Below are 72,089 nucleotides of genomic sequence, written 5' to 3' on the forward strand. Positions count from 1 at the left end.
GAGTCGGTTCCCTGATTTGAAAGCTAGAGTCTCTTAGGATATATCTTCATGCTTCGAAATGACTTTTCGTATATCTATGTATATACATATATGTATTGTATTTCAACGCGTTGGAGTGGGTTACCAGTATCTCTCGCTGAACAGATATATTTGGCTTTCAGGCACAGAAGAATAAGTCACTGGAGCGCGCTAGATCTTGGAGCGTAGAAGTAGATAGTTTCCTTTTCGGCCTGCGTGCCATGTTATGCATTTACTTTATTAAGGATATTAGTTAGTTGGCCTGTGCACCTGAGTTCTCTAGCTCAGGTGTGGCATAGCACCCCGTACTCTTTATGTTACGTTTTTGGGAATTAATGAGATTTCACCTTTATTTTATAAGTTTTAAATGTCCTGAAAATCTGGGGTGTTACAGTTGGACTTGGCTACAGGGGTTTTCTGGAGGTAATGGTTGGCTTTGAAGGTACAAGGTTGGGGTAGCCATAAGGTTGGAACAGGGCATAAGGAAGGCATATCAACTCGTGATGGGTGATGTCACGAGGGCTTGTGTAGCCGTTGTGGTGAGTTCTCTTCTCTCGTGACGTGTGTAGTCACGGAGGCTTGTGTTGTTTGGCATGTGTTGCCGTTGGGTGAGTCTTTATCCTTTTGTGTGGTTAACCTTTGTGGTTTAGGATGTGTTCCCGGTGTTATCCTTGTGAGTGGTGAGTCTTGTGTTGTCTTTTGATCTTGACTTTTGACTTATATATATGTATTCCGTTTCGAAAATGGTTTTTATATCTTATATCTACCTATTTATGATACTTAACGGTATTGGTGGGTTACCAACATCTTTCGCTGACCGGCGTCGCCCCGATGTTTATCTTTCTATCTTTCAGGTGAAGCGTAGTCGAGCGCGATGTCTAGAGCCGGTAGCTTAGCACTTGTATCTTTAGACAGTGTTGTTGAGGCCTGTGTGCCAATGTCTTTAGATTGTTCTAGTTTGTGTTTTTGGGATAGTGATACACTTGCAGATTGTCGCCGTAGCGTATGCCAAGTGTGGTATACGTGGCATAACACCCCTGTTTTGGATTCCTTTTATCCAGTTATCTTTCTATCTTCCGCTGTGCTAGTGTTTTGCTGTAATCTGCATGTGTTAAGACTTGTTTTTAGGTCTTGTTTTTGGGGGTGTTACACTTTCTATCAAATTTTTGGAGGGTGTGGTTTCATGCCTTTTAGTGATAAACTTCCTATCAAATTTTAGTGTACATTTCAAAATTTTCATAAATACTCATATACTTTTGACTTTTATCTCTTTATTTTCATACATATGTATAACAAAATCGAAACAGAAAATTATTACTAACAACAATTAAAATTTATTAATGTTTGTTTACAAAATTTTTTTTATTGAATTTTTTTTATTGCGAATATCAACAAATTCTTGCTGCTGTTTGTAGAAAAAAAGTTGCACGGAATAACAACTTACTGTTCGCAGCAACTAAGGCCTGGTTGGTAGAAGCCTCTGTTTGGTAATGTTCTCAAAATAAGCTCGTAGCTTAAAATAAGAGCTTATTTTGGTATTCCATCATAGAAACTGACAACTAATACTACTCCCTAGCAATATTTAATCGACTCACTAGTCACTACTTACCAACCACGTACACAAGACAACTAGTAAAAATTAAAATATAGAAATATTTTTATTGGTTATATCATGAAAATTGATTATCTTTTTTTTTTTATGTATGATACATTCTATTTTTGTGACATCTAATATTTATTATTATTATTATTATTATTATTATTATTATTATTATTATTATTATTATTATTATTATTATCATTAATTTATGAGTAAATACCAGCCAAAGGTCCCTCGAATTTGGTGGTTTCACCACCTATAGTCCCTAACTTCCTTAATTACCATCCGTGGTCCTCCGAGTTACGAAATCTGACCAGCTACCATCCTTCCGTTAGTTTCTTTCCGTCTAAACCGTCAACAGTGACGATAAATATGTCATTTGCCATATAACACATTCCCAATCACCTCCATAAACCCATAAACACATTCTTTGTCAAATTTTTGTTCTCAATGCACGAAACAACAAATATCCCAAACACATAAATGTATATGGGATTGGGAATTTCTCATATCAAGAAAGCTGTGATATCTCACACAGATATGGTGAAAACTAACAAGAAATTAAGCCAAGTGAAATAGAAACTAAAGAAATTAGCAACCTGGAGGAGGTTTGTTTCCACCCACAAGTAAAAATGGCGAGAAGGGTTCCTAAAGAAATTTCCAACCTGGAGGGTCTGAGCGGTGGCACTATGGCAGCAAGATTCTGTGATACCTTGCTTGGAAGCTGGCCGTAGTGGTCTCCTCCGAGCGTAACCTCATCTTCTCGCAGTGGTCGATCTCTTCGCAATAGAACCACCTCCGAGCTCCTCGCGACGTCGCGCGGTGAACTCCACTGTCCACCGCCTCCGAGTTCGTCGCCGGCTGCCTGCTCCGCCGCCTCACTCGCTCACCGGACGAACGGTACCTCTTCTCCTTCTATTACGACCTTATTTTTCTGTCTTCAGATCTGAAAGTATAAATTTTGATTTTTGATTTTTGATTTCTGATTGCTTAAGCCTTGAGTGTCGAAGAAGACCAAAAAATTAAATTTTTTTATTGCCTTGAGCCCTTGGACTTGATTTCTGATTTTATGGGTTGATTTGATGATTTCTTGTTTCTACACTTGGCCGGATAATTTGGGCATTTATTCGATTTCCTCTTCGCACGCAGTACGCTTCTATTTCTTCCTCTGTTGTGGGCGGTGACACTCTTGGATTCTCACCCGGGAGTTCTTGAGAGCGTGAGAACGGCGGTGAAGAACTTCTGGTCGCCAGAATCGGAGCAGCCATCGCCGTCGAGCACCTCATCGAAGACTCTGCAAAAACCTGACATCGAAGACTACAAATCTACCCAGAATGTCGATCACTTCTTTTAATTTTTTTTTTATAAATTTTTGAATATTTTGTTTTATGGCAAATGACAAATTTCTGTTGTGGGCGATAACACTCTTGGAGTCTCACCTGGGAATTCTGGAGAGGGTGAGAACGGAGGTGAAGAATTTCTGGTCTCTGGAATCCAGAGCAGCCTATCACCGCCGAGCACCTCATCGAAGAGACGAAGACTCTGCAAACCCGACCGTAAGAAGACTACAGATCTACCCAGAATGTCGATCACTGCATTGATATTGTTTTTTTTAATTTCTGAATGTTTCTGTTTTATGACAAAAGACATATTTACCCTCGTTTTTGCAAGCTTAGACGGGAAGAACTAAACAGAAGGATGATAGCTGGTTAGATTTCGCACTCAGAGGAGAATGGTAATTACGAAAGTTAGGGACAATAGATGGTGAAATCACCAAACTCGAGGGACCTTGGCTGGTATTTTACTCATTAATTTATTTATGATTTATAAAAATATATTATGTATTATAACATTATGTATGAAAATTATAAATAATAATAATGTATTAATAGATCGAAGTTATGAAATATTTGTAATGCTATTTTTAATTTAGAGTTTAATTTTTGTAGACTTTTTAATATTAATTTCTTTTTTAAAGTACTAATTTTTATAGATTCATACAAAGTGATAAAAGTTTTAAAAAATTCTATAAAAATCTTGAATGATTTTATTAAAATCTTCAAAGATTTCACAAAAAATCATTTAAAATCCATCACGTTTATAAAAGTCTTGAATACAACCCCTTACAGGGTGTTTGGTTGGAGGGATTTTAAATTCCCTTCCCACTTAATTCCCACCTAATTCCAAAGGCCATTAAATTCCGTAGTTTGGTTGGAGGGAATTGCAATTCCCCCATTTTCATGGAATTAAAATCCCATGTCCCCCCCCCCTCCCCCCCCCCCCCCCCCCCGGGATTTTAATTCCTGGAAAAAAAAAAGTAATGAGTCAAAATTACCCCTTCCTTTTTTTAGCCTAAATTCATGTCTAACAACGATAATGGACATTTTTGACTTTATACTACTTATTCCCTTTCAATTTTAGCTTTTGATTTCGACTGTTCTTTCAATTTAATGGCTCGACGGCGACGACTCAAAACCCTACCGGATGCAAGTTGGGATTTTATAAGTGAGCTGCCTTTAGAGGTAAAGGACAGAATTTTGGAGTGTTTGCCCACCCGAGACGCCGCCAGAATGGCTCTGCTCTCAACCTACTGTAATGATGCTTGGTTGCAGCATGGGCGGCTTGCGTTCGATTCGGACTTCTTGCATAGTGTTGAACACCGCAAATTAAAGATGATGACAGTAGAACCCTCGTGAACATAATCAATAATATCCTCTTTTTCCGTGCTGGGCCTATTAGGAAGTTTACTCTAGAGATAAACACTGCATATGATGCATCGCCGCAGCAATCCGATTTTGATAAGTGGTGTCTTTTTCTTTCAAGAAATGGTGTGGAGGAACTTAACATATCTTTATATAGTTATCTAGAGCCAGATTATCAGCTGCCATTTTGTTTACTCTCTTGCAGGACAATTAAGAAACTGATAGTCGAAGGTCCCTTTATTGATTTGCCTGTAAATGGTTGTGGTATATTTTCCAATGTCACTTCATTAGCTTTCTTCAATGTTTCATTTAAGCGTAGCGTTAATGGAATTGCCTCTAGTATTAGTACTCCTAAGCTTGAGAAGCTGGCTTTCAAGGATTATGGAGGGATCAATAAGTTTGAGATCAACCCTCCAAAGCTTGAAATCTTGTCTGTTATTGGTTCTATATATGATATATATGATTTTGGTGATTCGAGATGGTTGGCACTACATTTGAAAGCCATTAAGACTCTTTGGTTGTGTGGCTCTTCGTTGGAGGTGAGAATATAACTCATTTTACTTGGCAAATGGATGGGTAGATACAATTCTTTATCTTCTGGCTTGTTAAAGTTCTTGTGGTGGCTAATTTTGTTTCTTAATTCCTATTTTTCAAGTGTATGCGTGTATCTATGTTTCCAACTTCAATAAATCTGCGAGTGCTGAAGCTATATGGATTACATTTTGGTTATTGGGATCAGCCACTCGTTTTTATGCAATTGCTTCAAAAATGCCCCAACCTATGTGAACTGCAGATTATGGCGGATGAGGTAGAGTATATATTTGGCAATCATGTATGATTCTTCTTGCTTTGCTTTTTCAAATGTCCTCACAGTTGTGTTTGCTTTTCATTTCTTCTTGGAGTATGACAACGAACTGAACGATGCTGCTTCAAGGTGTTTGAAGGGTCGAAACGGTTGCTTATTTATTCAAGAGCTGCAGATGCTTAACAAAGTTAAGATTGAAGCATTCAGTGATCAATCCGCACTGGAAATGCTTTTTATGAAAACACTGCTCTTAAAATCCCCTGCGTTAGAGAGAGTTGTTATTGTGAAGTCTTGTAGTATAAATGCCTCCGAGGTGAGAAAAATCCAAAGGAAGTTGCAATGCTTCCCTCGTGCATCTCCAAAGGCACAAATTGTATGCGCTGGCAACTACTATGCGGGTATGAATGAGGACTGGATGGATACCCATGGTGTTAGGCTTTTAGAAACTTAGTATGGTGAATCTCCATGGGTTCTATTTGGGTGCAGCTTAGGAATGTAAGCAAATGTTGTGTTGGAAGTTAAAATGTTTTCTAAGTTGTTCACCATGGTCGAGATATTTGTAATCAGCAAGCATTGTGGGCAATTAAGAATAATGTTCCTATATATATTTGCTTTTGTTAATAAATGCTTGTTTTGAAGGCCGGGCTTGAATTTCAGCCTACATTGCATGTTTCCAACACTAAAATTTGAGTGCCTCATTATATGTCTTAGGTTCAGAATTAGAGGAGATGGCAGCGATGAATACTCTGTGGCGGTAAAGAGTGTGAAGAAGACCTACCATGTATCACAGAATCACAATAATAATCTTGTAATCTAACAGGAATATACCTTTGTCCTGTAGATCTTCTAGGCTGAGTATTATGAAATTCATTTTGAGTTTCATCTGGCAAACCACTCTCTATTGCTGAATTTTGAGTTGCAGGCAACGAGATGTCTTGACCAAGTGAAGGTGCTGATAATGGAACACCTAAAGTGGAATGACCATCAGTAGCTATATCACGTTAGCATCATTTGTCTTGAAGGTAACCACTTGTTCATAAAAATGTGCAGATAATGGGTGTTTGATACATTAAGTTGCATGTAAAACACAATGACCCCAAATCTGCAAGGGGGAGAGCTGCTTGGAATCCCAAAGCTCTAGCTACATTTAACACATGTTGATGCTTTAATTTCTTTATGCAATTGCATTCTGCTGGGGTGTTTGACACATGATTTTTTACGTAAAATATATGACTTTTTCTGCATAAAACTCAGTCATATTAATCTCAATACCATTATCACTTCTTATTAATGATTTTAATTGAATGACAAGAGAAACTTGCCACCATTATCCTACATATTTTAAGATATTGCTACTATTATTGTCTCTCACAAGAGTGTGAAAATGTTGAAGTAGCCACATTGAGGTTCCCAATAGCAATAAATCAACAAGTAATCAAGATTGGTATAATGTTGTGGCTACTTTGTGTTACTTGCAAGCAAAATTAATGAACTTATTCTGAGTTAGTTATGCTTCAACGACGTGATAGCTTATTTATAATTCAAAGGAAAATTTGTCAAAATAATAGTGGAGTGAATAGTACATGCAATTGTGGTTTAAACTTTTTTTTAAGGCTCCATTGAGGCATTCTAAATTGACGAAAAATGTAATTAGTGAGTAGTACAAAAATTCATTTTACTATTAATATAATAGAGGAACGTTTGTTTCAAATATCATAATCAAAATTTAATTTTATTCATAACTTTAATTTATTCCTATTTGCCCAATGAATGCTCCTCCTATTTTCCCCCATGTCACTATAATAAATGCTCCTTCTATTTCTACTCCCGAATAAAGATTTTTAAAAATTAATTAGAATTGAATTTCTTTCCTGGCTCAACTCACTCACCTATTATTTTTACGTTCAATCAAATCTATATACACAGTCATCCATTCTGATCAGTTAAATTATATATATCCAATTACTACAATGTAATAGAGCCAGTAACATTCAAAAAAATATATATATCCAATTACTTGAAACTAGAGTAGAGTATAAAAATATACGACTTATAATGATCTATATATTACTATATTTGTTATTGTACGTTATCTCAAGAGGAATAGCATTCTGTTTCCCTTCGGCTTCCCTAACCCGCAAAGGCCCAAACATCAGAGGTGAGGGTTTCTAATCTGTCACTTTTCCCCCAATCTTTGTTTTCTTCCTAATTTCCTTTTATTTACGAAATCTTGCAGTTGAAAGAATAGAATAGAACGATTTTAGCTTTTGATTTCGACTGAAGCAGCCTCATTATTCTTTCAATTTAATGGCTCGACGTCGGCGACTCAAAACACTACTGGATGCAAGTAGGGATTTAATAAGTGAGCTGCCGATAGAGGTAAAGGATAGAGTTTTGGAGTGTTTGCCCACCCGAGACGCCGCCAGAACTGCTCTGCTCTCAAGGCACTGGAATGATGTTTGGTTGCAGCATGGGCAACTTGCGTTGGATCGGAAATTCTTCAAAAGTGTCCGAAAGCGCCAAGATGATGAAGGTAGAACCCGCGTGAACATAATCAACAATATCATCTTTCTCCGTACTGGGCCGATTAAGAAATTTACTCTACACATTCCTTGTGCTAATCCTATGCCGCAACAGTCTGATTTTGATAGGTGGTGTCGTTTTCTGTCAAGAAATGGTGTAGAGGAACTTGACTTATTGTTATATAATGATCTAGAGCCAGAATATCAGCTGCCATTTTGTTTACTCTCTTGCAGGACAATTAAGCAACTCAAAGTCCAAGGTCCCTCTATTGATTTGCCAGTAAATGCTTGTGATATATTTTCCAATGTCACTTCATTAGAGTTTTTTTATGTTGAATTTAAGCGCGGCGTTAATGGAATTGCCTCTAGTATTAGTATTCCTAAGCTTGAGAAGCTGTCTTTCAAGCATTGTGTAGGGATCAATAAGTTTGAGATCAGTCCTCCAAAGCTTGAAATCTTGTGTGTTATTAGTTCTATGCATGGTGTTGTCATTGAGTCGAGATGGTTGGCACCGCATTTGAAACTCATTAAGACTCTTTGGTTGTCTGGCCCTTCGTTGATGGTGAGAACCTAACTCATTTTACTTATGCAAATGGATGGAGGATGGATATAATTCTTTATCTTTTGGCTTTTTAGAGTTTTTATGGTGGTTAATTTTGTTTCTTTATTGCTATTTTCCAAGTGTATGGATGCATCTATGTTTCCAAGTGCAATAAATCTGCAAGTGATGAAGCTATATGGATTAAATTTTGGTTGTCCAAAGCAGCTTGCCGTTGTTATGCAATTGCTTACAAAATGTCCTAACCTATGTGAACTGCATATTTTGGAGAGCGAGGTTGAGTATATATATGGCAATCATGTGTGATTATTCTTGTTTTGCTTTTTCAAATGTCCTCACTGTTGTGCTTGTCTTTCATTTCTCTTGAGTTATAGTTCGGTCTGAAGGATGACAAAGAAGTTGCTTCAAGGCTTTTGGAGGATCCAAATAGTTGCTTTGTTAGTCATGAGCTGAAGATTCTTAACACAATCAAGATTGAATCGAACTGTGCATCCGCACTCCAAATGCTTTTTATAATAATGTTGCTCTCAAAATCTCCTGCGCTAGAGAGATTTATTCTGAAGTTTTGGGGTATGAATGCCCCCGAGGTGAGAAAAATCCAAAGGAAGTTGGAATGCTTTCCGCGTGCATCTTCAAACGCACATATTGTCTTTCACGGACAATGAGAATGATTCTATGGGTATGGAGTACTGGTAACATTGGTTGTCACAAATTTGGTGAATCTATATGGATTCAATCTTTAGAAATGTAAGCAAAGGTTGTGTTGGAAGTTGAAATGTTTTCTAAGTTGTTCAACACGATCGAGGTATTTGTAATCAGCAAGCATTGTGGGTAAGAATGTTCCTCTATTTGCTTTTGTTAATCAACAAGCATTGTGGAAATTTTTGACTGGACCTTAAACATATTTCTCAAATGCATTTTTGCTTTTGGATTTTTATCCAAAAGCATATTAGCCTTTGGGGTATTTTGTTGAAATACCCACTCATTTATAAAATGAGTTTGTATTATTTTGCCAAATTGAAATGCGTTTGAAATATAAAAAATAAAAAAAAAATTAAAAAATTAAAAAAATAAAAAAACATATTTGTGTTCCTAACCTTCTGTGCTTGCAGAGGAACCGAAGGAGAATGTGTTTCTAGAGAGTTTCGTCGACTCGGGCTCGGAGAGTTGCAAATAAGTTCATAGCATTGAGTTCAAAGTATTGTGTAGTCCATAGATTGTTTGCCATAATTAACATGCAAAACAGAGGCCAATTATTACTAACTAAATCATTTTCGTGTAAAGCTAAGTACAATAATATCCACTAATTGAAAATGCCTTTCTTTTTATACCCATAGTGTTAGGTTTCAGCTTTTATAATGGTATGGTTCTATTTGGTTGCAGCTTAGAAATGTAAGCAAAGGTTGTGTTGGAAGTTGAAATGTTTTTTATTTGTAATAAGCAAGCATTGTGGGCATTTAAGAATGTTCCTCTATATATATATATATATATATATATATATATATATATATATATATATATATATATATATATGCTTTTGTTAACAAATGCTTGTCCTGAAGGGCTTGAATTTCAGCCTACATTGCCTCTTTCCAACATTAAAATTTGACTGCCAAATTATGTCTTAGGTTCAGAATTAGAGGAGATGGCTGTGATGTGGCCGTAAAGAGTGTGAAGAAGACCACTCTCTGTTGCTGAATTTTGAGGTGTAAATGAAGGTGCAGATAATGGAACACCTAAAGTGGAATGACCATCAATAGATTATAATCATCTGAAAATGATATCACTCGTAGAGAGGGATTAAACAAAATAAATCATGCATGTGCCTTACTTGCTCATGATTCTTAGCATCATTTGTCTTCAAGGGAATCACTTGTTCATAAAAATGTACATCTCGATCTAGATATGAAAACTGAACCATTTTGTACATCATATAAAATATTTCCTTTTACATTATTAGCAGGATATCCAATGAAAATGCACTTCCTTCCTCTGGATGTCATTTTATGTCTTAACTGTGGCTGTGTGGATGCATAACATAAACAACCAAACACCTTCAAATGAGCATAATCAGTAGGCTTATCATATAACCTCTCAAAAGGAGTTTGCCAGTCGATACCTTGAGAAGTTATTCTATTTATCAAATAAGTTACATGTAAAAGACCCCAAAACTGCAAGGGGAGAGCTGCTTGGAATCACAAAGCTCTAGCTACATTTAACACATGTTGATGCTTTAATTTCTTTATGCAATTGCATTCTGCTTTGGGGTGTTGAAAAATGATTTTAATTCTATTTTTCTTGGTCTTACAGTATTACTTTACCGTCTTACTTAATATAGAGTGTTAGTAATTATTCATAAGTTATTCAACCCTATCATTCTCTTCATATAAAATTAATAATGAAATTAGGAGGCGCAAATGGTATTAAATCTTTTGAAATTAAAGGAATATAATATTTTTTTGAATGACAAGAGAAATTTGCATCTATTATCCTGCACAGTTTAGGTCATTGTTACTACAGAGTATTATATAACACAAGAGTGTGAAAATGTTGTAGTCGTATTGAAGTTTCCAACTGCAATAAATCTACAAGTAATCAAGGTTGGTATAATGTTCACGCTACTTTGCCTACTTGTAAGCAAAGCTTATGAACTTATTTTGAATTAGTTGACCAGTTGAGTTGTGCTCTTGGTCGGGACATGATAGCTTATTTATAATTCAAAGGAAAATTGTCAAAATAAGCTTGGAGTACTGGAGTGAATATTAATGCTTTTAATTAATTTGTTTTCTTTCTAAAGGCTCCATTAAGGCTTTCTAAATTGACGAAAAATGCAATTGAATCGTAATATTAAACAACCTATTAAGTGTTACTATTGATGGGGTTAACAAATGACCTCTGACTCTGTGTGAACAACCTCTCAAAGTGAGGGGCCTTTTTGTGCACAGTAAGTAAATGTCTAACCTCTATATTCAGCTGAATTACCATGATTTATTGTAACACCCCCGATTTTCATGACATTTTTAAAACTTAAATACGTAAGGCAAAGCAACTAACAGTTATCATAAAACGTAAGCAACAGCGGAAGTCTTAGATTAAAACGGGGAAAACCAGGAATTGCTATGCCACATCCACCTCAACGTGGATGCACAGGCAAGTCTAAAACCAACGATCTATCTTGTTTAACATAACCATGGCACACAGGCCCAAAACACTATCTACATAGACAGGGGAGCTAAACTACAACCAACAGCTAACGCGCTCGCCAAATCTACTCAGGACCTGTAAAGCACATAAAGAAAGGGGACGACGCCCGGTCAGCGAATATTGCTGATAACTCATCAATACGCGTTAAGTAGCATATATAGATGGTATAATTCAAAATCATTTTCGAAACGGAATACAGTATATATCAGTTCAAAGTCATAAAGAGAAGTCAACTGCAAAGACTCTATTTCACTCTCAAAAGAACAAGGGAAATCAACATCCCAAGACAACATCAAAGCAAGACAATAACAGTACAACTCAACACAGCTCAAGATGTAATCTACTGATCACAAAGTAGAAAACATCAAGGCAAAGACAACAACAATAAACAAGTACAACTCGAGGTGTATTCTACTGATCACAAAGTAGAATACCACTCGACATGCTCATCAGAAAAGGATAGACATTCACACATTGGCACTACATGCCACCGTGACACTACATGTCACATGTTCCAACCTTATGGCTACCCCCGGCCTTATTACAGTTCCAACCATTACCTTCGAGAACCCCTGTACTTCTGAGCCCAACCTTATGCCTCCGGGAACCGTCGTTCCCCCACCAACATTTCCACCAACACATAGTACACGAGGGTACCGTTCATTTCAATCACACAACCGTCAACAAGTGAGCCTAAAGCCTAGATTACACCACCAATTTCATTTCATGGCCACCACGAGGACCACATCTGTACCTTGGTGATTAATGTCCCATACCATTAACCGTGCAATCAAGGTACAGCCAATACACACATTTTCATTCACAGGAATCAATCAATGGATCACAACAAAGATATGAAACCATACTCAAAAAGGAAGGATTACAATCCGACTCCAACGATGGTCAACACAAGTTTCCATTCCCAAAAGGAAAGAACAAACCGCACACACTAGCATTTCAACATCGAACTAGCATGCTTATCAAACGGGTAAACCAAACATAGTTCCTTAGAACATACAAGACTCATCAAGGTCCAACGAATCACAAAGTTGAACACTTAGCACAATTCAAGACACCAAATCCTACATGGATTCCTAACATACCGTTCTAGACATACGAAACATCAAGAAGATGCTCAAATAGCCTAACAAAACAACATCGGGGGTCAAAACATCAATTACCGAGTCAAAAGAATCACGGGGAACAAATCCCCAACAATCAACAACATTGTACCCCGCGGGTGGGGCCACGGGTGGACCTCCACCGGTGGTTCCGCCCGCGGGTACACCAACCCACAAGCTTGTTCCCCGCGGGTAGGGCGGCGGGTGGAGCTCTGCCCGCCGTTCCGCCCGCTGGTACCACTCTGTACACCAAAATATCCCTTCGGGGATTTTCAACAACAAGTCCAAATTCAAGTCCAAAACACCCAAAATCTCACAAAATACAACAATATGACTTGAACCCAAGAAATAGCCAAACAATGGCATACAAGAACCCTGATAACAAGCTCTAGATATGCATTACCACAAGACAATGCATCAAATCTCACATTTCATAACAAAAATCACAAGTAGAAGTCAAGAAATCATCATATAGGTAAGAAAATAGATTTTGTAAAGCATGAGTTACCTCTTGTAGCCTAAACCTTCACTTTTCACACCCTTAAAAGCTTCTCCCTAAGGCTCTCCTTCAACTTCAACTTCAAGAACACACCAAAAGACAACAAAGATTCTATCTTTTAGAAAAGACACCTAAAAAGGTACTAAAAACACTAAGGGACCAAAGATCTTACCCTCCCTTATGCTCAAGGTTAATAAAGTTTGAATCTTGGAGACCAACTTGAAGAATCTAGAATTGCCCAAAACTTGGCTTGAAGAAGAAGCTAAAAATTTTCTAGAGAGAAGGTGGAGCTTTTGTGTTTAGGGTGTTAGGGAAATGAAATGTAGGATGATGCTAAGTTAGCTTGGGGCACAAACATAAGGTGAAAAGACTTCTTTGCCCTTACTAAAGTGGGAAGAGTAAGGAGACAAGGGAACAATTCATAAAGCATAGAGTACAACTCTTTGACTTGGATTGACTAGTCAATTTCTAGTCCTCCGACTATTGAATTTTCAGGATTTTAGGAATAAATTACCAATTAAGCTAGGATTAATTATCTAATTAATCCTTAAATAGATTTTAGATTTACGGGGTGTCACATTTATACCCTCATATCTAGATGCTTTGTCGAGTCGGGGCATGTGAAATCCTTGGGGTTGGGGATTCAACCTTTTGGGAAGAACAACAACAAATGACCCATGGATGCTTATCTGGATTTGACGTGTACAAATACATCGAGCAATCATTTTCACAAGCCGTAGGATATTGGCAATTTAATGTAATTGCCATACATTATAAAAATTTAATATTGATATATTTGTCACTAGCATAAATTTTTATTTTATTTTATTTTATTTTATTTTTGTTCAACTAGTTATCGCACGGGCATTATGCAAATAGTTTGATGTCTAATGTGTAGATCAAAGTACCTACCAGGTCCCTGTACTATAACGTTTTGTTCAATTTAGTCCTTATACATTTATTTTGTTCAATTCAGTCCTTCTACTTTAAAGTAGAAGGACTAAATTAAACGGAATAAATGTACTAAGACTAAATTAAACAAAACATTATAAAGTTAATATCCAAAATTGTCATCGACTATAGTGGTTTTTCTCAATTTTGTCCTAAACGACTTTGGTGTCATAAACTAGTCCCGGACTTTTGTATTATTGCTCAATATTGTCCCCCGTTAGGTAATATGTCTAAAGGGGTTAAGTACATGGATAAATTTAGTAACTTCAAATTTAGGTCTTCCATGCCCTTATCGAAGGAGGAGACAGAGCCGGAAAATATCTATGCTCGCCTGCCGCAGAAGCTGGAAGGCGTGGGTGTGGCGGAAAAGGTGGTTCTCCGGAGACTTACCTTGGTGAGCAAAGCTCGTAGAAGAATGGATCCCGGGAGGACCTTTTTCTCCATGGCCGGAGCTCCGGACCCCGTCATTTTGGAATTGCAATAGTAAGAGGGAGGAGTAATGAGCGGAGGACGGAGCGCGTCGCCGTTGTCAACGAATCTGTGTTTGGGAGTTCCTGGCTGCGACTCCCAAACAAACGACACGAAAACATCACCGCAGTAAACCCTGAAAGAGGAACGATTCGAAGACCTAAATTTGAAATTACTAATTTATTCCTATACTTAACACCCTTTTGACGGATTACCTAACAGAGGACAATATTGACCAATAACACAAAAGTCTGGGACCAGTTATGACACCAAAGTTGTTTAGGACAAAATTGAGAAAGAACATTATTGTCGAGGACAATTTTAAGTATTAACTCAATAGAAATTACTAAATTATCCATGTACTTAACACCCTTTTAACGGATTACCTAACGGAAGACAATATTGAGCAATAACACAAAAGTTTGGGACTAATTTATAACACCAAAGTCGTTTAGGAAAAAATTGAGAAAATCTACTATAGTTGAGGAAAATTTTGAGTATTAACTCAAACATTATAGTACAAGGACTTCAGTACTTTTACCCCAATGTATATTTTTAAATTAGTGATTCAGAATTTATCAAAGTATCATTCGGTACCCTGGTGTATATCAATTCAAGATTATCAAATTTTTCATAAAAGAATATTTCAAAATGCATAACTATGACCTGTGACAGAAATGTTGGATTAACTGGTGCAATAACAATTTTAGAGAGGAGCACCCTCACGGGATATAGTACCCTAAACATAGTTTACATTCACCGGAATATATAGAAAAAATAAATGATATGATAGAGGGTAAAATAGAAAAATTAATAATAATAAAAAAAATTAAAATCAAAATAATATGAATCATTTATTTCAACCAATAATTACACAAACATATTTTAAAATAAAAAATAATATGAACCGTTCATTTTAATAAACAATTAAACTAACATTTTTTAATTCCCTATAGGCCTAACTTTATTAACTCTTATTAAATTTGTAGATGTAGATGTAGATAAAACCATTATTAATTATCCACACATTCATCACAGTGCTATATAGGGCATTGGAAATTTGAAATCAGAGATAAATACACATACACGGATGTATTTCAATGCTATATGGAACTCCCCATATGGCCATATCCAAGATCAAATCCCATAAGATGGAATATATGAAACATGAACCCTATATTCTCAGTTGGAACTAGCTAGAAAGCTGCTAATTAAGGTTGTTGTTTTGGATCCGATGATGGATATAATAAGTGAGCTTTCATATGATGTAAAGGACAAGATTTTAGAGTGTTTGCCCACTCGAGAGGCTGCCAGAACTGCTCTACTCTCCACTGACTGGAAAGATGTTTGGTTGCGCCATGGGCGGCTTGTGTTCGATACCCACTTCTTTGAATGTCTCAAAAAATGCAAGGGACCTGTTAGGGTCGTCAACGTTATAAACCACATTCTCTTGAACCATGCTGGTCTGGTTAAGAAATTTAGTTTGTGCATTTCTTGGGAATTGGAAGGTCATAAGCCGCAGCAGTCAGACATAGATCGTTGGTGCCTTTATCTATCAAGGAATAGAGTTGAGGAGCTTAATATCACTATATTTGGAGAACAATATAAGCTGCCGCCTTGTATAATCTCGTGCCGAACAGTTAAGCAATTGAAACTGGGGGGTTTCCATTTTGATATTGATTGCCCGATAAATTGTGTTGGTTGTATATTTCCTGGCGTCACTTCACTAGTTTTCTATGAGGTTGAGTTTAAGAGTTGAATTAATGGAGGAGTTGTCTCTAATCTTCAGAAGCTTTCTTTCCATTTTTGTGTTGGGATCAATAATTTTAAGATCTGTGCTCCAAAACTAAAAAGTTTGGATTTGGCTTTTGTTTTTCGATCATGCGTTTGAACCCAGATGGTTGCCGCCTCGTTGGAGACTAGTTAGGGCTTATTGCTTAAATTTGTTATGGGTGAGAATCTTTACTTTCTCCTCATCTTAATGCAAGTATGTATGCGTTTGAACCCAGATTGATGTGCGTGCGGGCAGCTCATCAATTGGGCGTTAGAATGTGTTAGCGTTGTATGTTTGCGTGTGGGAGTTGAGTTGTATGTTCTTGAGTGGGAGTTTCACAAAATTAATGAGTGAAATGGGCACAGGTTCTCCCACCTCGGACCACTATGTTAATATGTTAATGTAGTCTACCCCTCTACTATATTCAATCCTATTGGGTCTAGGGCAAGGAAATTTTGCCTTTTGAAGGCAAAGATTACTTTTTTTTTTTTTTTTTTTGGTTTTTTTGGCCTTCTGGGTTGTTAGAGTTCTTCTCAGGGCTAATTTTTGTTTCTTTTACTGTTTTTAAGTTTGATGAAGTTGTAGTAGTCGCACAGGAGTTCCCAACAAAAAATGTGCAAGTAATATGGGTGATAGATTCAGACTTTGGTCAGATCACTGTTGCTATGGAAATCCTTGAAAGATCCCCCAAGATATGTAGTGAACTGAAGTTTCAAGCAGAAAACACGCTGGTAAGACATGTACTCTACTAAAATCATCTGTTTTTTTTTTCTCAAATTCACTCACGGTTTACACACTTTGAGTGGTTTGATTCTTTAATTTGTTTTCCCTAACATGTTTTTTATTCTTTCTTGTTGAGTTATAGTCGAGTACATGGATTGACAAAGATGCTACTTCAAGACTTATGAAGGATTCTTGCTTTTTCAATCATGATTTGAAGATGCTTAAAATAATAATCAAGATTGATGAGCCGTTGAGCAAAGACATATTGGAACTGTATTTTTATATAATTAGCACTCCTCTCTTTCGTTTGCCAAATCTTTGAACTGCTTTAGTTTTAAGTATGAATATTTAGTAAGGGAATTGTTTACAGTATTCCTAATCCCTAATCTTGAAAAGCTGATTTTGGATGATTGTGAAGGGATTAGTAATTTTGAGGTCAAACCTCCAAAACATCATTAATATGACATTGAAGCTGCTGAAAGACTTATGGGAAATCCAAATGGTTACATCATTAATCAAGATGTGAAAATATTTAACACAATAATCAAGATTGATTCATTTAGTGGATCTAAATGCCAAATGCTTTTGTGAGAATGCTGCTCTCGAAATCTCCTACACTAGAAAGATTTGTTATTCAAAAATATGAAAATATATATGAAAGCTTGCACGGCGGGTAGAATTCATTGGCAGTAGTTGGACAAAGCTCATATTCTCTTTGTGGACTGGAGCTCAGACTATTAAGATATATAAAGTATGTCAACAGTGCATTATTATATGAGGTTGCTTTTCGTATGTGCAAGTCTACCTTTCACTACTTTGATTTACATTATTATATGATGTTGCTTTTCGTATGTGCAAGTCTACCTTTCACTACTTTGATTTACATTATTATATGATGTTGCTTTTCGTATGTGCAAGTCTACCTTTCACTATTTTGATTTACATTATTATATGATGTTGCTTTTCGTATGTACAAGTCTACCTTTCACTACATTGATTTACAAGAAACCTACCGTTCTTATTTAAAAGTGATTAATTGTTGAAGCTCGCTTAGCATCTATGTTATTTAAGTACTACCATATAGTGAACTTGGTTGAAGGAAAGAATGGTGTTTTTGGTAGGGAGAGGAGGAAGAGGGTATTGCAAACACATCATTACACACTACTGATCTTATAGTAAATAATTTCTGCTTTTGTTGAGAAGGCACAATTGTTGAGTAGATTGAACAGAAGTATATATTGTTTGAGAGAAGTATATATATGCACCAAAAATACTCTTTGTGGGGAGAATTCTGAGATAATACGAGTTTGATTCCCACAAGTGACGATTCTCCTTGAGCCAGTTCCCGTGCCTCTCGGAGCAAACGGGGATTAGTCGGGTGGACCTAGACCGTTAAACGGACAGATAAAGACCCAGACCACCTCGTGGTTTACACAAAAAAAAAAAAAAAAAAAAAAAAAAAACTCCAAACAATTTTGTGTGAAGAGTACTTGCAATTAATTAATAACTTAAAACCAAAAATGAGGTGTGCTAGTACATTGAAAAATTGGTAAGAATTCTCACAAGCCATTACACATACACTACATACTGAACTTATAGTAAGGATTGAGGAGATGCATAAAATTAAAATGATTATTTGTACACAATTTTCTGCTTTTGTACGTGGAAGCATCAATGAAACGTAAAAGTTCTTACATAATTTTAAATTCGCAATTATATTTAAACATCTAACCTCGAGCAATGAAAATCTTCTCAATTCCTGAATAATTGCATTTCATACCTAAACCCATTAAATCGGCTAAACTTCAAAGTGGAAAGCATTTTTTGTGCTTAAGCCACATTAGTAAGTTCCTCCAAAAGCTCTAATTCCTTTGGATTTAACTGAAACAAAAAACATCAGAATAAACAATTAATCAGTTTATAATTTACATAACTAATTTGCATTAAGAAATGCAACAATAATGGATTCAATTAGAATTTTTTACTGCATAGTTAATACATGTATATAAATGAATTTTACTAGTGTCTTTAAAATAATAACATGCATTCTCTTGCAACATGTTGGACAGGTTAAGAAATTTAATTAGTCTCGTCATCAATTTCTCCAACTCTTTGATCCTAAACTAGAGTCGTCCAATTTAGATCAGTGGTTTCTTTTTCTATAAAGAAAGGGTGTTGAGGAACTTTACATCTCTTTGGGGCCGTCAATATAAGCTGTCATTTTGTATAGTCTTGTGCCCCACAATTAAGCAACTGAATTGAAACTCTGTGGTTTGGGTTTTTATTGCCCAATAAATGCTCCTTCTATATTACCCTGTGTCACTTCATTAGATTTCACGAAAGTTATTTTTAATCATATTGTTAATGGAATTGTCTATAGAATTCCTAATCTTAAGAAGCTCGATTTAATTTGTTGTGAAAGGGATCAATAATTTTAAGATCAATGCTCTAAAATTTGAAAGCCTGTTTATTTTTGGTGTTATATATGCAGTTGTGCATGTAAATGCCAAGTCTAGCACCCGGTGGCTGGGGGTCGGAAATTGTTGGGCGGAGGCTAGCTTGTAAGCGTAGCACCCAGTGTCTCGAACAATGTGGTGACGGTCTATAAGTAAGTAAATAAAGTTGTGCTTTTGCTACTAGCTATAACTTTTGGCGTGAGTGGTAAACGCTTGATTCTAACAAGTTCAATCCGGCTGGTTTTCACTTCGTTTGAAAGCAATTAAGGTTCTTTGCTTGAGTGCAAGCTTGTTGTTGGTGAAGATCTCTCTTCCTTCATATATGGACTATAGTATTACAAATTAAATATTTTCCCTTTAATTTTGGTTTTTTAGAGTTGTTTTTAAGGCTCGTATATATAATCTTTTGTTTTTGTTAAAGAATTGGGAAAATGTTGAAGTACCCTTCTTCCCAACTGCAATAAATTTGCAAGTAATCTGACTGCATCATATCCTTTATTGTTTGCCAAGGACAGGATTTTGGAGTGCTTGCCCACTCGAGATATATGCTGCCAGAACTATTGTGCTTTCAACTCACTGGAAGGATGCTTGTGTTCGATTTTGACTTTTAAATAGTAACATACATTCTCTTGCAACGCGTTTGACCGGTGAAGAAATTTAGTCTAATCATCCGTTCCCCTAGCTTTATTAATCCTATATAGAGTATATATTTGGCAATCATTTTTTAAATTTTATTTTAGAGTGAATTCCATTTTTGGTCCTACTGTTATAGGGGTGTTTCCAATTTCAGTCCACTTTAAATTTTTTTGCCACTTTATAACTACTGTTATTGAAAGTGTTCCACTTTTAGTCCACCGTTAATATTTCCATCAAGAGACTGTATAATCAATGGGTATTTTGGTCTTTTTATGTTTGTCTCTTCTCTTTTAATCCAGGCGCTTCATCCTCCTCCTCCGATATTCGAAGATGGCTCTTCGAACAACGAGAATGGGAAGCCAAAGCTACATCGTTTCATTCGTTCCAACATGGGCCGGCGAGGTTTCTTAGGTTTTAGGTTTAATGTTCTCATTTCTTTAGTCAAACATAATCTTGGATGAGAAGAAATGTCAAAATACCCCTAGATTACATGGCCTCTTGATGGAAATACTAACAGTGAGACTAAAAGTGGAACACATTCAATAATAGTGGTTATAAAGTGGCAAAAAAAATTAAGGTGAACTAAAATTGGAAACGCCCCTATAAGAGTAGGACCAAAAATGGAATTCACTCTTTTATTTTACTAGTATTTGCGCCCGTGCGTTGCACGGAATGAAATTATTATAAAATTTTAAAAATATTTAGATCGATATACAATTGTATAAATTATAACATCGAATATTATATAATATAATTGCAAAACTGAGTTGCATCGATTATGTTTTCTGATGTTATCAATGCTTGAATTTGAATAAATAATTGCCCAATTAATAACTAACATGTAGATATATGCATTCGTGTTGCAACTTTAGAGATTTTATATATCAGTGTTTATAATTTGTATTAATTGGGCTAATTAGCTCGTTGTCTAGCAACTCAGTTATATAAATTATTTATACGGAAGATATATTTTCTATGTAGATCAGCTATATAGCAATTTTGTCATCTTTATATATATATATATATATATATATATATATATATATATATATATATATATATATATATATATATATATATATATATATAAACATAATATCAATGACTTGAATTATACATTATTGAAAATCTCTTTGTAGACGGCATTGGTAGTAGTAACGGAATTTTATCCATCCTCGTCTAGAGTTAAAACCATCAGACCATCAGGATGGGTGACTCGGAAAAAAGTCACATACAATTAACCGTGATTAAAGACTGGTTTTTTCAGTAATAACTCAAATATTATATAGTGCAATTAAAGATATGGTTTCGCCTGTGCGATGCACAGAATGGATTTGTTGTAATATATTAAGAATATCTGGATTGATATATAATTATTTAAATTAGAACATTAAATATTATATAGTGCAATTGAAGATATAGTTTGGTTCGTTTATATGTTTTGATGTTATTGTTGCTTGAATTTAAACAAATAATTGTTCAAATTAATAGATAATGTGTAGATATACGCATGCAGTGCTGTAACTTTGAAACTTTTATTTATCATTGTTTAGTATTTCTATAAATTTGGCAAACGTGCTCATTCTTTAGCAACTCAGTTATAGGAATGAATTGCTATCATAATTCATTTGTATGAATTTTTTTTTTTTTTTTTTTGTCTAGATTGCTTAAAAAAAAAAAAAAAAAAAAAAACTCCGTGTAGATATATAGGGTCCGTTTACTAACAGAAAATTGTTTTCTGTTTTCTGTTTTCAGTTTTCTAATTTTTTTAATTTTCATTCTTTGTTTTCTTTTTAGAAACTTGTTTACTAACAGAAAACTGTTATCTGTTTTCTGTTTTATAATTTTCCATTTTTCACCTAAAATTTAATTTAGATAATATTAATATTTTTTTAGCTAATATTTAAAATATTTTTTTTGGATATATTCATTAGAATGACATGTATATGAATATATAGCTTTTACTTTGAATTCTAATATATGTGAGATTTCAATATCCGATATCTGGACCGAACTTGTATTATGATGTACCATAATTAAAAATATTCGAACTAATAATCTAATGTTTTAAATCAAAATCTAAAACATTATATAAAGTTTAATTCTTAATTTTGATAATGTAAATAATGTTTAACTTTAAAGTGTAAGCAAATAAATTATGTTTAAATAAGTAAAATAAGTAGAAAAGATAGAAGATAGTGATAAATAAAATAAGATGATAATGAATGTAATCATAGTAATGTGGTTATAGTGACATATAACTAAATAGATGATAGATGATTATGTTTTCCATTTCGAAAACAGTTTTTAAGTGTGTTATAGTTTTTCAGAAATTTCTAAAAATTATTTTCAGTTTTCAAAATGAAAAACTGAGTTAGTAAACATGTTTTCTGTTTTCTATTTTTCAGAAATTTCTAGTTAGTAAACGGCCCCATAGCAATTTTGTCATTAAAAAAAATATAATATCACCAATTGTATATACACATTATTAAAACCTCATATTGTAGACGACATTGGTAGTAGCAACACAATCATGTCCGTCCTCGTCTATAGCTAACATCTTCAGTCTATTAGGATAGGTGACTCGGGTGAAAATATGTCATTATAAAATATCAGTCAATTAGTGATCCTTTTATATTTCCAGTCAATTAGTAATATCATATTCATTTTCAACCAATTATTCTTCTTATTTTCCGTCAATTAATCAATTAGAATATCATATGCAATGGTATTTTTACCTAATTTAAGTTTTATTTTTAATTGATGATGTAGAATATTATTATTGAAATATTTCCGTTCCATTTTTAATTTACCATTACTATTGTTTAAAATATGTCTTTACTATTGATGATGTAGAATATTATTATTGAAATATTCTCTTTTAATTTTTAATTTACCTTTACTTGATGATGTAAAATATTATTATTGAAATATTTTCGTTCTATTTTTAATTTCCGTTCTTTTGTTTAAAATTTTGAAAGATTTATTGTGATATAATTGGTTCACATATTTCAATTATTTATTTTTTCTTTAATTACTATAAACAGAAATGATATTGTACTAATTAATTTATGATATTTATCAAATTGTATTTTTAAAAAAATATAAGATTTACACATGTTATGGGGGTTAAAAAAATATTTTAAAATGATTTTTATTAGTATGAATTTTTATTTTAAAATACCTTCCAGCAATCCAAACACTCCATTAGCCTCCCATAAAAAACTGATAAAGAAAAGTCATTTCATTAAGAAAATTAAAATTAATTAAAGTAAATCAAATCATGCTATATTTATTTGTAACTGTATATTAATTTTATTTTGAAATCATTGGTTCACATATATGAATTTTTTTTAATTATTATAATTTATAAACAGAAATGATATTGTACTAATTAATTTATAATATTTATCAAATTGTATTTTTAAAAAATATAAGATTTATACATGTTATACGGGGTAAAAATATCTTAAAATTATTTTTTATTAATAAGTATTTTTTTTAAAAAAAAAATTCCAACAATCCAAACACTCCCTTAGTCTCCCATAAAAAATTGATAAAGAAAAGTCATATATTTAAGGGAATTAAAACTAATTAAAGTAAATCTAATCATGCTATATTTATTTGTAACTGTATTTTAGTTTCATTTTCAAATCATTGGTTCATATATTTGAATTATTTATTTTTTCTTTAATTATTATAAATATAATTGATATTGTACTAATTACTTTATGATATTTATGAAATAGTATTTTTTAAAAAAAATATATAGTGTTTTACCCGTGCGTTGCACGGAATTTTTTTTTTTTTTTTTTTTGTTATTATGAATTTAAAATTAAAATAAAAAAATTTTAAAATGTACAATATAATAATATAGTCGGACTTTTATATATTTGGTCAAGTATCTATTTTCATAACATACAAAATTTAAATTTAAATTTTGTATGGTTAATATAATCTCTAATCATGTACATATTTAGATAAATTTATAGAAAAAATTCATATAATTAAGTTGATTTATTCCAAATTGTATTTCATATATATTATTAATTCTAAAAATATGAATAATAATAACTAAGAGAATTGTACTTAGAAATCAATAAAAATGTAAATTCTAAATTTTGTATGAATAAATATAAACTCTAGTCAGACGCATATCCTTATATGATTGTATAATACATTGTATATACACATAATATTTATTAATATGTATATAGAAAAATTCAATAATATAATTTCACTAATTATAATTTATATTGATAGATTTATACTTAAAAAATTATATTTAGAAATTTAAAAAGTGTATATATGTATACTTAAAAAAAATATAAATATTCATGTTTTGTTAATTTTATAATTTAATTTCTTTAATTATATTTCATATTTTATTAATTATATTTTAATGAAATTGTCACAAATATTTCTACGGAAGAAATCTTATATTTCTCAAATTTCTTAATTATATTATTTATAATTACCAAATATTGTGGAAATTACAATAATAATTTCATTAATTATATTACTTATAATATTTTTTTCTCTTCTAATATTTAAATACATTACCATAAAATTACCATAATAATTACACAAAAGAAGGAAAGAAAAATTATGAGAATAATTACCTTTAATAAAAATTAGGAAATTATATTAAAAAATAATCTATATATTAAGGTAAGTATAATTTATTTTGTGCCAATAATATTATACATTAAGTATAAAAATATATATGTATGTAAATTACCATAATAATTACACCGAAAAAGGTGACAACACATAATTATTAAGAAATAATATTAATAATTAATTATTAAGGTAAGTATAATTGATTTTGTACTAATAATATTATACATTGTGTGTGTGTGTGTGTGTGTGTACACACTTTTAATTCTATATTGATAAGCATAGTTTGTGTATATACTTTAAGAAAATATTCATTATTAAAAAAGAGATATAATTTAAAAAGTAAATTATTAATTAGATTACTTAATATAATTGTCCTACTAATTAATTCCATGCTACTATGTATAATAATTCATATATTTGAAAACTTTTTAAAGCTAAATACCTATTAATTGCTTTAATAATTAAGATAATTTTTAGTCAATTAATATTTAATAGTAATAAATATATTATTTTGAATTTTTATAAATAAGATATAATATTATTAAACCGAAATAATTAAAAATAATGTGTACATAATTTCATATTACCAAAGATTTTATAATAGTAATTTTTATTGACTAATAGAATTTGTCAATTATTAAATATTGTTTATGGTAATTATTGTATGACGACATTTAATACTAAAATTATTAGGTAGAATTTTTATAATTAAAGTATAATATTATTATGGAATGAGGCATTGCCGGGCTGTCAATGAGGCATTGCCAAGGCGACTTCAATTTCGCCGGAGACCTTTCCACCAGCAGAGGAGTTGAAGAAACCAAACCATTCGTTATAGAAGAATCGGACCCGAATCCGCGTATACAGGGTAATTTTTTTTTAAAAATTTTAGTTTGAATTTTGTTTAGTTATGTGTTCAGGAAGATATAATATCACTGTAGCTCTCTAGTGATGTGTGATTTACTATTTTTTATCTTCTGTAAAAATAGATCCCGAGCAATTAAATGATGTGAAGGAGGCATTGCATGTATCTACTGCTCCATCAACCATAATGTGTTGAGATGCTGAGCAAAATTGATCGTGTTCTGGAATTTTGCAAGCAATGTGTTGAGCAGTGGAAGACTGGAAGTTTGTATGTTTCTGGGTGTCCAGGGACTGGAAAGTCACTCTCAATTGAAAAGGTCAAAGAAGCATTGGTTGATTGGGCTAAAAAGGTAATGCTCTTATCATCATCATCACATGGATGATAATAGATAGTATGAAATATGAGGAGCATTGCAGTCTGAACACATATAGCACAATGTTTGGGAGCTACAGTATTTTTTTTCCATATAAATATGATATGTGCATTGCTTGTAATTCAGTTGATTAGTAGATATTTTGCTGAGTGAATCACATCGTCTGTTAGTTTTGTAAGATTGTATGCAAGTTAGAGACCTTGCTTATTCTTTTTAAAGATAATTAATTACATTTTCTTAATTGTAAACCGTATTGGACGCATGTTTTCTTTGATCTGTATATATTTACATACTGGTAAACTTGATATAACATGTACAAATCTCGAAGTCAACATACTAACTCTAAGTTTAAGAAAATCTTACAAAATTATCAAATTTACCGTCATTAACATCCTCGATCGAATCTCCACAATCTTCCATAAAAACTAAACCATTAGGTTTTTGTTACCAAGGCTCTTCCTCCTTAATTTGTCTTTGTTGAACAGAGCCTCCTTAAGTATCTTCAATCTCATACCAGACGATATAAACTGCAAAACATAATGAAGTACGGGGGAATATAGTTAGAAAAATGTAAAAAATTCATACAAAAAGAAAGCAGAGAGATGAGTCTGAGATTCTTTGATTGATGAGACAACGGAACGATAAGGCGGAATGGAGAAGATACAGGATGGAGAAGCCCTACTGATGTGGAGAAGGAAATGATCGGGGAGGCTAGGAATTATAAATTTGTATTTATAGGTAGAAAATATTAATTCAAAAGGAAAGTATAATAATTTATTTATTTAAGGTAATAACATTATTATTATTATTATTATTATTATTATTATTATTATTATTATTATTATTATTATTATTATTATTATTATATTACATAAATGCCCCTAAGTTTTGGGGGGGAAAACTTGGCCTATGGCTAGGAGGATTTTATATATATATATATATATATATATATATATATATATATATATATATATATATATATATATATATATATATATATATATATATATATATATATATATATATATATATATATATATATATATATATATATATATATATATATGTGTGTGTGTGTGTGTGTGTATATACATATATATATATATATATATATATATATATATATATATATATATATACACACACACACACACACACACACACACATATATATATATATATATATATATATATATATATATATATATATATAGAGAGAGAGAGAGAGAGAGTTGCACTCGGGTGCAAACGGCTCGCCCAGGCGCGAAATAGGAATGGATTCTGTTCGTCCACGTGTCCAGATCTAATGGATGAGAAACACTGATTTTTTAAAAAAACGCGGTGGCATTTTCGTAAATAATTGAACATCGAAGTGCAAGTAAAATGTATTACAAGTGCATGTAAAATGTATTACAAGTGCATGTAAAATGTATTATAGGTGCAAGTAAAAATTTACACTGAGCATCAATACTTAGTTGCACTTATAGTTCTAAGTAGTTGCACCTATAGTTCTAAGTAGTTGCACACATAGGTATAAGTAGTTGCATCTAGGTGTATGAATGTTTGTGAGTGGTTTTCAAGAGTATTACTACCCGCTGAACTCAGATCAATGAATGTTAACAAGACAAAATTACATGCACTTATAGGTGAAAGTAGGTGCACATATAGTTATAAGTAGTTGCACCTATAGTTATAAATAGTTGCACAAATAGTTATAAGCACACCCAGGTGCATGAATGGTTGCGGAAAGTGAATGCTAACAAGGCAAAATTACATGCACTTATAGGTGAAAATAGGTGTACTTATAAGAGATTTTACTTGCACTTCGATGTTCAATTATTTACGAAAATGCCACCGCATTTTTTTTAAGTTATTAGATCTGGACACGTGTCACGAGCTGATTCGTTCGCATTTCCTTCCTGGGCACTTATTCGCACCTGAGTGCGTCCCTATATATATATATATATATATATATATATATATATATATATATATATATATATATATATATATATATATATATATATATATATATAGACTTGTTGTTGAGTTGTAGACATGTACATTCAGATTATGACATAGAAGCTCCTTCAAGATTTTTGAAGGATCCAGATGTTCAACATTTATATACTAAATGGTTGAATATATGTATTTAGACACGTCTACTGGAAGCATAAATAATATTTTTGTGTTGTAGAGTTAAAAATATTATTTATGTTTGGTAGGAAGCTTATGTTTTGGATGATCAAGAATGTTTTAGAGAAGTTGTTTACAAGATAGCGGTTTCTAAGACAAAATTCTCAAGTTATATCATTGGTGAACTTTTTACAAAAGCAATCTAAAAAAATTTGGCATTCTTCTTGTATCTCAAAAGTTCTTCTAAAAAAATTTGGCATTCTTCTTGTATCTCAAAAGTTCTAATTTGTTACCCTTGTTCTTGATAAGGAAATTAAAAACTTTTAGGCTAGGATAGTGTGCTTGCACACGCCTGAAGATTGTGATCAAATTTTCCCTTGTTTTTCTGGTTCTCATATTCCTTCTATGAGACCAAATTGTTCATTTTACCTAACACCAGACAGTTGCATTATTAATCAGGATCTAAATTTGCTTAAAACAATCAGATTGAAAGTTTTGGTGGATCCACGGCTGAAATGTTTTTTGTAAAAATATTGCTCTTAAAATCCCTACACTAGAAAGAGTTTTTATTCTGAAATCCGATTATGTAAAAGATGCCTCCAATGTGTCCTACAACTGTGTAATTGGTTCTTCCAACTTGTAAGGGGTCTTTTGAATCTGAGGATGCTTAACACAATCAAGATTGAATCATTTAGTGGATTAACAGTTGAAGTACTTTTTGTGAAAATATTGCTCTAAAAATCTCCTGTACGCAAAAGATGCAATGGAGCTAAATGTGATGTGAAAGCTTCCTTGTGTGGGCCTTGAAAAATGATTTTATTTCTATTTTTTTTGGGTCTTAAACTCTTACTTATACAGAGTGCTAGTTATTATTAGGGATGACAATGGGGTAGCGTGGGTGCGGGGATATATCCCCCGCCCCCGCCCGCATTCCCAATCCACTCCCCGCACCCGCATTCCCAATCCACTCCCCACACTCGCACCCGCGCGGGTAATGAAATTCCTACTCCATACCCGCCCCCGCGTGGATTTTGTGAGTGTGGGTAATACCCAACCCGCAACTCTAATTATTAATATTACAGTTAAATCTAATAAAAATTTGATACTACAATTCTAATTATCACATAGATTTTTTATAAGTTTGAACATAACTCTAAAATTTAAATGATGGGCAACGATTTTGCCTTGCTCACCACTCTGCTGGACCGACTCTCTACGGCCTTTAAAATTCGTGACTTGGGCAAACCCAGTTTCTTTCTCGGCATCGAGACCCTCTCGGCCACAAATGGTCTAATCCTATCCCAATGACGATATATGGAGGATATCCTGAGCCGTGCGGGTATGTCTGATTGCAAGCCGTTGTCCACTCCAGCCTCACTTACTCGGTCTGCTGCACCATCATCGGAGCCCTACGAGAATCCCACACATTATCGACGTCTGGCCGGGGCTCTACAATATTTAACCATTACTCGACCGGACCTCTCTTATGTGGTCAATCGATTGTGTCAATTTATGCATGTCCCAACGGTTGACAACTGGGGCCTCCTGAAGTGGGTCCTACGGTATATCAAAGGGACTCTTACACATGGTCTACGGCTGTCTGTGTCTCCGTCTACGGTTATTCATGCCTACTCTGATTCGAACTGGGCGGGGTGTCCCGTCGACAGAAAGTCGACCAATGGTTATGCTATCTTTCACGGCTCAAATCTCATTTCCTGGGTGTCCCACAAACAACGGACAGTGGCGCGCACTTCGACTGAGGCAGAATACAAGGGCCTGTCTGATGTTGCGGCCGAGGTAACTTGGGTTGTATATCTACTTCGTGAGCTTGGTCTACATAACAGTACTCCGGCTACTCTCTGGTGTGACAATCTAGGGGCCACCTACTTGTGCGCAAACCCGGTCTTCCACTCTCGGACTAAGCATGTAGAGATCGATTACCACTTTGTCCGTGATAAGGTGGCACCAGGTGCCTTCTTGGTCAATTTTGTTTCTACGAATGATCAATTGGCAGACATCTTTACGAAACCTCTAGCAGCAGCGCGGTTCGGTACATTACGAAGCAAGATCAATGTTGTGTCTCACCCACCTTGTGCATGAGGGGGAGTGTTAGCCAATATTATATTTGTAATATTACTGTTACATTGTTTAGTATAGTTATAGTTGATTTAGTCCTTAACTGCTTATCTGATGTATAGGGCTAGTTGGTTAGGCTTAGACTCCCAGGTCTATTGTATATCTGTATTGGTGTTACGATTGAATTATTGAGATTACACATTCATCCATTTTAACAAACAATTAAACCAACACATTTTTTAGTTCATGTTAGGCCTAACTTTATTGACTCTTAGATTTGTAGATGTAAATAAACCATTGTTAATTATCTGCACATTCATTGCATCACAATGCTATATAGGCCATTGGAAATTTCAAATTAGAGAGAAATACGCATATATACACTATAACACTCCACTTTTCTATCTCTTAATCACAACTCTAATTCAACATTAACATAAACTAAGCAGCGGAATTAATAACTAAAAAGATAACTAGTGGGAATGTCATCGCCACAACCACCACTCCGTGGTGATTGCACAGGCTAAGGGGTAGAACTAGAAATAAAATAAATATCTGATATCCATATTAAATACTAAAAAAAAAAAAAACAAAAGGGGAAAAGTCACCCCAAAAGTCTACATCCTCGGAAGTCTACAAATCAACATAAGTCTAGAATTTGGAAACAAAGTCATCAACATAACTAGAGTTTAGACATCTCAACTACGAGACTAATCTAACTCGATCTCTTCTCACTGCTGGGCCCACCTGAAAGGGGTTTTGCAAGCAACACATAGACAAATAGGAAAACACTCGTTAGCACGAAGCTAAGTATAATCGCACTCAACCATGTAAAGCATTATAGCATATATTGAAAACATTTGATTTCTCTTGTAAACAAGAAACTCATCTCAAATCATCTTTAGATCTATCACATACTTTCTAGATGCTTGCAACCTATAATATCAACTGGCATGCTTATATATAAGACTGAACACTTAGATACTTCAACATATAAATCTCTCAATTAATTTAACAAGCAACTCATGCTCACAGGTAGAATCATGCTAATAAACCATATAACAGGTATTCTCATGCTCTCACATTCTCATCACATAAACTTGATATACAGGGCTTCAAATATAACAAAACAATCATGCTCGATGAACATTCTTAAATCAACATTCTCCTTATGTAATCTCATGCGATACTCTACCCAAATGCAATCTCGTGCAATACTATACATCATACTCATATGCAATCTCGTGCAATACTATAATCATACTCATATGCAATCTCGTGCAATACTATAAACATACTCATATGCAATCTCGTGAAAAATACTATAATCATACTCATATGCAATCTCGTGCAATACTATAATCATACTCATATGCAATCTCGTGCAATACTATAATCATACTCATGCAATCTCATGCAATACTATAATCATACTCATATGCAATCTCGTGCAATACTATAAACAAATGCAGTCATGTGCACTTCTATATTCATATGCAATCTCGTGCAATACTATATATATACTCATACACTCTTTATAAAAATAGAGTACTTTCTGTGGAGGTATCTTTCTTACTTTCTTTCTTACTTTTGAGTCTCTCTTGACTCGCTTTCTTTCTCTTGAGTCTCTCTTGACTCACTTTCTTTCTTTTGAGTCTCTCTTGACTCGCTTTCTTTCTCTTGAGTCTCTCTTGACTCACTTTCTTTGTTTTACTCGTAGACGGCTTAGGGTTTCACCGAAGCGTGAATTACCCCATCGGGAGCGGCATAAATCCGACCCAATATCTCCTACCGTCTACGGAACCAATCTCATGGTTCTCTCTCTGTGGAATCAGGTATCGAACTATTAGTGTGTACACCCCCTAACCAGGATTCCAAGCCTGGCGGGCAGTTTCCAACCTCGTAACGTGGGAATACGCCGCGTTACATATACTGGGACCGCAATGTCCATGAATATCTTCCGAGAGGACATAGTCCAAACGATATCCTCCAAAACCTCACCAATATAGATAATACATAGATATATCTCTCATGCATCAATCTCATGCATGCAACAACTCTACTACTTCTCAATGCATCAAAGAATGATATACCACATGCTTACTGTTTTTGAAAATATTACTTGGGCTCACGTTGGCCCCTTGTGCATTTTTGAAATATGACATATGTGAGATGTCAAATACTCTATAACATGCTTCTAAACCATGTATAAAATAACTTGAAGTACTCAAGAATATAACATCATGCTCGGTTTGCAACATAGCAAATTCTATACATTTCTAACAACAAAATATGCTTCAAATCTCATTGATCAAATATCACATTCTAGTCAAGCTTTCATAATAAATCATATTCTCAAAGGATCATGCTTCTCTACTCAATACAAAAATATCATCAGATCACATAGTCAAGTTTTTCTCATACACAATGAACAAACAAATATATGAACTGTGTAGCAATTCTTCAATAAATCCTTCATATAATACTCATTTTTTATCCAAATTCAACAAAATCAAAGCCAAAACCTGCGTCGAGACGATTCCGAAGTGCCAAGCCACAAGGGTCCGTAACACCTGGCCTGAAACGACACGTAGCTGAGCCACAAGGGCCCGACCACTGCACAATTTCCAGATTAATACTCAGGGACCTGTGGCGGGACTCCTCATGATCCGCCCCATGTGCCCCGTTACAACACAGGGACTAGGCGGCGGCCCTCTTCTATGGCCGTGCCCTAGTCCCGTGTAACCCCGGCTCTAGCCAGCGACCCTCCTGATGGGCCGCGGCTAGGGCCGCTGGTCTGATCTGGTGCACCCTGTGTGTGCACCAGATGGCATTTTCATCTGCAATTTCACTCCAAACAAGTCCAAAACATTCTCAACAACTCAAAGGCAAATACTAGATCACTTCTAAGCATAAACACAACAAAATCTCATAATTTCTACTCATTTCTACTCAACAACAAGGCTTCACATAACCAAAATCAAAGAGGAATCTATGGGTTTATACCTCTTATAGCTTCTTCTTCTTGTGTGGATCCCTTCTCCTTTCCCCTTCAAAGGTTACTACCTTCCCCCACCTATCTTCCTCAAACAAACATATATGCATACTAAGCTTAAGGCAACTCAAAGATGGGAGGTAAAGAATGAACAAAGTCTGTGAAATGAAAATGAAATGGATAGAGGAATGAATGGCTGAACACTTACTGTGATTTCTTCTAAGGCTTGGAGTGAAGAGGCAAATGGAATGGATCAGGAGAAACAAGGAGAATATGTTCTATTTATATGGGTTCAAACCCTAGGTAGATGGCCAATGATTGGTTGGGGGCAAAAGGGTAATTTTAGCTTGCTCTCTAAAGTATTAGACAAAGCTTTGTGGTTCACCTTGTATTATGGACCAAGGGCTATAAATGCTATTTTTAAATACTTTGGGGTAGAAAATGAATTTTCTCAAAAAGCTATTTAGATGAACCCTTGTTTAAAGTCTTTTTGAATTCTCCTGGTCTCACTCAGATAAATTTCCCGATTTAAAACTTGGTACGCGAAGTACTCGAAAATTAGGAATTTCGAATAAAATAAGATTTGGTGTCGAATTAACTTGAAATGTGACAAAAATAATTTATTCAAACACCAATTGATCGCAAAAAAATTAATGGAGTGAAAATGACTATTTTGGAATTTCTTGATATCGAATTTATAAAATAAAATTTTGGGTTGTTACATACACGGATGTATTTTAATGCTATATGGAACTCCCCATATGGCCATATCCAAGATCAAATCCCAAAAGATGGAATATATGAAACAGGAACCCTATATTCTCAATTGGAACTAGAAAGCTGCTAATTAAGGTTGTTGTTTTGGATCCGATGGATATAATAAGTCAGCTTCCATACGATGTAAAGGACAAGATTTTAGAGTGTTTGCCCACTCGAGACGTGCAATAACTGTTCTACTCTTGACTCAATGGAAAGATGTTTGGTTGCGCCTTGGGCGGTTTGTGTTCGATACCCACTTCTTTGAATGTCTCAGAAAATGTGAGGGTGATAAACCTGTTGGGCTCGTCAACGTTATAAACCACATTCTCTTGAACCGTGCTGGTCCGATTAAGAAATTTAGTCTGTGCATTTCTTGCCCGGGATTGGGAGGTCCGCAGTAGTCTGGCATAGACCGTTGGTGCGTTTATCTATCAAGAAATGGAGTTGAGGAGCTTAATGGAGCGTTATGCCCTGGACCCGTGTCCACCATGCATGGTGGACACGCTGTACATTCATAATTTCTATACTGTAGATTCATAATTTTTATACTGTAGAGTCATAATTTCTATACTGTAGATTCATAAAATTTATAATGTAGATTCATAATTTCTATATTGTGGATTCATAAAATTTATAATGTAGATTCATAATTTCTATACTGCACATTCATAATTTCTGTATTGTAGATTCATAATTTCTATACTGTAGATTCATAATTTTTATAATGTAGATTCATAATTTCTATACTACACATTCATAATTTCTGTACTAGATTGGCATGCAATGCGACCTCTATCATTCTCTAGATAAGCACTTATATTTTGGGGAGGTTCGAAGAACTCTATCCATTCGCATCGGCTTCTAATTGTCTCCTTAGCAAGCTTGTCCGCAATATGGTTGTCCTCACGTGGTATGAATTCACACACAACACTCCACTCCTTTTGGATCCACTCTTTGCAACCAATCACTAACCTCTCGCAAGGGCCCTGTGGGAGGTTTCCATTATTGATCCATTCCACTGCCTGCTTTGAATCACTTAGCAGCCACATCCTCTTCGCATCAGCTTTCCACGCCCACTGAAGGCCAAGAAGAATAGCTTTCAACTAACTCTCCTTCTGTGGCGTTGGTAGATCTTGTCGAGCTGCTATAACCGCCTTCCCACGTACCATTTGGACTCCTCCGCAACCCGTGAGCCCATCATCCGCGGTGAAAACCGCATTCGTATGGAGTGTACGCCAGCCTTCGCTCGCATGATCTTGTCTTATCTGCTTCTCCATGTTTGAACCCGGACATTTTCTTTTTGCAAACACCTTTTTTAACCTTTGTTCTCCAGTCCCAAGTTTCTTCCCTGAAGACTTTGTTGCAACGCCATCTCCAGAGCCACCACACTGTACTGTATGTGCAAAAATTTCACCCCAGTTTTCTGTTTTGACGCCATTCACCTTGCTTGCGATATTTTTAGTTAGCCAACTATCAAAATCAATAGAAAAAAATTCATTAGTGGCCCCGAGGGGTAGTAATACTTCCCAGATTTGAGCTGCCTCCTTTCAAAGTCTGATGCAGTGGTCGACATCCTCGTTATGGTAGTTGCAGCGTGGGCATTTTGTATTCATGGTGAAGCCCCTTCTTCCCCGTTCCATATTTGTCATATTGTACAAGATTTAATTCAAGAAAGAGGTGAGAATGCAACAAGAAGTGAGGTAGCATGATTTAATTAAGGAGGTGATATTGCAACAAGATGCGAAGTTGCAAAAATTAATTAAGGAGGTGAGATTGCAACAAGAGGTAAGGTTGCACAAATTAATTAAGCGGGTAAGATTGCAACAAGCAGGTAAAGATGTAATAAATTAATAAAAGATAGGAGAGATTACAAGCAGCTGATGACGTAGTAATTTAATTAAAAGGTAGGAGAGATTTTACAATTAATGAAGTAGTCATGGGCTTAGATTAAATTAGAAGGAGGTGCAGTTTGAGAACGAGTTTTTTAATGGAAATTGTGATAATAATTGTGCTGATTTCAAGTTTTGTTACTAATTTATGATAATTGTGACGAGTAATTAGTTAATACAATGACTTGGTTATTATATAATATAAAAAAATTATATATAATAAAATAATGATTAATTCGACCAATTAATTGAAACAATCAAAGTATTAGTTTGGTTGATTATGTTACAATTTCACCCACACGGTAATTCAATTTTAAATTTTAATCAAAGTATTGAACAAGTTTAGTATTTTTGTACATTACAAAAAAAAAAAAAAAAAACTAATTATTTAAAATATTAAGTATAGTTAAATATTCCATTTGGACTATGTGGTCTAATGGTACCCGGGTTGGACTTCCATTTGGAAGGTTGTAAGTATGAGTCTCAGTGGAGGCATTATTAGAAGTATATGAACAGATACTACAATGTAATAGAGCTAGTAGCATTCAAAAATTCTTGATTGTTATGTATATATTTTTTCTTTAGTAATTATTTATTGAATTTGGAAAGTAAATGATAAAAAGATATTGTGCCTTTTTTTTTCTACCGATTTTTTATAAAAATACTAGTATTTTCACCCGTACGATGCACGGAATAAAATTGTTGTAATATATTAAGAATATTTAAATCGATATTGACGGTAAATATGTTACCAGAAATATAATATCAGAATAACGGATTGTTGTATTTCTTAGTCTTTTAGTATAGAAAAATACAGTGTCCTTTGCTAGCTGAGGAGAGCCCCATTTATACTAAAGTCCTAACGGTAACAACATGGGACATAAATGGGGAGCCTAAGCCTTTAATTCATTCTCATCAATGGTGGCTTCAATGGCAGTAAAGGTGGCACCTGTTGGAATTCTGTCCGTTGGAGTTATGGCCGATGGGATTTTGCCCGTTGGTTTCCACGTGGTGCCGGGTCAAATATGGCGTCGGGTCGGATGCCCACTTTTGATCCGGGTCGGGTGCCAGCCCTATTATCTTGTCACCAGTCCCCCCTACTCCTGAGTCAACGGATGTGTTTGAGTTGACTTGGGAGTAAGGGTGAATCTATCTTGATCCTGTGCAGAATCCTGATTGATTTAGGATATGTGATTTTATTTTCCAAATCCCTGATTTGTGCTTTCCAAATCCTTTCCTACTTCTAATTATATTCACTTAACTTTTTTATCGAAGGCTCATCTCTCATATAAACCAGTGCATCTGAGTAGTTTGAGAGCACCTCTTCATCAACTTCTGCCACCATTCTGTAAGTCTCCGCTGTCATTATTATTTTATCGTTGTGATTTATTTATGTATTAATATATATGTATATATATATACATGTTTGCCTTTTTTTTTTTTTTTTCGGTCGAGGCAGCATGCCTCGGCCATCTTTTTTTTTTCTTTTTTTTTTTTTTTTTTTTTTTTGCGGCCAAGGCGCTGCGCCTCGACCCATTTATTTATTTTATATTTTATTTTTTATTTTAATACGCTCCTTTCCTGACAGGCAATTTTGTACCCACGTCTTGCGAGCTTATCTGTAACCGAGGTGAGATTAGTGTCTTTCTGCTTATAATGGATATCACGTCCTTGATTGATGTCGGAGAATGGTGCTGCCATCCGTACCTCGGGTTCCGGCGACTGCTCCCGTGCCTCCACCCTTCTTGCTAAGTCCTCGATTCTTCTCTGCAGCCTCTCGACCAGGGCCGACTCGTCAGGGTGCCGGCGCGGGGCAGGCTGCCGCTCCTCCAAGTGTTGGTGTGGAACACGCTCCTCAGCGCGTCGCTTCTCCGCCGAGTGCCGACGCGGAGCCGGCTCATCGACGCGTTGCTCCTCCAAGTGTCGACGTGGGGCCGACTCATCAACGTGTCGGCGTGGGGTCGGCTCCTGAGACTCGCCCACCTCCTCTGTGGGTGATCTCTCGGCTTCTCTGTTTTCGTGTTGGCGAGGGCCTCTGGTAGAGGACCCCTCGGCCCGTGATCCTAATCTTTGCCGCACGGGCGCCCTCTGTCCCAATCGTTCTGGTGCAGATTGGGAAGGGTCTAGTTGTCGTCTGGCCGGTCCACTTCTTTGGGTCTCTACCCCTATTTCCTGGGGCCGCGGCGGGGGCACTTAGCCTTGCAGTCCCACCGCCACCTGATTTAGCGCCGCCGTCACTGCTTGCTGAATGACATCAGCGGTCGCCTGGAGGTTCATGGCTTGGTTCGCCCCTCCATTGTTGAGTTGGTCTTAAAGGTCCCCGGGTCTCCCATTGTTGAGCTGTTCTCGGAGGTCCCCTCCATGATTGTTGGTGAGTTGGTCCAGGAGGTCACCTGAGGCATTGCCATTGTTCACGTTGCGGGACACCATTCTTTCAAGCTTGCTGTTGAAAGAGGAATGAGTTGTGTGTGTCGTCGCCTGCTTGAGTGTGGGACTCAGGCTCTCAATGAAAGCACCAATGACGGTAAATATGTTACCGGAAATATAATAGTAGAATAACGGATTGTTGTATTGCTTAGTCTTTTAGTATAGAAAATACAGTGTCCTTTGCTAGCTGAGGAGATCCCCATTTATACTAAAGTCCTAACGGTAACAACATGGGACATAAATGGGGAGCCTAAGCCTTTAATTCATTCTCATCAATGGTGACTTCAATGGCAGTAAAGGTGGCACCTGTTAGAATTCTGTCCGTTGGAGTTCTGCCCGTTAGTTTCCACGTGGTGCCGAGTCAAATATGGCGCCGGATCCGATGCCCACTTATGATTCGGGTCGGGTGCGAGCCCTATTATCCTATCAGATATATAATTATTTAAGAGTTAATTTAACCAGAGGTCGCTTATCTTTCCTGACAATTCCAAATTTAATCCTAGACTATAGTTATTAATTATTACGATTTATTCTATGTTACGTTAATATTCTTACTATTATTATTAACACTTAATTACTTTTAGATATTATTATTACTACTTATATTACTATTATATTATTAATATTATTAGTTTCTTTTCAAATACTGTTAGTATATAATGGTCGTGAGGCACAATAATAATATAACCATAATTAAATATTCTTGTATTGTATTCCGTGAGTCACAATAATAATATAACAATAATTAAATATTCTTCAATTCTATATTCTTCTAGGATTTCTATTACCATCATTAATTATTCCCTAATTTACCATAATTAAATAATTTGACCAATTATAAAGAAAGATTATTAAATAATGCACGAGACAATTTTTTAATTAAAAATTTTAAAAATTCATTAATAAAACATAAGGTTCTGATAGTTTTTTCGTAGAAACTATTTAATAAAGTATTTTTTTTTAGAAATTGGTGGGCCAAACCGCCTACGGCTGTTTGCAGTGGATAGATCTCGAAAAAATATGCGATTTCAAAAAAACATTTGTCTAAAACGGACAATCGAGTCAAAAGTTATGCCTTGCCGAACTTTTGACACTTTACAACTTAAAAAAAAAAATAAAAAATTAAACGCCAGTTCAGCCTGCGAGGTGGCCGATTCCGGCCTTCCTCGCCGCGGCCAACGACGCGATTTTTGCAACACTGATATATAGTATAGATGTAGATTAGAATATGAATAGTATTACACAATTTTATAATATTAGAATAGAATTTTAACCCAGAATTATTGTAGAAATCAATATATTTTATTAGAAGAAAGATTTTTTAGGAATTGGATGGGAAGTTAAAATTTCAGGATTTTATTTTTATATATAGTATAGATTACAAGAGGAATTGTATTATACTATTTTATAATATTATAATAGAATTTTAACGCAGAATTATTGTACGAATGGAAAAGTAGAAATCAATATATTTTATTAGGAAGAGAGATTTTTTAGGAATTGGGCGGGAAGTTATAATTTCAAGGATTTTATTTTTATATATAGTATAGAAGTATAGCTTGTATTACACTATTTTATAATATTAGAATAGAATTTTAACCCAGAATTATTGTACGAGTGGAAAAGTATGAATCAATATATTTTATTAGGAAGAGAGATTTTTTAGGAATTGGACGGGAAGTTAAAATTTCAGGATTTTGTTTTTATATATAGTATAGATTTGTTTCTTTGCATATATAAAATTTAGAATTTTATCCTTTCAAAAAAAATTTAGAATTTTATAAAATCCTTCCAAATTTCTACCGAATCTTCTACGATCCTGATTTTTTGTTTTCATTACCCTAGGGTCTTTTTGTGTCTTTGTCTAAATTTGTTAAGTTTATTAGTGAAATGATATTTTAGTATTCCGTTAACCCTACATCAACCACAAATTAGTATTAGAAATTTAGAATCCTTAGTTGATGATGTCTCCATTCGGCGAGTGGGTATGCTGGTCGACGGTCTGAGAGGCCACCATCCGAACATGCAACGCCCTTTTCCGGAAGTGTCTACTAGTCGACGGGCGAAGAGGCGTGCATCGAATCTGCGGTCAATCGAGCCTTTCTTCGGTATGCGGCACCCTTCCGAACGAGGTAAGCAGTCCTCTTTTGCCTTCTGGTGTTTTTTTGTTGTTTTGGTTAACATTCAGTGCGGTTTCCGTCACTTTTCCCCCAATCTCTGTTTTCTTTCCAACTCTTCCTAATTTCCTTTTATTTACGAAATACAAAATCTTGCAGTTGAAGAATACAACGGTTTTAGCTTTTGATTTTGACTGAAGCCTCATTATTCTATCAATTTAATGGCTCAACGTCGGCGACTCAAAACCGTAGCAGATGCAAGTAGAGATTTAATAAGTGAGCTGCCAGTAGAGGTAATGGACAGAATTTTGGAGTGTTTGCCCACCCGAGACGCCGCCAGAACTGCTCAGCTCTCAAGGCACTGGAATAATGTTTGGTTGCAGCATGGGCGGCTTGCGTTCGATTGGGAATTCTTGCTAACTGTCCAACAGTGCCAAGATGATTATGGTAGAGCGCTCGTGAACATAATCAATAATATCCTCTTTTCCCGTGTTTGGCCGGTAAAGAAATTTACTCTACAGATTTCATGTGCTGATCCTAAACCGCGACAGTATGATGTTGATAGGTGGTGTCATTTTCTGTCAACAAATGGTGTGGAGGAACTGAACATATCTTTATATAATTATCTAGAGCCAAAATATCAGTTGCCATTTTGTTTACTCTCTTGCAAGACAATTAAGCAACTGATAGTCCAAGGTCCCTTTATTGATTTTCCTGTAAATGCTTGTGATATATTTTCCAATGTCACTTCATTAGCTTTCTTGCATGTTGAATTTAAGCACAGTGTTGATGGAATTGCCTCTAGTATTAGTATTCCTAAGCTTGAGAAGCTGGCTTTTGAGCATTGTATAGGGATCAGTGAGTTTGAGATCAGCCCTCCAAAGCTTGCAATTTTGTCTGTTATTGGTTCTATGTATGGTGTGGTTGAATGGACGAGATGGTTGGCACCACATTTGAAAACCATTAAGAGTCTTTGGTTGTGTGGCTCTTTGTTGTCGGTAAGAATCTAATTCATTTTACTTGATGCAAATGGATGGATAGTTATAATTTTTTACTTTCTGATGGCTTGTTAAAGTTCTTGTGGTGGCTAAATTTTTTTTTTCTTTATTGCTATTTTTCAAGTGTATGGATGCATCTACGTTTCCAACTGCAATAAATCTGCAAGTGATGAAGCTATATCATTTAAATTTTGGTTGTTGGAAGCAGCTCGCCTTTGTTATGCAATTGCTTAGAAAATGCCCCAACCTATGTGAACTACATATTATGGCGGATAAGGTAGAGTATATATTTGGCAATCATGTATGATACTTCTTGTTTTGATTTTTCAAATATCCTCATAGTTGTGCTTGTTTTTCATTTCTTCTTGAGTTATAGTGCTGGGAGGATGATGACAAAAAAGCTGCCTCAAGGCTTTTGGAGGATCCGGGTGGTTGCTTAGCTATTCAGGAGCTGAAGATTCATATGCTTAACACAATCCAGATTGAATCATTCAATGGATCTGCATTCGAAATGTTTTTTATGAAACTGCTGCTCTCAAAATCCCCTGCGCTAGAGAGAGTTGTTATTATGAAGCGTTGGGGTATGAATGCCTCCAAGGTGAGAAAAACCCAAAGGAAGTTGGAATGCTTCCCTCGTGCATCTCCAAACGCACAAATTGTCTGCTCGGACAATTACTATGAGCCTATGCATAAGGACTGGTTGGATACCCATGGTTTTAGGCTTATCCACCCTTATTAGTATAGCGAATATAATCTCCATATGTACAATTTGGGTGCAACTTTGAAATGTAAGGAATGGTACGGTTGTAGTGGCAGATACTACATTGTAATAGAGTCAGTAATATTAAAAAAAAAAAAAGGAATGGTTGTAGTGACAGATACTACATTGTAATAGAGTCACTAATATTCAAAAAAAAAAAAAGAAAAAAAAAAGAAGGAATTGTTGTAGTGTTGGAAGTTGAAATATTTTCTAAGTTGTTCAGCATGAGGTATGCTATGTGACCCCGTAATGGGCAAGAAAACATAAGGAAAAAGAAAGAAAGAATAATAGTTGTAACAGGAAAAGAAGAAAACAAGACTCAAAACTCCATCAGACCCCTTTTTGGATTGAATTTTTGCTTGTTCTATTATTCCAAATTAGACTTCCTAGGGTTGATTATAAAGGTTCCTAAACTAAGAATAATTATTTGATAATTTCTAAATAACTAATCTACCTAAACTAGTTCGAAGACGAGTGATAAATTAAATAACTATTTAGTAATTTTTAAATAATTATTTAGTAGTTTCTTAATATCTAAACTATATAATAATAATAATAATATAATAGTAAAAAAAAATAAGACTTCCTCAACACGTATCATTGTATTTGTAATCAGCAAACATTGTGGGCAAGAATGTTTCCCTATTTGCTTTTGTTAATGAATAACTTCAATTAGGTTTTCAAAAAAAAAAAAAAAAACTTCAATTATGATTTTTTTTTTTTTGTGCATATGTTAGTTCATCTAACAATGTTAAGGCGTTTGATAGTCAGAAAAATTCCTGCCATAGATAGGCCAATTACTAGTCAACAGAAAATTCCAATACTCTTGTAGGATGAAAATCAATATATGCAAAACAAAGTGAAATGACATTTGAAAATATGCAACGATTAATAAATCAACTGTAATACCCACAACCTTATAAATAAAATATATATATATATATATATATATATATATATATATATATATATATATATATATATATATATATATATGTATAGTAAATGAGGTCAACAAGTCAAAGCTTATTAAAATTTGATATTAGATAAAATTACTAAATTACCCTTCTCTACCCTTAAAGATTAAGGAATCTCTTGGTCTTGGAGAAAGATCTCTTTTAAAAGAAGATAAGGAGAATTTACTAGAGAGATAGGGGAAGGAAAAATCTTGAAGCTTTGATCTCCATCTTCTTCAAGTTTAGGTCTCAGGTCAGTTATTGGGAGTATTCTAGGTGAGTTTGATCTCCATTTTTTTCACTCTTTTTGAGTTGGGTTTATCATTTGAACCCTAAGATTAATGTTTGAAAATATTAGGGATTTTGACAAGGAGTATTTGGGCGAGTTTAATAGCTAAGATTTGGATGTTTTTAGGTAAGTGGTTAATTCTTCTCTCCTTATTTTGCAAAACCCATATATTATCTATTTTGGAATCTCTACTACTTTGGATACCCATTTTAGGGTTAGTATGAGTTAAAAATATTTTAGACTATGATATGTTTTTGGGTATGAAATGCTAAACTGAAGTCTGGATGGAAATTGTGTTTGGGTGTGTTTTCGGAATGGATATTAAGGTAAATTATTTCTGACTGAAATTGTACATATGTGTTGAGACGGTAGAGTGGTTTATGGCTGTTGTGTAAGTGGGTAGGTCGTGGGTTTAATTCTTTTTGCTAGCATACTGTGTGGTTTTTTTCTATACCATATGCTTTATAAAATGGCCACACTTTCTCTGTTCGAAATTAAGGAGTATTGCTTTACAAGGATGAGGAGGGGTGTTCCTAAATGCGGTCGAACTCGTCGAGTTAGCCTGTTGATAAATGTGTCACCTATTCGGAATTTTGGTTTAGATGTTTACGTGCTGTGTGATTCAGGTGCTTCACATTATGTTATTTATGAGAAGTTGCAAAGGATTTAAATTTGCAAGCTAAGAAGTTGAGTGATCATTTGTATGCTAATAACCCTATGGGGAATATTGTGGTGATAGATACTTGGTTTCAAAATTGTCATCTACAACTTAATGGGAGTGATGTGTCAATTGATTTAATTTAGTTGGATATGCATGATTTTGATGTGATAATAGGAATGGACTGGCAAAAAAAAAAAAAAAAAAAAAAAAAAAAAAAAAAAAAAAAAGGAAAAAAAACTATGCCTATATTGATTGCGCTCGTAGGAAGGTGGTATTTCAAATTTCTGGGCAATCTATCTTTACTTTGAGACACTTTCCTAGAAGCGGAATGGTGGTGTCGAAAGTGGCATTGAAAGTAACTTCTGCATTGAAGGCTAAGAAAGAATTGAGAAAAGGGTGTAGCGGTTTCTTGACTTATGTAATGGATACCCACCAGAAAGAAGTTGAGTTTGATGATATCCCAGTTGTTAAGGAATTTTCGGATGTGTTCCTAGAGCATTTACCTGGATTACCTCCAAATAGAGAAATTGAGTTTGAAATAGAGGTTCCCGGAACTACTCCAATCTCAAAGGCCCCTTATCGCATGTCACCGTCTGAGCTACGTGAGTTAAATGTGCAATTGCAAGAATTGCCTGATATGAGATTTATTAGACCTAATGTATCTTTTTGGGGCGCACTAGTGTTATTTGTGAAGAAAAAGGATGGTAGCTTGCGATTGTGTATTGACTATTGGAAATTGAATAAAGTTATTGTCAAGAATAAGTATCCTCTACCTAACATAGATGATTTATTTGACCAATTCAAGGTGCTAAATACCTTTCAAAAATTGATTTGAGATTAGGGTACCATCAATGGAAGGTTAATGCTAGTGATGTACCCAAGACTACTTTTAGGACCCGGTAGGGCAATTATATATTTTTTTTTTTTGTGATGTCGTTCGGGCTAACTAATGCTCCTGCTATTCTTTATGGATTTAATGAATATGGTCCTCAAGTCATTTCTGGACAAATTTGTTGTGGTATTTATTGTTGACATTTTGCTATATTCAAAGAGTGAGGAAGAGTATGCTCAACATCTAAGTACCATCTTGCACACTTTGAAGGAAAATGAATTGCATGCCAAGCTAAGTAAGTGTGAATTTTGTAAGAAGATATCTTTTCTTTGTCATGTAATTTATGGAGACGGGATTTCTGTAGACCCAACTAAGGTTGAAGCAATAACACATTGGCCGAGACACACTAATGTTACAAAAGTAAGGAGTTTTCTGGGTTTAGTAGGTTAATAACTATGCCATTATATTGATTCGGTTAGCTCGGAAGGGTATAGAGTTTAATTGGGATGAGTAGTGTGAGAAGAACTTTCAAGAATTAAAGGAAAGATTGGTTAGTGCACCTATCTTAACCATACTATATGGGGAATAAGGATTTGTTATTTATAGTGATGCATCAAGAAGAGGATTAGGATGCGTGTTGATGCAAAATGATAAGGTGGTAGCCTATGCCTCTTGACAATTGAAGTCCCATGAAGTTAACTACCCCATTCATGACTTAGAACTAGCAGTTGTGGTATTTGATTTAAAAATTTGGAGGTACCTGTATGGAGAATCTTGACAAATATTTACGGACTATAAGAGTTTGAAGTACCTCTTTACCCAAAAGGAATTAAACATGAGACAACGACGATGGTTGGAGCTAATAAAAGAATATATATGACCTTACTACTAATTATCATCCATATAAAGCTAACATGGTAGGCTGGTGCTTTAAGTCGTAAGTTGTCCACGGTTAATGTGATAGTGGTGACTACTCAAACCCAATTGTTGAAAGATTTTCAAGATTTAGAAGTTGAGGTTATTTTGCAAAATAAGCAAGGAGGGATATTGGCAACTATGATTACAAAATCGGTATTGTTAGATCGCATCAAAGCGGCCCAAGTTTTAGATCCTGAGCTAATTAAGATTCGGGAAAAAAAAATTCAAGTGGGTGACCCAAGAGAGTTCGGTATTCATGATGATGGATCCCTATATTTCAAGTCCCGACTATGCATTCCAAATGATGTTGAGATAAAGAAGGATATTTTAAAGGAGGCCTATTAGTCTCACTTCTCGGTACTTCCAGGTGCTACCAAAATGTATAAAGATATGAAAAAATAATTTCTGGTAGAGCAGTATGAAGCGAGAAATTGCTGACTTGGTTGCTAGATGCATGATATGTCAATAAGTCAAAGCTGAACACCAAAGACCTGTAGGATTATTGAAATCCCTAGAGATACCTCAATGAAATTGGGAACATATATCTATGGATTTTGCGATTGGATTACCGAACAGTCAGCATGGGGAAAATACAATTTGGGTTATTGTGGATCGACTAACTAAGGTTGCACACTTTTTACCCATTAGGAAGACAACTTCATTGAATGACCTAGTTGAGTTGTATGTGGATGAAATTGTAAAGTTACATGGTGTACCTGTTAGTATAATATCTGACTGGAACTCTAGATTTATGTCAAAATTTTGGAGAAGCTTACAACGAACCATGGGGACTGAATTAAAATTAAGCACTGCATATTATCCACAAATAGATGGGCAAACAGAGAGGACTATTTTGACCTTGGAAGATGTGCTTCAAGCTTGTGTCTTGGATTTCAAAGGTAGTTGAAGTAAATACTTAACTTTGATTGAGGTTGCACATAACAATAACTACCAATCGAGTATAGGAATGACACATTTTGAAGCTTTATTTGGAAGGAAATGTAGATATCCTTTATATTGGAATGAAGTTGTAGAAAGAAAGATCTTAGGGCTAGAACTTGTACAACGCACAGTTGAGAAGATTCAATTAATTAAGAAAAGAATTAAAGCCTTGCAAGACAGAAAAAAAAAGAGCTGGGCTTACTTGAAAAGAAGAGAATTGGAATTCAAAGTTGGGGATTTGGTGTATTTAAAGGTTTCACCAACCCGAAGAGTAATGACGTTTGGAGAGAAAGGGAAATTAAGTCCACGTTACATTGGACCATTTGAGATTTTGAGTAGAATTGATAGTTTGGCATATGAGCTAGCCCTACAACTAGCTAGAGTTCATAATGTATTCCATGTATCAATGCTACGAAGGTACATTGCAGGTCCGAGTCATGTGGTGGAGTATCAACCTTTGCAAGTTAGAGATGACTTAACTTATGAAGGAGTACCTCTTCGCATCATTGACCAAAAGGAACAATTGTTAAGGTCCCGATTAATCCCCTTGTTAAAGTGCAATGGTCACATCATACTCCAAGAGAAGAAACATGAGAAAAGGAAGATGATATGAGGATAGATATCCAGAACTCTTCAAGTTTGAAGGTATGCAAGTTTCGAGGACGGAACTTATTTAAACGAGGGGAGATTGTAATACCCACAACCTTATAAATAAAATATATATATGTTTAGTAAATGAGGTCAACAAGTCAAAGCTTATTAAAATTTGATATTAGATAAAATTACTAAATTACCCTTCTCTACCCTTAAAGATTAAGGAATCTCTTGGTTTTGGAGAAAGATCTCTTTTAAAAGAAGATAAGGAGAATTTACTAGAGAGATAGGGGAAGGAAAAATCTTGAAGCTTTGATCTCCATCTTCTTCAAGTTTAGGTCTCAGGTCTCAAGTTATTGGGAGTATTCTAGGTGAGTTTGATCTCCATTTTTTCACTCTTTTTGAGTTGGGTTTATCATTTGAACCCTAAGATTAATGTTTGAAAATATTAGGGATTTTGACAAGGAGTATTTGGGCGAGTTTAATAGCTAAGATTTGGATGTTTTTAGGTAAGTGGTTAATTCTTCTCTCCTTATTTTGCAAAACCCATATATTATCTATTTTGGAATCTCTACTACTTTGGATACCCATTTTAGGGTTAGTATGAGTTAAAAATATTTTAGACTATGATATGTTTTTGGGTATGAAATGCTAAACTGAAGTCTGGATGGAAATTGTGTTTGGGTGTGTTTTCGGAATGGATATTAAGGTAAATTATTTCTGACTGAAATTGTACATATGTGTTGAGACGGTAGAGTGGTTTATGGCTGCTGTGCAAGTGGGTTTGTCGTGGGTTTGACTCTCTTTGCTAGCATACTGTGTGGTTTTTTTCTATACCATATGCTTTATAAAATGGCCAGATTATTTGTGCAAAGTGAAACTTGAACTCTAAAGCTTATGCTTATTAACTTAAGTTCTTTCCACCTAAGCCATTTCAATCCCTTTGAAATTACTTTGGTAATATACCGTTTTATGATTTTTTAAAGAGTTATGTACTAAGAAAATTATTATTTTGAGAATGGTTTATACCTTGCATATTTCTTAGTTTGATAAGCTTATTATCTATTTTCGAAATATGAACTTTGTTATGTCATCTTAAGGAAATGATTTTTGCTACATCGGGCTATTTGATTATAAGAACTATTTTGATTGTTTGATCAAACTCATGAGGCAACCTACATTTTGTTATTTGCTTTTTTTGGCTTGGAACGTTCCTAATTGCCCATTCTGAATCGTCGAGCTTGACTCATTCCGAATCGTCGAGTCTTTTGAATTATTTGTTGGAACGTTCCATCCGGCTCATTCTGAATCGTCGAGCCCGACTCATTCCGAATCGTCGAGCCCGACTCATTCCGAATCGTCGAGTCTTTTTGGACCATTATGCCGATAATGGTGGTTGTAGGTTGCCAATGAGTCATATGTTAAGGAATGGTTTGTGCATTTGAAAGTATTGTATTATGAAATATTGTTGATGCCCATGTAGCTAAAGTTTCTTGTTTTGTGAACTTGTGTATAGTATGATGAAAGTATTATGACTTCGATATAGTTTAAAGATCGAGTTTTGCATCGAGTTATTACTCTAAAGCTTTTTGTAATATTTTGGGTTTACTTGATCCGGGGTTGAGAGGAATACCACTTACTGGGCATTAGCTCATTATTTGTATTTTTTTTCCTCATGTTTCAGAGTAGTTAAGGACATGTGAATAGCACGAGCACAAGTGGTGGGTTCTTGAAGTTGACTCTTGAAACTAGGAGACTTAGTCCTAGTATTGGACCTTATCACGGACTTTTGTTTATTTGGATATTCTCTTTGACCCTTTGTATTTTTTGTAAACCATTGTGCTTGGTTTCAGTGCTTGTGATGCATTTTGGACATACTACTCTTGATTGTAAATATTTAATAGTGGATTTGATGAGTTTTTGGGAAGAACTAGTTGATTATATTTTACCATTTTAACTGTGGAATTATCATGTATTCAAGTGTTATTATGAAGGTTCTGAGAGGTATGTATGGTTAGGCTGCGTATTGTTACAAGCCTTCACGTAACGATACGGCCGGGTCATGTCCTAGAAGTGGGGCGTGACATCAACACATACTCAATGAAGACGCAATCTCTTCGGTTTACGGCGGAAGAATGTACTGAAAACAAATGCACATTTCGTCAACTTCTTTTTGTGTGACAACTGACAAAACATTACAAGTTATCACTGTTATAAAATGGCCTACTAATCTCCATAACCCGACATACCTCATCATCATAAAAAAAAAAAAACTCAAATTTCCAAATACGTCCATCGTGCAACATGACTATTTTGTTGGTTACAAAAAACCCAGCAAATGGCCGCACGAAGTTCATTGACTATATCTCTCTCTATCATAATCTCGATAACTTTAATATATGTGAATTAAAGAGCAAATAAATTAAAACAAAATCATAATCCTTAAATGGATTGATATGGCAATCAAAAGTAAATCAAAGTAGAAATAAGAACAATAATTCTTCCTAAAAAAAAAAAAGAGCAATAATTCAAAATCCCAATTCAAATTATATTGCTTAAATACTAAGGGGTCGTTTACTAACTGGAAGTTTCTGGAAACTAAAAAATAGAATACAGAATCATCTATCATCTATTTACTTATATGTCACTATAACCACATTACTATGATTACATTCATTATTATCTTATTTTACTTATCACTATCTTCTATTCCCCCTTTCCCATTTTTTCTATCCTATTTACTATTCATTGGTCAAACCAACATTTTCTTCTTTGTATATTTTCTTTAATATTTTTTACTTATTTTTAAATTTAATTTTTTGTGTTTAATAGTACTTTTAGTGTAGTTTCTAAATATATAATTTTTGTATACTAATACTAAATTTAATATTATGAAAATTTTGATTAAAAATAACTTCAGTCAAGCCTCGTTAATTGACCCGGGCACATAAAATGGGACGGAGGGAGTATCTTTTCTACTTACTTTTACTTATTTAAAAATAACTTATTTGCTTACACTTCAAAGTTAGACATTATTTACATTATCAAAATTACGAATTAAACTCTATATAATGTTTTAGATTTTGATTGAACTCAATAGATTATTAGTTCGAATATTTTTAATTATGTTACATCATAATACAAGTCCGATCCAGATATTGGATATTGAATTTCACATATATTAGAATTCAAAGTAAAAGTTATATATTCATATACATGTCATTCCAATGAATATATCCAAAAAAAAATGAATATTAGCTCAAAAAATATTAATATTATCTAAACTAAATTTTAGGTGAATTTAGTAGGTTATTGGTTCGGATATATTTTTTAGTTATTATGTTATATACATATATAAATTTTGTTCACTTATCAAATGTAAAAATCTTACATATATTAGACTTAAAAGTAAAAAAAAAAAAAAAAATTAATTTATTCCATTTAAACCAAACATATGTTAAAATATTTTAAATATAAGATTTAAAAATCATTCGAAATTAAACTTGTGTTAATTTTATAACGTTACTCTAAAAAAATAGGTTTGAAAAAAATAAGTGTTAGTAAACAGAAAACAGATGATGAAAACTGAAAAATTAGAAAACAGAAAACATAGAACAGTTTTCTGTTAGTAAACGGATCCTAAGTTTCTAAAATATTAATTCAATACTAATAAATGAGTAGCAAGTTAGCGGCAAATTATATCGTGCACCAGGGTGCACAATGCGTTGTGCACCCTAAGAGTATATGTGTATTATGTTAAGAGTTTATGTATGTTAAGAGTTTCTGTGTACTATGTTAAGAGTTCATATGTATTATGTTAAGAGTTTTTTTTTTTTTTTTTGGGTATACATTATGTTAAGAGTTTATGTGTATTATGTATTATGTTAAAATTATGTGTATTATGTTAGGAGTTTATGTATATTCTATTATACAATTATGTACATACGAAACATGGGATTTTTAAGGTGCACAATGCATTGTGCGCCCTGGTGCATGATATAACAACTGCAAGTTAGCATTCAAATTGTATAAACCATATCTTATCGTTCAATCCCAATGCGTACAACTCTAAACCTTTTTGCATTTTTACAACAAGCATTTCGATTGTTTGAATTCATAGGCTTTGAGATCGCTGAAGATTTTTGTCGTTTGCGTAGTTTTCAAATCTCGGTGATCTCTCATTGCAGTGACTTTCATGTCACAAGCTTTTGGTAGACCACGAAGGACCTTTAGGTTGATTTCCTTCAAAGATGGTTCCTTTCCAAGATCTGAGATCTCTCCAAGAAGTTTCGTGCACCTAAGCTCCATTCAGTGACTATTTCATTTGGAAGCATTTTGAAGTCTTCGAATCTTTTCATGGCCATGGTCAGCTTGTTATCATTTTCTTGTTCATCTCCCTTGCCTAGATCCATGAGAGTGTCCCATATTTCTTTTGCTATTTTGCACTTTCGCACTCTTGGGAACAGTGAATCATCCAGGGATTTGTATAGGATATCACGTGCAACATTATCAAGGTTAGCTCTTGTTTTCTCCTCTGAGGTGAGTTGAGACTTAGGCTTTGGAATCAACACTTCGGGATCTGCTCCTTGAGCTGCTGCTTGCATGTTGATCATTGTTATCAAGATAGGTCTATCTTTTATGACATCCCACATTTCGTCGTGAATAGCCGAAAGGTGTGCCTGCATTTTTACTTTCCAATCATCAAACTTAGACAGGTTGAAAGCAAGAGGCCTAGATCTATTACCATAATCCTTTTCCATTTTTATGAAAAATGTGCAAAGAGAAAATTGAGAATTTTCTAAGAGTTTTTGAAAAGAGATCTACCAGGCAGTAAAAGCGAAACGTTTACCGTTCAAGGTAACCGCTCCGATACCACTTGTTGGTCCCGCAATAGGGTCTAAAGAGAGTCTTGGGGGGGGGGGGGGGGGGGGTGAATAGACTCTACTCGAATTTTTGAAAGTAACTTTCGGGTAGTAGTGCACATCGGAAAAATGTGAATTCGTTTTAGAGTGTTCTTTGCACATTTTTTATGTGAAAATTAGGGTTTGGTCAATATGTATTCAATGCAGTGAAGATAAATAACCGAAGGTAAAGATAAAGTAAGAGAGGGATGTTTATAGTGGTTCTGCTATTAACAAAGCCTACTCCACTCTTCTTCCACAACTTGTGAAAGGGTTTGCACTATCACTCATAGTACAAACTAAACAAGCTAGCTTCCTTGATCACTAAGCCGGATAGCTACTTGTGTAGGTTTTTCAACTCCTCAAGTTTACTTCGCCTCTATCAACGTCTTCTTCAGAGTTGAGGGTTGGAAAGATTTGATGAAGTTCCCCAACTTGTGAAATCTTGACTTGATAATGCTTGAATCTTCAAATATAAATTGCAAGATTTCCTTGTGTTGTGAAAGCTTGAAGTCTAGATGATCTCTTTGAAAAACTTCACAACAACACACTGGTTTTGAAAGCTTTTGGATTATACTTGTTAACAAAGCTTTTGTAGATAAAGATTGAGTGAAAAACCAGCACCTTCTTCAGTGGTGAAGAGGGGTATTTATAGGTGAGGAAAATCCATCCGTTGGAGGGAGATGAGAATTTCAAACATATTAACCAGTGTGTAATATCCATTGGGCTCGAAGCATTTAATGCGGCTGTACTGTGTAGCTGTTGACACAAAAATTTGCTTGTCTTTTTGTCATTTCTCACTGACAAAGGTACAAATCATTTAATGCTCATTGGTATTTGAAAATTTCATTCCTAGGACTCCTGCCTTTTGTCTAGGATGATTGCCCAGCTGTGAGACATAGACAAATATTTTTCTATGTTTTCATGTTGAAGTTGTCTATTCAAGTCTGGCTTAGACTTTTAGTCTCGAGATCAGTTAACGAAAGATTTTCCTCATCTTTCGTTTTTCTCTTCAAGCCAAATGATTTCCTTATCATTTGTTGTTTACACGAGAGTTAGACCCTTCCATCTTTCGGTCTTAGTTATTCTCTCGGCCTTCTCTTGATATTTTCTTCTTCATGTAGACCTAATTCACTAAATACAACTCTGATTTGTGTAAATGTGCTACTAAGCACGAATCACATTGTGAGTTGTGATTACTTTCCTTTATCACGAAAGATTCAAAATAACGAGAGTAAAAGAGGGGTCATACCTGACTCAGAACCCTAGATGGTGTATTGGTGTCTACTAAGCAGTATGAGTACCGTAACTGAATGTGCTAACGGTCTACCGTTAAGAGGCAACACAACAGGAACATCAACTGTGGCTGGAGATCTACACGGCTACCTTTCGCTCTTATACGAGGTCAGATTTCTCGTATACTATTGTTCATTATAGTTAGACTATTTAGATCTAACATACATTCCTAGTTAGTTTGGTATCATCAAAATCTAAATACACTTGTTCCTAACATATCCTAGTATCTTCTATGTTACCGAGTATTTAAGTACTCCCATTGTACGTGTAGTTGGATGAAGGAAAGAAGGGTAATTTTGGTAGGGAGAGGGGAAAGATGAAGGGTTCTTCCCTTTTATGGAATGGATATCATGTGAGGGGAATTCTAGTTAAAATATTCTCTCTCTCTTTTCTTCTTTTTTTTTTTCAAAACATGTACAGATTAAGAATGATACTTCAAGTAGTATAAAAGTTGAACTTAAATCTAAATTGTTTGATTACCAAATATAATATTGGATTTGGTGTCCCTACGGCGTTGGTTTAATGGAACTTCAATTCCTTCAAGCGGCATAGTGAAGGTTTGAGTTTTCTCACAAACATTAGACTAGGGGTTTGAGTTTGTGTTGAACTCATTGTGCACAGAAATGTACCGTTTGGAGGAACTAGAATATTACTCCATTAAAATAGTATTAAAATGGGCGAGTTTCTGCACTACTGTCATACTAGATTTAAAGTTCAGAGTTTTGTGCCGTTACACAGTCTTTACGCAACATATAAATAGGGGAATTGAAGCAATATATTATGATGTATTATAACCTTTTCATGTACATGTCTTTGCATTTTCTTCTATTGCATTCCACACAATTCATCTTGGTGGAGTGATGACATTATATCATTATTGAAAAAAACAATTCTTATATTTTTATAAAACACAACAAAATATCTAAACAAGCTTGGAGGCTCATTCAGTATCCCGATTCCCTCATGGCCAGAGCCTATAAAGCACTGCTGGAAATTTTCACTTTTCTGACCACTTTCCGACCACCAATATAAATGGTCGGAAAAAGTAACATTTTTTCATTTTTCCGTCAAGGCATTGGGTCAGACAGAAAAAGGATCGAATATACCGACTACCTTTCAAGAGTGGTCGGAAGTACCGACTACAAAGTATATGTTGTCGGAAATATTTTTCCGTCATTTTTTTTTAAAACTTTCGGTCATTTAAAATTGTTTAAATTGTTTTTTTTTTAAATACTTATATATATTAATAAATAAGAGCTTAATGTTAGGATTCAGGCATTCAGCCTCATGCCCTCATCGGCGCAGCTTATCTCTCCCATAGTCCCACTCCTCACGACTTCACCAAGCCATCATCTCCGATTCTCCGGAGGCTGCCGCTCACAGCCGTGTCTCCGTCTCCGGTAAGTCCCTCTAACCTCATCTACTCATACTCATAGTCTCAAGCTCTACCACTCATTCTTTAACCTCTCTGGCTCTATACATAGGAAACCCTAGATCTACCTACGAGGCTTCGAGTTTCTAGATTTCTTCGGTGACTGAGGCAGAAAACAAGCACGTTGCACTCCAACAGTTGGTTGAAGTTTCTGTTGCTAATGATCAATCTATGTCGAATAAGGTATTATTGCTAATTAAAATCAATCCTGGCTGCTTAACATCACACAATCAGATCAATTTCTAATGACAAATTTCTTTAGGTAATATTTGTGATAAATGTTTCTTCTGACTAAATTCACATCCTCTCGGGCCTCTCTTTGGTGGCAGAAATTGTTTTTAATATACAATTTTTAATTTAACTATTACTTTTTACTTAGAAATGGATAACATATGCATTTGGATGGTAAATCAACCTGTAACCTTTGCTATTTCGTAGTACTTTAATCAAATTTTGACAGTAGCACTTGAGGTTCTACATGATTATGAGCCATCAATAAGGGGACTTGATCTGTCTATGATTGTTGAATTGTTGAAGAACCAGGTCTCTTTTCCTAGTTGAAATGCCCCTCTTGTTTCTTTATCCTAACCTGCAGTTCAGTTCTCTGACTTTTTTTCTGGTTGAAAATAACAATTCATTTGTATTCTTTGCAGAAAGATTATATGGAGGATTCCATTGAGATTATAATTGAAAAATTGCTTAATGTTACCAAGGATGGTGCTTCTAAAGTAAGCATCTGCATTGCTATTATTCATATTAATTTCTTTTTATTTTTAGACATAATTCTTATGGTTCCAAGATGTTGATCAAGGTTGCAAGTGAAGCAAAACACTGTTTGACTATAGTGTTGTCTCAACTCTCAATATGATCCATTCAGGTGTCTTAGTGTAAGTAATACTGAAGTTAATTTTCTGATCTTGTTTTTGCTTGTGAAAACCACCCGCCCCATTTTTACAATGTTTCTTGATTATCCCTTTTATCTGACAGGTTATCGCTCCTTTGCTTGCTGAAGACGAGAAGACTCTTGTAACCTAAGAATTTCAAAGGTATTTCACTATTTTGTTTTCTCCATGCAGTTAGTGTTCAAATTTTCTTGTTGTAGTGTGTCACATGTTAGATGTCGGGAAGAGTCTCTTACAACTAAGAGAGATGCACCTCAGAGCAAGCAATACAGGTACTGGTTTTCTATTTTTGATTCTCATAGTGGAAGGTTGCTCTGAATCTAATCTCTCAACAATTATACATACTGATGGAGTGATGGGGGACAAACTGGTTGAACAAAGTTCACATTGTGTCTTGGGAGACTACTGCTCACAGACAGGCGACAACCACTAGTCTCCAGCTCTCGTCTTCTCCGCAGGACTCCGGCTCTCCGACTTTCCACGCTCTCGGCTCTAATGGTCTCACCCCTCTCAAGCTCTCGCTCCTGGTAACTCGGTAAGTCCCCTTTGACATCTCTCACTTTCAAAGACTCATACTCTCATAGTTTCAATTGCTCATTCTCTCACGTCTCTGGCTCTCTACATATGAAACCCTAGATCTGGGAGATTTGGAAAGTGTTGTGTTATTTTTGTTGATTTCATTTATTGAAGAAGCTAACATTGTAATTGTGTTCATTACGAATGACTTAATTTTTGCAAAGATTTTATGGTATTGGTTAAAGATTAAATACCTTTAAGTTTTAGTGAATGAACTAGTTTATTTTATATGATTTGTTTTTTATAAGTAAATCAGAGAAGTAATTTCTCTAAGCAATGTTTAGAAAACATATTATTATTGATTTTTCACATTCTCTTACATCTTATGAGGTCAATTTAGAGTAGTGTTCTTAGATTTGTGTTTGTTTCAAGTACTTATCTGTTCTTGACAAATTTCCTCTATTATTCTGTTATGGTTTTGTCAATTTATTTCTAATCACCAAGTGCTACTATAGATTCATTTCTAGGGACTATATGTTAAGGTTGATGCATTCTTTAAAAGTTCAAAGCCTTTTTGTGTATGCACATATCATCTTTTGCTAAGCCTAGATCAGTAGTTTGCCATGTGTGAATTACTTAATCTGTATATCGGCCTTATTTTGAACTATTATACTTTCTCAATGTGCAGGACTCTTTGAAAGAGACTGCTGGAGACGAACAAGGCCAATCAAATATCCAGATTTTTCAGCTATCCAATATGCGGCCTCCTATACCTAGATTTTTCCATTGGAATCTGGGTAGCACCAGAAATTTTCAATCTGGTATGTAGCTTAGTCTTTCTCTTACTGTATTTTTTTTTTTTTTAAATGTTCCATGTTTACTCATTTAGTTCTTCTTTTCTCCTGTTTTGGGTTAGTGGTTAACTAGGTTCTTACAAATAAAGACTTTTTTTGGAATTGAATCAATTGACCAATATATATACTTTCTGTTTGTATATCCATGGATTGTGGTTCTGAACTCCCCAAAGACAGTCTTTTCCTGATAGGAGCAGATGTTGAAACTTGTCTAATATGGAGCATAGGGTTGAACTCTTTGTAGAATTTTTCAAATATTCTATCCTTGTTATTCATTACTTTTAACAATCTTACCTCCCTCCTAGTAAAGCTTGAGTTCAGACACTCTTTATCTGCTTGTTCTTATTCTTATATGAGTTTCTATGTGTATATTACAACCATATTTCAATTTCTCCATTGTTAGCCTGATTGGGTTTGATGTAAAGATTGCTGATTGGTTAAATTGTTGATTTCTAACTGGATACCTGTAATGGTTAACTGGCAGAAGAATTGTGCTACAAGATTGTTGTTTCAATCTATACACAGCAATGCACAGGGTTCCATTGGTCATTATGTGGACAATTCTTTGCTAAACACTTACTCGACTTCATCGTGTGGAATATTGCCAGATGATGTTGCATCCAATATTTAAGGTGTTGAACTCACTTTTCTTAAAAAAAATTCATCATTGCAGGCGGTTGATTATGGTGTTCACAAGCTTTGGGAGCACAACAATGTTGGGGCAATGATTCCTTCTATCTTGTACTCTTACAGTAGTACTATATGTTATTTCATGATGAAATTTACAGGGAAAAACACAAAAGAAATTACTTATGGAGTACTAGATTTGAAGGCTTATAGTATTTGACTGGGGAGTACTAGATTTGAAGGCTTATAGTATTTGACTGTTGGAATTGCATCCATGTATCATAGTTTTTGTCTATTCATGAAAACAGTACCTGAAGTGTATGAAATGTCTATATGTTTTTCAGCAAATATCTTACCAGCTTGCAACAATATATATATATATATATATATATATATATATATATATATATATATATATATTCATTTCATTACGGAGGGATCCTCTGTAGTGAAATGATTTTTTTTTATTGACTACGTCCAATTTTCCGTCCACCAAAGTGGTCGAAATTTCCGATCACAGGTGATCGGAAAATCTGGACGAGCCTGACTCTCCTGGCCAATTTTTCCGACAGCCTTAGAAAAGTGGTCACTATTTCCGACCACTCTCTCTGGAGGTCGGACATAGCTAGGGGGATTTTTCCGGATACCCAAATTGGTCGGAAAAGAGGTCGGAACAGGCATTTCCGACCTAATTAAGGCCATTTCCGACCACTTTTTGGTGGTCGGAAAATGGCAAATTTCCAGCAGTGAAGCTAGATACTTCCCTAGAGACTTTTTTTTAGGCTAAAATTGGTGGAAATCCATCCTTCATCTGGCGGAGTATTCTGGAGTCCCAAAGTGTGTTAAGAAGTGGTCATAGATGGAGAGTGGGGGGTGGTGCTTGGTGCTTCCGTTGGAGTTTGGGGGCAACCTTGGCTTCCTAATAATGAATCTCCTTCTATTCAAACTCCAATGACATATTATTTTAGGGAGGCTAAAGTGGAATCTTTGCTCAATATGGCCAAAACAGATTGGGATGATGAAATTTTGGAAGATCTGTTTGTTCAAGAAGATGTGAAGTTGATCAAGAACATTCCCTGATTGTAAACCTATGGACAACATTATTTGGATGGAAGATGAGAAAGGGGTTTATTCAGTACGAAGCTGTTATAAGAAATTACAAGGAACTATATATGCATACTGATCAAGTCCCATTTTGAACTAAAATGTGGAAGATGAATCTACCTCTAAGGATAAAGGTAAAATATTAGCCTATCAGTCAATTTTAGTTTATTTGACCACTATTAATTGTTTGACTTGGTTAAAAAATCAACTCCAAAATGCTAAAATTCAAAAAGCTGTTCAAAGCAACTTTTGCAATTAGCTTTTTGAGAAAAAGAAAATTTACCAAACAGCTATCAGCTAACAATTAAGTTGCCAAACACCTTTCTACAATCAACTAATGTTATCAATTAGTTATACCATCTAATTAACCCAATCAGCTAACAACTAACAACCATTTACCAAACCGGGCCAAAATCTTTCTTCTAGCAACTCTGTTCAGCAGCCCTACCTACTGCTGATCTCTTGACGATTAAACGAGTAGTTCAGATTACTTCAATTTGTCAACTGCGTAGTGCATAAGATGAAACAACTTTTCATCTATTTGTGAGATGCCCACTCGCCAGACATTGTTGGGATAGCATTATATTGGATTTGAATTTTAAGTCCCTCTCTGATAATGAACTTTGCTTGTTGATCTCGGCCTGCTGGAAGTTGTGGGAAGCCAGAAATGAAAAATTTTGGAACCATGTTACCATTCCAGATTTTGCTGTTGTTAGGGCCTAGGGGAGCACAACCTTTTCTCCATGAGTGGCAGACTGTTAATGCCGATGGGAGGCAGTCTTCGACCATAACTCAACAAATTGAAAGATGGAAGAAGCAGAATGTCGACGCAGCACTGGATTTCAATAACAGAAGAATGGGCTTTGGCTACGTGCTTAGAGACTGGAATGGATTATTTAATTTGTTCTTAATGAAGATTGCATACAAGTGGAGACTGATTCAATCAAAGTTGTTAACGGCTGCACTTGTTGTCATCATTTCATCTTATTACAAATAACATTAGGGAAATAGCTAGACATTTTTCCAATCTAAGTCTAGCTGCTTGTTTCACTTGTTCACATTCTGGAACTTGCTCTATTTAATTTAATCTATGTTTTTCCTTTAAAAATAAAACAAACAAAATATCTTCATTGTTTTTCGGCATATTTGTAGATAGCTCACCAAAAGATTAATTCAAAACCAAAAAAAGGATTGTGTGCTAGTAGGTTCAACTAGTAATGATACTCGAGCTAACCATTAGTTCATTACACATTATTAAATTTAGAGAGCGCGAATTAATCAAGGAGATGCATAAATTCAATTTAATAAAAATATAATAAGATACTTATATGTAAATGATTTTTACTTTCTTTGATATACGAAGAAAATATAAAAGATTTTGCATGATTTTAAACTCCTCATTGCAGTCAAACTTCACTCGACGAATAATGACAACCTTCTCAAGTGTGGGAAAGCAAGCAAGCAGCATCTTGATGAATAGCAATTCTGACCTCGACCCATTGAATGATCTAAGTTTGAAAGTGTGAAACATTTTAAGCACTTTAGCCACACTAAGAAGTCCCTCCCAAAGTATAGAGTTAGAGATTCTTGTATTAAAATTCAAAAAAAAAAAAAGTGTCAATCAATTCATCTTTTACACTAGTATAACCTTGTATTAAGTAATGTGAAACAATAATATAAACAACTAAAATTTCATTAAATAATTTATCAATGAAAATGAAGATTATCCATAAACTCATTATATCAAGCTTGCGTAATTTTAGGCATATTCGTAATGAATGAATGAATGAAGAAAACTCATAATCATCGTCAAATTCGACATATGATAACTCCAGGCATTCAATATTTAGTTCACATCTCCATCTAGTAAGTTACTGACAAAATGCTTGGAAATAAAAAAAGATACCAAAAGGGATAATTAGTTCCTAAAATATATTTCAAAATAAGTAATAATCCACAAAAAGAAAAAAAAAAAAAAAGAAGATGAAGATGTACTGTGGTTAGTTAATATAATATACCTTCAAATTAAAATTCAAACAAAGAGTATGAATAAATGACAAGTCCAAAGTAATCGAGAGAACACGTTGATAAATCTCTTCAATTTCATAATTTTTGAGTGTTAAACTACCAAGCCTGGGAGCCTTAATGTTGAAATATGACACATTTTCACATTCGCTAAATGAGAGAGTCTCAAGCATAGGAACATCTATAACACAATCCGGATTAATAGCACCAAAGACAACGCCATCAAAACTAAGTGAAGAGACATTCGGAAATATGCAAGGGGAATTTATTGTTGGTGCAACTAATCCTTCGCTGAGATCCAACCTCTTGAGAGTTAAACAAGAAAATATGCAATTTGGGAGCCTCAAATATTTCCTTTTTGCAATAGTTCTTGGAAAAGTAATTTTCATTTCTTCAACACCTTTTTGAGTGATAAAAAGGAACCATTGATCAAAGTGAAACTTCCGAGAATTAGGGCCATTAATACGTCACCCTCAAACTTGAAGACAAATTTCCGAATAGGTCCATGGTGCTGCATGAGGACTTTGTTGATTATTATATATACATACAGGTTGATGTGTGATAGACATATTTTATACTCTTATTTTAGGTATATCTTTATAATAATTTTGCATTAATTATGTACTATTTTATAATAATTATTTCTTTTTAGAGTTTAATAATTAATAAGCAAAATAAATATTTTATTTACTTCATAATATGTTTTGAGTTTAATTCTTTAAATTCATTTTAATCCTAATCCTAACATCATAGCCCAAACCGCCAATGCTTAATTAGCATAATGGACAAAAACAAATGTTATTTTGTTTCTTAATTATTATGTACGCAGCAGGAATTGAATTCGTCAATTACCATGCGCAAGTTTTGACGGCGTGCGGCAGCAGCGGAAAGCCTCATCGACCGATTCGTGCGTCACTATTGGAAATTATGGAATTTTCGACCACCTGAAAGTGATTTTAAATCAAGTTGAAAGCCTTGTTTCAATCACTTTTGGTATCTAGAAAAATCTTCGTTGCTATTTTCGACCACTTTTTGGACTTTTTGGTATCAACTTAATTTAAAATCATTTTCAGGTGGTCAGAAATTCCATAATTTCCAGCCGTGCGTACGGCTAAAAAATAAGAAAATGAATGGCGGAGAATGGTTCTAGTATATTTTGGAGGATGTATAAATAGTAGTAAAATTCTTTTGTTGAGACGTTCATTCTTTCCCTCTTTAAACTATTCTTTGAATGAAGTTGTTATCAATGTTCATTCGTGGCTAATTTCTTCTGGTTTGGTTTAGTAAATTGAAGTTTCGGAATTCATTATGCTGTAAGATTATTTATTTATTTTGTTATATAATTTTTATGCATTTGAGTGTTAAATATTCTTATAAATTATTTGAATAGTTAGTATCATTTAATTGCTTGGAGGCCTACTAGTTATTTATTTGATATAATTATTTCCTATATTAGTTAATGTTGTGCTTCAAATTATTCTAATATTCAGTAGCAACTGAGGTTAATTATTGACGGCTTTAGTGATAATTGGTCTCAGGTAGAATATTTTCCTAAATTAAATGCAACCGCTTGTGCTTGTGTTATTTAGTTTGTCGGTTTTCCTAGTTCCTATTGCTGCTATTAAATTATTCCTATTGCTGTTATTAAATTAAATCTATAACGCTTGTCTTAGATTATTTAGTAGTTAGGGGTAATTAAACCGCGTGTGCTTTAGTTACCTACAACTAAAGGAAAACAGAAATAAAATAATTTCACGTCAAATATTCAACTGCATATTAATTACTTTTTGAGTCAATGATCAGTGTTAAATTCCGGTGGTGGATCTTTACTAACCAAGGTTTTCTATTATAAGTGCTTTCAATATATTATTTTCATTGCTTTATTCATTCATTTGAATTTCTTGTTTATTCAAATTCACTTTTATTTAATCTTTATTCTCGTTATATTTCAAATCCCCATAATTTTCTTAAGCATAAAAGTTAAACTAGTTACTCCTCGTGGGATCGACCCTTATTCCCGCTACTACGGTAAGGTTTTAATTTGGGATCCTACGACAACTCGCCAATGTGCTATTATAATTGTCAGAATAATTTTTTCCCAACGTAAGCAAAGAATTGATCATCGAAGTTAAGTTGTGTGAGATTGGATCATTGGACCAACAATCCCAACGTAAGCAAAGAACTGATCATCGAAGTTAAGTTGTGTGAGATTGGATCATTGGACCAACAATCTCTCCAAATGGTAGACAAAACGGCAGTTCTAGCAGCTTCTACGATCGGCAATAATCCCAAGATATTGTCAAGTATTTCTGTCGGGAGTTGACTGATTCCATCTCTCCTCCTCCCCAACATCATTTGCATAACTTCAACATATGCAAATTAAAGAACAATAAATCTCTATTATAATAAAGCCAAACATTTTTGGTAAATAAATTTTTTTTGTTTTCCCGCCCATGGGAAGCGATGGCATTTTGGTATATATAAAAGCTGCAGGGATTCATCCCATCAAATTCAGCCATTTTTCCGCTCATATAAAACGACATCGTGTGTGTATATATATATTTTAAAGGTTAGTGGAGAGAAGCTGGCATGCCGGTTTAGAAACATAGCCTTTCAAGGTAGATGTGTAGGGGAATGGGCTACTATCTGACTGAATAGTTGGTATCCTTTCTTGATAGAAAGCGTGTGCTCAACTAGGTATAGAGCGGCCTATTGTTGGCAGAGTTCTAATACATGGCTATGATTATTAGAGTTCAACTACATCAGTTCCATGTTTATATATACATACATATTTAGAGAGGTCACCTCTGCAAACACAAAGCGAAAAAAAAAAAAAAAAAAACTTCTCCAAAGAACGGAATCCATGTATGGGCAATTCATTGTTGGTGTGCAGCTTCATCTTCAGCAGTCAGCAAAGGCGATTAGCTTGCGTTGTGTGCGGAACTATGTTGTAACTAAAAGCAGAGGAGAAAAATACATTAGAAGTGAAGAGTGGATAGTCCATGATCAGGAGGTATGTAAATGCTACATTATCATCTTTTCTTTCTCTTTATAGATAACCATTTTGTGCATATATATATATATATATATATATATATATATATATATATATATATATATATATGTGTGTGTGTGTGTGTGTGTGTGTGTAAAGAGATAGTTGAACAAATTATAACAGAACATTACCACCCAAAGAAGGTGTTCATTGTATGTATCCACTCTTTGTGGCTCTACCCAGACAGTCTAATTCCAGCCGTCTCCAGTATTGCCATATTTTTTGAGGATATCTGCATACAAATAATAGACATTATATTTCCCGAACTCTCAAAATGAAAAAATGGCAAGGGTAAAGACCAAAAATACACATAGATCACCCTGCATGTGTGTTGATTAAGCAGATTCATAGTGAGATTCGTGAATAATTAATAATCTATGAACTTGAGATGCCCAAAAATACGGAGATCTACAACATTTAGCTTTCCCGAATATAGATTGGAGAATAAGAACCTTTCCTCGAGTAGGTACTCCATCTCTGAGTCTACCCATATGAGCCACCGTTCAATTTCGCTGGGAAATACCCGGTGTCGAACTAGAAACGTGAAAAAGAAACAGTGTTGGTCGAAGTCTATACCTATGTCAGGCTAAGATCGATGAACACTTGCCAGATTCTTGACTAAATCAACCATTTAGTTACAGATCTCTATACTTCTATGGAAGAAGAAGTAGTATAGATTAAAGGCTTTGATTGAGGAAAATTCTAGAGAGAAGTAGTTTTACGGTCGCAGGAATATTGTAGATAGAGGCCGACAGTGAGAAATGAAGCTCAAATCTCAATTCTGAGCGTTCTAGAATGTGCTCAGCATAATTTTTTTTCTTTTTTTCTTTTATTATTGGCGTGGGCATCAATGGTAGCATTATTATTATTATTATTGTTATTATTATTATTATAATTGTTATTGTTATTATTATTATTATAATATTATTGTTATTGTTATAATATTGCTTTGTAGTAGTATTAGTTGTATTTTTTAGTTCTAATAGTAAGGATGTTGTTTTTATTAGTTTTTTTTTTATTTTGATTAGCCGGTATAGTATTAATAATATTAATATTATTAGTGCTTAAATAATTTTAGATCACATCTTTTTAATATTATTTATAGTATTAAGAGTGTAATTATTATTTATAATTTATAATTTATAATTACATTGCATAAATAATAAAAGGTTAGTATTTTAGTAAAAATATAATTATAGTAATAAAAAATTCTAATTTCCATAAGTATTTAATTTCCTTTGCACTTATCTGTAGATAACATTAAATATAATGTTTAATACTTTAATTTTAACAATAACATATGTAATTTGATTGTTTGTTTTCGCAGATAATAAAATTGTGTCAAGTAGTAAGATAAGCAGTGCTTCAATCGGTGGTAGTCTATGTGATTCTACAGCAAAAAATTATGTCTTCGGTGTATTTCAAGCATCACTCTCTACCCCATTGAGTAAAATTAATTGTTAATTTTTTTTCAATCATCATTTGTAGAATGTACATTAGTAATTTATAATCCACAACATATATCATGTGTCGTCAAACAATAGATCGTCTACAAGTAGGAATTTTTAGAATGATAACCGTATACCACTTGCTTATGTAAATAATAGTAAGTTTGTGTATCACACTAAAATAAAAAATTTGTATTGGATTATTAAACATCAATTACTGTAAATACAAAGTGACTAATTGTTTTAACTTTTTTCGGATAATTTTTTTTGTAGAGCAAAGTCAATTATTTATTGGCAACAACATTAATACACCTCTAACGAACAAAAATGGCTCACAATTTTTCATAAACACTTTCATTGATAATATAGTGTTATAACTAATGGTAATTATTAAATTACAATGTGTTGGTTTCAGCTTTCAAGTTTAAAAAAAATAGTTTCCTTTAGGGGGCGTTTGGTTGAGGTTATATTGGATAACAAAGGTTATATTGGGTTGGTTATTTAACATTCCTATGTTTGGTTGAAGTTATATAATATTCCCTTGGAATCCAACATTGCCGCCACATCAGATTTTTTCCCTTTTTTGAGGGAATGTGATTCCCTTGCTAAACTTAGGTAATGTTAGATTACCTTGACATTTTACATACTCCATTTTTTACCAAACACATGAATCTAACATTCCGAGTCATCTAACATTCCCTAAGGTAATCTAACATTCCGTGAACCAAACGCTCCCTTAATGTTATAAATCAATGATTAACAAGAGTCGGGCAAGCATTATCATAGGTTGACTTATTGTTGAAGAAGTTGATTTTTGTTTTAGTCAATTGTACGTTGTTGCTACGAGCTAGGGTTTGCAAGACGGATTGAAGATTCTAATTTGTAGTGATTCGAACTATGTTTGTACGTCAACCACTAATGTACGTTGTTTATCATGATGTATTTAATAATGTGTATATTTAGTTACTTACATATTTACATATTATATAATGCAAAGTAGTTTGTCTAAAACATTTTATTGTTATTCATATTTTATTTTGTAGTGCAATTACATTCAACACGTCTAATAAGTAAATTCATTTTAGTTATTTGAAATGCTAAAAACAAATTATCAAATATTATCCGTGCATCGCACGGGACAATACTAGTTAAAATTAAAACAAAATCCTAAAATGAGTGCACTTGGCGATAGTAATTAAATTGCAACACAAAAGGACTAGTACACCTGCGCGGCCAATATTGCAGATAAGAAAACACAAATAATAAATCATATGTCGAAATCAATTTCAATCGCACTATGAACATTAAACCGTAAAGATTCTAACATACACACAGGGGAACGCAGCAGATTGGGATTGAAAAGAGCCTGTGATCGGAACGCCGAAACGGAGAGAGACGGCGAGCGGAGATTCGTTTAAGTTGGGAGAGGTTTGCTACACTTCTTGCTCAAACCTAAAAGGTACTCCGTATACGGTATATGATAACATATTATTGGTGAATAAAATGAAAAATTGTAATTTAATTCTCTAAACTATAGGTTAATTATAAATATCCTTCAATAATAAAGGAAGAACCCCAACCCTAAGGGCCCCCCACACCCCGCCCGGCCTGACAGAGCATGCATTTGGGAGGATGTAAATCATGATGACTCAACTGAACATAAACTACAAAGGCTAGACCGATGCTCACTGCGCACAAGGAGCCCCCCCTCACTTTGAGAGGTTGCTCCCACACTGCCGCTGGTGAGACTCGATCCCTGGTCATTCTTCCAAAATTTCACCTCTATGACCAGTTGAACTACCCATGCAGGCAATTTTAAATGGTATTATGGTTTGCCGAATTGTTGTCTCTGAATTATCAAAATATGGTAATATTTTTTTTTAAAAATATGGTAATATATTTTCACTATATGTTACGTTGTAATTTATGCCCATCAAGAGTGGCAACTTATGCAATCGTTATGCCATGGAACTGCGTTCACCATCCATGGTGAACACGGTCCCAACGGTAACGGTGCACCGTTATCTTTTTTTTTTTTTTTTTTTTTTTTTTTTTTTTTTTTTTTTTTTAATTATTTTTCATAATTAATCGCGCGATTTTTCTTCTTCATTTTCACATTTCGCGGTTTCACTTCCTCGTCGTGCAACTTTCTTCAACATTCATAAATTATGAATGTGCACGCATGAATTTATGAATGTGCAGTTATGAATTTATGAATTTTATTTTATGAGATTATGAATTTTCTATTATGAGATTATGAATTCACAGAAAATTCATAATTACATAACTGTAAATTCATAATCTCATAACAGAAAATTTATAATTTAATAAATATTTTTTTTATGTGATTATGAATTTTCTATTATGAGATTATGAATTTTCTATTATGAGATTATGAATTTACAGTACATTCATAATCTCATAACAGAAAATTCATAATCTGAACAAACGCGCGCCGTTAACAGCACATTAACTAATTTTTTTTTCATAAAAACGACGTCGTTTGGACCCGTGTTCACCATTCATGGTGAACACGTTTCCAGGGCATAATTTGCGCAACTTATGACCACATTTCAAGGGTAACAGTTACCGGGCGTTTGGTTAGAATGAGAGAAAAGAATTGTAATTTCATGAAAAAATAAATAAAGTGATTATTTAAATTACATTATATTTGGTAGAAATGAATAGAATGATTGAGAATTGAAAGGGAAGAAGTGAATAAATATTAAAATGTCATTGTATAATAATAATATAATAATTATAAGAAGGATAAAATGTTAATTTATCATGGAATTACAATTCCACAAAGTGTTGCAATATTCCTAATAATTGCAATTCTTAGGGGGGACCTAGGAATTGCAAACCCATGATTGAAGAGAATTGCAATTCCTTCCAACCAAACCATGTAATTATAATTCCATCCTATCAAACACCCAATTATTATATCACTTGGAATTGAGAGTGACATTTATAATTAGTCTATACATAAGAGACATAAATTACAATTTTCTCTGAATAAATTTAAACATTTACATTGTGACAATTATATCCAAATTCAATTTGTCATAGAGCATTGGGTTGGTAGATGAGAAGCCCACTTAAGACTTTCTGTACTCTCTAGGCAAGGGCAATTTATATCCTACACCACGGCGCGCGTTGCACTGTGCGCCCAGATGCAAAACGACGTTGTTTTAACTTTTTTTTTTTTTTTTTTTTGAAATTTCCCGCCCTAGTGAATGGCAGTAATTTTTTCTTAAAAAAAAACCCGTTGTTCAAAAATGTACATAATGTTATACTAGAATACACATAATTGTATACATGAATGTACATAATTATATAACAAAATATACATACTCTTTTTAAAAGATAATACACATAATCTAACATAATACATAATAAACATAAACTTTTAACATAATACACATCAACTCTTAACATAATACACACAAATTTTCTGATTCGGATGTACATAATTGTATAAAAAGAATGTACATAATTGTATAAAAGATGTACATAACTGTATGAATAAATACACATAATTGTGTGAACAAATACACATAATCACAGCAACTTCCTACCACGCCTCCCAAAATGATCCCAAAACGACGTCGTTTTAGGATCATTTTGGGAGGCGCGCGGTGTACAGTGCTACGCGCGCCGTGGTGTAGGGTATAACGATTGCTAGGCGAGGGCAAAAGTGCATATATAGCAAATTGACAATTTACTAATTTAGTTTTAACTTACAACTACAATTACAAATATGCAAAATGGAATCGACAAATTTACACTTAATAGTTTACCTCTTTCTTATCTTATACATTCAATCATCTATATTCTCTTTAGTTGAGATTGGTTGATTGGCCCACCTCATCCAATCTTGTGCACAAACAAGCCTCTCAACAACACCTAAAAGCATCTAGTACCTCCCACTAGTACTTATTGTTGATTAAGATGTAACGGTAGAGATGAGAACAACAAGAATATATCTTTCCATTTTAGACAGTATAGGGAATCTTTCAGTATTGCGCGTGCACCATTTCAAAATGTCAAAATCATTCCCCTCCTCTACAATTGCCTCAAACAAATATATTTCAAGCTCAGTTATTTTCTTGCCCAATTCCCCACTCTACAATATTTGCTTCTTTAACTGAGCTTTTAACAAAGATTGAGCTCTCCCAATTGAAATTTAATCAGACATTGAAATAGAAGAAACAAACTGTTTACACTGTGCAACTGGATCTGACTGGACACCAAAACTAGCCACATAATCATCATACAACTTTTTAAAGATCAACAATAACCTTAGCTTCTAAAACAATGATTTACCATTTACATCACCATACAATTAGGTAAACTAGTATGATATGTATTCTATTTTGTTCGTGGGGTCTTAAGATATTTGCATAGAAATTTAAAAATTTCAGTTTGGTCATGTTTGGTAAATGGCTGTTAGCTTATAGGTGTTAGCTGATTGTGTTAATTAGAGGGTATAACTAGTTGATAACATTAGCTGTTGTAGAAAAGTGTTGGTAAATTAGCTGTTAGCTGATAGCTGTTTGGTATAATTTCTTTTATAAAAAAAGCTAATTGAAAAAGTTGCTTGGAGTAGCTTTTTGAATTTTAGCATTTTGGAGTTGCAAAAAGCTAATTAACCAAACACTTATATTGATGTTTTAACTAAATCAAACAATTAATAGTGATCAAAAAAGTCAAAATTGGCCTATAGGCCAATTTTTTTACCAAACACGGCCTTTATCTGGATCACCTCAGTATTTATCAAACTTTACCCTCATATTTAAACACTGTCTGAATCAACTCCCATCACTTCATTTAATGTGCATGACAAATTCGAAATCTCATAGAAAAATGAATTAGAAGTCACATACGAGTAATAACCAAAAATCCTAACAGTAATTTGACTCATTTCATAGAAACAGTTTAGAATTTTAACCAAAAAACCAATAAAATCTCAATCCATGCAATCACGCACATTTCCACCCAAGTTAACAGCAATAGATATTTCATGATCTTCATACGCTTCAAACACTTTCTGATAGAGCAATGCAGTATGAAACATCATGTATGTAGAGTTCCACCTTGTAGGAACATCAAGACTTAAATAATTTTTAGCTTCCACCCCTATTAAATAAGCTAGATCCCTAAATTTTTGTAGCCTAGCACGGGAGTTCTTCACATACCTATCACATTCTCTTTTCACCAAAAAAAAAAAAAAAAAAAAAAAAATCCTCAGACTTTCTTAACGTAATGTTAGATTTCTTCAACCCAACTTGTACCACCACGTTAAGGATGTGAGCAATGCATCTCATATTCAAATACTTATACCTAACAACAATACCACCCCATTTCCCCAAGACAACATTTTATTTTTCAATAAGCCTAGATCAATATCATTGCTTGAAACATTATCTATTGTAGATAAAAAAACAAACAAACAAACAAACAAACCACAAAAAAAAAACACACACACACACAGACACAAACTTTAGCCCCCAGTTAAGCAGATAATTTTCTAGTGCATTTGCAATGTATTCCCTCTTATTTGAAGACAACGGGACAAAGGAAATTATTTTCTTTTGCAACTTCCACTTATTGTTTATGAATTGTGCATGCGCATATAATTTATCCTATGTACAGAGGTGGTTGAAGTGTCAATAGGGATACTGACCCTTTGACTGCTAGTTTAAAAAAAAAAAATCTTCAAATTTAGCCTCTCATTGTTAAAAAAAAATAATAAAATAAAAATTGAAGATGTCCCTAAAATGATTGTTCCCAACACAAACACTGAAAGCGAGCTTCTCAAGATTAGCAAGACAACTCCTCCATTAATTATACTCTTAAAATCAACCTTTTTGAAAACTAATGAAGTGACACTAAGAAATATGCAACCACCATTTATTGGGCAATCAAAACCGAAATTGCTGAGTTTCAATTGCTTAATTGTTCGGCTCGAGGCTATGCAAGGCGACAACTTATATTATATTGTTTCCCATATATAGTGATATTAAGCTCCCCAACGCCATTTCTTGATAGATAACAACTCAAGCAATCTATGTAAGATTGTTGTGGCTTATTTAGGATCTTTCTAGCATAAAATGTGCAAAGTGAATTTCTTAATCGGACTAGCACAGTGCAAGAGAATTTGGAGGTCATTTGTTAGCCAAATCAACAATAACACTTAATATGTTGTTTAATATTACGATTCAATTGTATTTTTTGTCAATTTAGAAGGTCTCAATGTAGCCTTAAAAAATAGTTAAAGCCTCAATTGCACTATTCACACCACAGTTATTTTGAGAATTGCTTTTCTTTTGAATTATAACTAATATATTATGCCCCCGAAGCACAACCCAACTAGTCAACTATATCAAAATAAGTTCATAAGCTTTGCTTGCAAGCAGGCGAAGCATCCGCAACATTATACCAACCTTGATTACTTGCAATATGTTTTTTAATGTACATTGCTTTGTACGGTTGAAAGAATGAAAGCATTCACGCATGTTTTAAAAGACTATTGATTATTTCTTGAAAACATAATACTGAGTAGCAAGATTTCTCAAATATAAATACTACAAAATTTTATTCATTATTATGACTATTAAATTAAATACAAAATTTACCACATAACCCCAAATCTGAATAATTAACCAAACAAATGCACCT

At 34.2% G+C, this 72,089-nt stretch overlaps 2 protein-coding genes and 3 long non-coding RNA genes across 9 annotated transcripts; 4 read left to right on the forward strand and 1 right to left on the reverse strand.

Moving 5' to 3' along the window:
• The first annotated feature begins 4,188 nt into the window (after window positions 1-4,188).
• Window positions 4,189-42,261, forward strand: LOC109149967 (F-box/FBD/LRR-repeat protein At1g13570-like). The gene is made up of 5 exons (XM_019297950.1): window positions 4,189-4,210; window positions 4,291-4,859; window positions 4,976-5,128; window positions 41,673-42,072; window positions 42,239-42,261. The coding sequence occupies exons 1-4, from the start codon at window positions 4,189-4,191 to the stop codon at window positions 42,033-42,035; spliced, it is 1,107 nt and encodes a 368-aa protein (XP_019153495.1). The 3' UTR covers window positions 42,036-42,072; window positions 42,239-42,261.
• LOC109149982 (F-box/FBD/LRR-repeat protein At1g13570-like) lies at window positions 7,128-8,892 on the forward strand. Of its 3 annotated transcripts, XM_019297965.1 has the most exons (5): window positions 7,277-7,289; window positions 7,374-7,389; window positions 7,422-8,209; window positions 8,330-8,482; window positions 8,581-8,892. In XM_019297965.1, exons 3-5 carry the CDS (start codon window positions 7,433-7,435, stop codon window positions 8,869-8,871), a joined length of 1,221 nt encoding a protein of 406 aa, XP_019153510.1. In that variant the 5' UTR covers window positions 7,277-7,289; window positions 7,374-7,389; window positions 7,422-7,432; the 3' UTR covers window positions 8,872-8,892. The 3 variants fall into 3 exon arrangements, with proteins under 3 accessions (XP_019153508.1, XP_019153509.1, XP_019153510.1); XM_019297963.1 differs by having other exon boundaries at window positions 7,128-7,289; window positions 7,374-8,209; XM_019297964.1 differs by having other exon boundaries at window positions 7,128-7,283; window positions 7,362-8,209.
• Window positions 42,262-54,720: 12,459 nt separating the features above from the next.
• LOC109149983 lies at window positions 54,721-58,124 on the forward strand. Of its 3 annotated transcripts, none has more exons than XR_002049061.1 (8): window positions 54,721-54,845; window positions 54,930-55,060; window positions 55,531-55,605; window positions 55,689-55,764; window positions 55,865-56,051; window positions 56,133-56,314; window positions 56,984-57,116; window positions 57,823-58,124. It is a non-coding gene; the product is annotated as an uncharacterized LOC109149983 (long non-coding RNA). The 3 variants fall into 3 exon arrangements; XR_002049062.1 differs by having other exon boundaries at window positions 56,161-56,314; XR_002049060.1 differs by having other exon boundaries at window positions 55,865-56,314.
• Window positions 58,125-63,766: 5,642 nt separating this feature from the next.
• LOC109149984 lies at window positions 63,767-64,795 on the reverse strand. The gene is made up of 3 exons (XR_002049063.1): window positions 64,413-64,795; window positions 64,092-64,192; window positions 63,767-63,859 (listed from the first exon to the last, which is right to left on the reverse strand). It is a non-coding gene; the product is annotated as an uncharacterized LOC109149984 (long non-coding RNA).
• LOC109149985 lies at window positions 63,834-65,611 on the forward strand. The gene is made up of 2 exons (XR_002049064.1): window positions 63,834-63,918; window positions 65,288-65,611. It is a non-coding gene; the product is annotated as an uncharacterized LOC109149985 (long non-coding RNA).
• The last annotated feature ends 6,478 nt before the right edge of the window (window positions 65,612-72,089 follow it).

Source organism: Ipomoea nil, unplaced genomic scaffold (assembly GCF_001879475.1).
Source record: "Ipomoea nil cultivar Tokyo-kokei standard unplaced genomic scaffold, Asagao_1.1 scaffold2165, whole genome shotgun sequence".
NCBI lineage: Eukaryota > Viridiplantae > Streptophyta > Magnoliopsida > Solanales > Convolvulaceae > Ipomoea > Ipomoea nil.

Bases quoted from the DNA above. Each gene is read 5' to 3' on its own strand.
- LOC109149967 (XM_019297950.1), top strand. From the start codon at position 4,189: ATGGCTCTGCTCTCAACCTACT. The intron at 4,211-4,290 runs GTAATGATGCTT...CGCAAATTAAAG, and splicing joins GGCTCTGCTCTCAACCTACT to ATGATGACAGTAGAACCCTC. The intron at 4,860-4,975 runs GTGAGAATATAA...CTATTTTTCAAG, and splicing joins TGTGTGGCTCTTCGTTGGAG to TGTATGCGTGTATCTATGTT.
- LOC109149982 (XM_019297963.1), top strand. From the start codon at position 7,433: ATGGCTCGACGTCGGCGACTCAAAACACTACTGGATGCAAGTAGGGAT. The intron at 8,210-8,329 runs GTGAGAACCTAA...CTATTTTCCAAG, and splicing joins TGTCTGGCCCTTCGTTGATG to TGTATGGATGCATCTATGTT. The intron at 8,483-8,580 runs GTTGAGTATATA...CTTGAGTTATAG, and splicing joins TGCATATTTTGGAGAGCGAG to TTCGGTCTGAAGGATGACAA.